At 47.0% G+C, this 72,089-nt stretch overlaps 1 long non-coding RNA gene across 1 annotated transcript; it reads left to right on the top strand.

Moving 5' to 3' along the window:
• The first annotated feature begins 37,054 nt into the window (after positions 1-37,054).
• LOC135974296 (uncharacterized) lies at positions 37,055-65,668 on the top strand. The gene is made up of 3 exons (XR_010591509.1): positions 37,055-37,406; positions 39,609-39,719; positions 63,914-65,668. It is a non-coding gene; the product is annotated as an uncharacterized LOC135974296 (long non-coding RNA).
• Positions 65,669-72,089: the final 6,421 nt, after the last annotated feature.

Genomic DNA, 72,089 nt, shown 5'->3' with positions numbered 1-72,089 from the left:
TTGCCCTTCAGATACCCTCGCCGTCATGTCTCACCAACTTCACTGGTGTTACTCTGGATTTATGCTGGCAGAAACGAGATCAGAATCTGGCCCTTCATTTTCATTCTCTCCCTGCCTTCCTCATCTCCCTTCTCCCCCCCCCCCCCCATTCCCCAAATGAATGCTCTGAGCGTCATCCCTTTTTTCATTCTTTCCATTAATGACTTACCCTGTGGAAGTGCCAGAGCTAAAATACGTATGTATGCAGATGAAACTGTTCGTCTAGTTGCTGCTAATGACGTTTGCTTCCATTTCTAATACCCTCACTGCTGAAATGACATGTGTGATCGCCTGGCTTAATAATAGTCATCTCTCTCAATCTTACTAAAAACTCCTCTAGGCTTTCTGTCTCCAAGCCCATGTAATCCTGCTAATACCCTTCAGGCATCTCACCCCAGCCACTCCACTTGGTGCGAGTGGATTCTGCTTCGGACTGATCCATGTCTTTGAGACATTTGCTCTCCAGACGCTTAGAAAGCATTCGCTTCCCTTAGTAAACATGCTGCCGATTAAACTGCAGATGGAATTACTGCTGCCCTTGGTGTTCAATGATGGGTGAGAGAGAAACACTGACTCTCTGTAGATGAGGTGAGTGAATCAAAACAACCAGGGAACCCACCACAATCTGGTGGTGTCCCACACTGCACACTTTTAAAATCAGTATCTGTCCTTTACAATCATGTTCCTGGGCTAATTATTGCAATGTAATCCATAAGTATGGCAGAATCAAGGACTAACCTAGTTGTCTCCATGCCAGCTGAGATATGACAAATGCCCTGACATTTTCATTGACAAATCATTCAGAACAACCAGCTGGGTTTTTTTTTCACTTTTATTTCTCTAGTTGGAAAAAGTTAGTTGGCTACAGTAGATTCTCAATGATCACTTGTATATCTGGAGCCAATAAGAGGGATAATTTGCTAGGCATCGTTCCAAAGCGTGGGTGCAAGCAATTCAAAGCGACATCCAAACTTGCACCAATAATGAGCTTCTTGGTGTCAGTCTAGTCCCTAATGCACTGGAATGGGTTACCTAGGGAGGTGGTGGAATCTCCATCCTTAGAGGTTTTTAAGTTCAGGCTTGACAAAGCCCTGGCTGGGATGATTTAGTTGGGGTTGGTCCTACTTTGAGCAGGGGGTTGGACTAGATGACCTCCTGAGGTCTCTTCCAACCCTAATCTTCTGTTCTATGATTAATGGCTTTGTGTCTACAAACCCACTACGTGGCAGGGGATGATTGGCTGGTGGCCGCTTTGGAGAGTTAGCACTGGGGTAGCAGGGGTTGCGTCCATGGTCCTGTGTTGGCAAGATGTCTATCTAGTGATGACTCTCTGCTGATCGCTAAGTGCTTGATCCAAAGCCCACTGAAGGCAAAGGGAATCTTTCCGATGACTCCACTGTGCTTTGGAGCAGGCCCTATGTGAATGTAAATGAGCTTGATCCATTTCACATTTTCAGAGTGGTTTGTTTGAGGGAGCAAACTAATGATCTCTACTTATTTACACTGTTTTTAGGTTATAAATAACCTCCCCCCTCCTTGTAGGGACCCATATTTCAGGGTACAAGATGCTTTGTCAATATATTCAACTGTTTATGAACGAACCCTTCTGAAATGTGATCAGATGAAAGACACTCACAACTCCGGTAAACTAGCAAGGATCTGGGCTGAAAGTGACACAAAAGGTGTGGGGAGCCTCGTCTGTCTTGTCTAACTGGAAGCTGCAATTAGAAGTGGTTACACTGGAATGGATTACCTAGGGAGGTGGTGGAATCTCCAGCCTTAGAGTTTTTAAGGTCAGGCTTGACAAAGCCCTGGCTGGGATGATTTAGTTGGTGTTGGTCCTGATTTGAGCAGGGGGTTGGATGAGATGACCTCCTTCCAACCCTAGGTCTCTTCCAACCCTAATATTCTATGATCTTAGTCAGGGGCCTAATACCAGGGACATGGCCCCTGTCTGAGCTGGCTGGTCTTCAAAGTTGGCTGGAATTTTAATTCAACTGCAGAATACATGTACAACACCAAGAAACAAAGAACAACTGTGCTGGTGGTGGTGCTGGTGATTAGTATGGTAACACCAAAAGCCCACAATCAGGGATCAACTGGCCATTATACCTCTGTATATGGCATTGGTGAGACCGTTACTGGAATACTGCGTATTGTTCTGAACTTTGAAACACTGGAGACAGGGGCGGCTCTATGTATTTTGCCGCCCCAAGCATGGCAGTCAGGCAGCCTTCGGCGGCATGCCTGCGGGAGGTTCCGCCGGTCCCGCGCCTTCGGCGTACCTGCCGCCGAATTGCCGCCGAAACCGCGGGACCGATGGACCTCTCACATGCAGGCACGCCGCTGAAGGCAGCCTGACTGCCACCCTCACGGCGACCGACACGCCACCCCCCGCGGCTTGCCGCCCTAGGCACGCGCTTGGAGTGCTGGTGCCTGGAGCCGCCCCTGATTGGAGAGGATGCAGAAAAGCCACAAAAATGAGTCAAGGGCTGCAGAAAAATGCCTTGCAGGGTGAGAGGGAAAAAGCTCACTCTGTTTAGTGTCTCTAAAAGAAGACTGAGAGGTGACAATTACAGAGTATAAGTACCGTCATGGGGAGAAAATACCACGTACTCAAGGGCTCTTTCATCTAGCAGAGAAACAATAAGTGGAGACATGCATAACAACGGCTAGAAGCTGAAGCCAGACAAATTCAAACTGGAAATGAAGCACAAATTTCAGCCACCCTCCCGATTGATCCGTAGTCAAGATTCCTCTGTTCTCTTAGGGTCTGTGGATGGCAGCGGGGCTACGCCAACTAAGAAGTCAGCCCTTAAACAACCCCAAAGTTGTAACAATTTATTTTGCAAATGTTAATCCATCTATAGCTGCAAATATAGGCATCCCAGTTCCCGATTTATCTGCTCAGATGTGGAACAAGGGACCTTCGCTGTCAACGAAATACAGTCCTGCCTCTTGCTAACGGGGAACTTCCATTTGCTGTATTATGGCTCTTGTCTTTTGGAGCCTAACCACTAGGGCAGGGTAAGCAGATAGATAATATATATACACACACACACATTAGCCAGTCTGTTACAATATACCGAGACCTGATTTTTCTATAAAGGATTTAGAGATATTTTCAACCTGGGCTTTCCAGAAATGAATCTACAGTTCAGCTCAGAGCCTTTAGGTTCGCCATGCGTCATTAACGGTAAAGTGAGCGGCTCAAAATATGCCCCAGAGATGGTTTGGGAGTTGAGCTGCACAAACTGATTTACCTATAAAAAATACCCCTCAAATTCCATCCAGGCGCAAAGCCACCCTGGGGGAGAGACCAGATCTAACCAGGCCCCACACGTTTTAGAAAGTGCTGCCACGTGAATTCAGAGGGACAGACCATCCGTTCTTGGTTTGCGCCAGTGTAAAACTGAGTGCGGGTACCCCAGAGACAGAAAGTTCAGCAGGTGCGGGCTCCGGCTGCCCCAGGCTCCTGCATCCCAGTGGTCCTGCAGGGCCAACACAGCCAGACAAGTGGCAGGGCTGGCTAGGGAGGAGGCAGGCCTGGTAGCTGCACTGACCCAGAGCAGCAGTGTGCCAGGGATAGCTCAGTGGTTTGAGCATGGGCCTGCTAAATGCAGCGTTGTGAGTTCAGCCCTTGAGGGGGCCACTTAGGGATCTGTGGGGAAAATCAGTACTTGGTCCTGCTAGTGAGGGTAGAGGGCTGGACTTGATGACCTTTTGGGGTCCCTTCGAGCTCTATGAGATTATATTTATTTATTATCATCAGCTGCGTAGCGGCCAAGAGGAGGAATCTTAGGGAGCCTAAAACTAAAGCTGCCCCCAGGCTAACAGAGCAGTCCCTTGATTGAAGTCAGCCCTAGAGTGCAGGGGGCCTGGCTGCTCAGAGAGGGCCGTGTGCTGGGGGACCACACATCCCCTTTTCTCCCTGAGCCTCGGCCAAGTTTATCCGGGCTGGATTTCTCTCCTGATTTGTCAGGAGGGCTGGCATGCCAAGCTGCCATTGCCTCCCTGACAAGGCACAGACAGCAGCCGCAGACGCGCCTTTGACACCCTTTCATCTCGTGCTGACACTCCCTCAGAGCACCTCTCCGGGAAGCTGCCTGGAGAGCGTTTCTGATCTGACACAGCACCAGCGTCTCCACGGGCTTGCCTTTGACGTGGCTGTTCCTTCATCGCGTCTTTGCCCCAGCTCCACAGATTCACGATGACGTTGCCAGGGGAACGCTCTGAGGACGTCAGTCAAAGCAGCGCTGGGGAGGCGGCAGGCTCGCAGGACATGCTGAGATAAACAATTACTGCACACGAGCTGTACGTAGCTGGTTCTAAAAAGTTCGCATCTTCTTTGCTTCCTGTTTCCACCATTAGCTGCTCTATTAATAACAGCCAGCTCTTCATCCATGTCCAAGTGCTTTACATAGGAGGCATTATTATCCTCATTTCACATATGGGGAAACTGAGGCACAGAGCAGTAAAGTGACTTGTCCAAGTTCACCAAGCAGGCCAGTGGCAAAGGCAGGAATAAAACCCCAGTCACCTGAATCCCAGTCCAGCATAATATACACTAGGTCACACTGCCTAGAACGCTGTTATGCTTTGGAGTGTGGCTTCAGATCCATATTATTTCCATTGCAAAGTGTAGGAGGGGAATGGATATTGCTTTCTGCTTCAGCCACATTATAAGCGTCATGGCCACCAGCACAATTCAGATCAAGGGCCTGATTTCAAACATCACCAAAGCTTGGATGTAATTGGATCCATGGTTTTACTTCCGGCCAATTATTTTTACAAAATGATGACCCGATCCCACAATTGCCAAACTCTGACGTTCAAAAATCATGACTCAGCCTCCCCCAAAATCCCCCCAAATCAGATTTGCTTAAACAGATTGAAACATTTTGAAAAAAAAAATGTTGCGTTCTTTTATTTCCCTTCCACACTTGGGTGATATTTCCAAGTTGCTCTCTGCAGCCACAAGGACTAGAAACGTACTTGTTTTTAATGGAAGCTGAGATTCTCATGTAATCACCTGCTGTCAGGAGGTGGGGATTTAAGAAAAACACCAAGTATCCCAAGACTCACATTAAATCTATGAGAGTTGGCATCACGGTGGTCCTGCAGTCGCCTTACTCGCTTGATTAAGTCCACTGAGGCCAATTCAAGGACTAATTATGCAAATCAAGGGTTTGCAGAACTGGACCCTGGAGTTAAATTGTTTATTATAGTTGCATGCACTTCAGTACAGCTCCAGCTGGCTAAAATGCCCAGTTAAATAATCTTTGCTTAGATTTTAAACTCTTTGGATCAGAGAATATATTTTTATTCTGTACATACAGAGTAGCACAATTTATAGATTCATAGACTTGAAGGCCAGAAGGCACAATTAGATCATCCAGGCTGACCTCCTGCATATCACGGACCCTTAATTCATCCAGTTTTCCCTCTATTAAGCTCAATAACTTGTTTGACTAAAGCATAAATGGAGTTTGGCCAAAGCATATCTTCCAGAAAGGTATCAGTCTCCCCAATGCCACATGCAGAGGTCAAATCACCTCCGTCCCCCTGCTCCGTTGTTAACACATCCAAGCGCCGGTGGGCGCTAAGACGCAGCCTTGCTTCATACTAAACTCAGATGTTGTTTCATTTTCACACTGGGTGATTGCCTTCATTCCAGCATGGAACTCCTTACGTAGGGAGAGGACCTTCTGTGGACAGCCAGTTTTCAACAGGATCTTTTAAGATGCCATTCCTGCTAACTGTGTCAAAGGCCTTTTCTAGGTCAGTAAATGCTACATAGAGAGGTGCCTGTTGTTTATGGCTTTTTTCTTGCAACAAGTGCAATGTGAAGGACATATCAGTTGTGGAGCGTCCAGCTCTGAACCCACACTGGCTCCTTTTCCTTGGTACTAGATGTATTAAAACACATTTTGTTTGAATGTGCTCCAGTTACCAGATTGCTCTGTATGACAGCCTTGTCCTCCTCCTTATTTACTAGTCCACCAGTCTTGGTCTCAGCTGCAAATTTTATCAGCCGTGATTTTATATTTACTTCGAGATCATTGATGAAAATGAATAGCATCCGGCCTAGTAACAATTTCTGCGGCACACAAGAAACACCCCCCATTCGCTGATGATTCCCCATTGGCAACTCCTTTTTGACAGAACAAGGAGCAATGGTTTTAAATTGCAGTGGGGGAGGTCTAGGTTGGATATTAGGAAACACTATTTCACTAGGAGGGTGGTGAAGCACTGGAATGGGTTACCTAGGGAGGTGGTGGAATCTCCATCCTTAGAGGTTTTTAAGGCCTGGCTTGACAAAGCCCTGGCTGGGATGATTTAGTTGGTGTTGGTCCTGATTTGAGCAGGGGGTTGGACTAGATGACCTCCTGAGGTCTCTTCCAACCCTAATCTTCTATGATTCTATGATATGTCAGTTAGGCAGTTCTTGATCCATTTCATGTGTGCTTCATTGATGTTGTTAACATTATTTTTTTTAATCAGAATATTGTGCAATGCTAAGTCAACGTCTTACAAAAGTCTATTACCTCAACGCAGTTGCCTTTATCAACCAAACCCGTAATCTCTCCAAAGAATGAAATCGGGTTTGTTTGACAAGACCCATTTTCCATGAAACCACGGTGACTTGCAATAATGATATTAATATCCTTTTATATTATTATTATAATAGTATATTATAGTACTATCCATTAACTCCAGTCCTGTCCTTTGCCAGAGCTTCGCCGCTAAAATCTCTGAAGAGTCCATTCACATTGACATGTTCCTGCCCAGGGCCGCTGGGTACTTAACTGGAATCCTCTTGCCAGGCAACTCCAGACTGCTGTGGGTCAGGGCCAGGCATGGAAACTGAAAATAGGGAGCCTTTATCTCCTGTCATCTCCATTCCCACCCTGCTGAGCCCAGGCAGTGTGGAGGAGGAAGCTACTTGATTCAAATACAGAGGGCACAAAAGCTAGACTTGGGAAGAATAGGAAGGTGGAGAATAAGTTGGAAGAAGGGGCCTTTTGGCATGGGGGAGACTGGGACTGGCTAGAGAAGGAGACTGGGAATGGGACCTGGTGATGTGGTTGGACTTGTGTGTTCCTCATGTTTGGGGAGCCCAAACTGAAACCCTTTGGTCTGAGTTGGGGAAGTGCTCAGCACACACAACTGAACCGAAAGTCAATGGGAGCTGTGCCTTGAACAGATACAATGCTACATAATGCTAAGTACTCTGAGAAATCAGGTCCTACGTGTCCCAAATTGGGCACCCAGACTCAGCGGGTTCTTTCAACGATAACATCTTAGTGGCTCCGTACCCCATCTATATAATAGGGATAATAATAGCCCCTCAGCTCACAGGGATGTCGTGAAAATAAATTCATTATTATCTGTAAAGTACTCGGATACTCTAGTGGTGAGTGTCGTAGAAAATCCTATGAGGATATTAGTAACTATCTTCGTAGCAGGGTTTAAACAGCCTGCAGTAAATAAGGCCCTGGCTTATCGGTTCCACCCCAGATCACTGCTCTGCATAACACAGAGCTCAATAACTTGTTTGACTAAAGCATAACACTGACCAGTTACCGATGTTTATAGTGAAATCAAGTAAAAGTTTATGTAACAAAGCAGAGAGCTTCAAGTAGTAGCACATAGAAGTATTGGAAACAAATGGGTATATATGAAATGAAATCATAGTACTCATTTGGGGAAAGAGAGGGGTCTTCACTAAAAGGGTGAATGGTGACCAGACACTCAACACAATGAATATTAACAACAGAAGGGAAAGGACCGCAAGCCAAAATAGGGAAAGAACAGGTTAAAGAATATTTAGAGACGTTAGATGTATTCAAACAGGCAAGGCCTGATGAAATTCATCATAGGGTATTTAAGGAACTGTCTGAAGCACTCTTGGAACTGTTAGAAACTATCTTTGAGAACTCATGGAGGACCAGTTTGGTCCCGGAGGCCTGGAGAAGGGAAAACAGAATACCCATCTTTAAAAAGGGGAATGAAGACGACTCAGGAAATTATAGATTGGTCAGTCTAACTTCAATACCTGGAAAGCTACTGAAACAAACAGGGCCGGCTCCAGGGTTTTGGTCGCCCCAAGCAGTCAAAAAAAAAAAAAAAAAAAAAAGCCGCGATCGCGATCTGCGACGGCAATTTGGCGGGAAGTCCTTCGCTCTGAGCCGGAGTGAGGGACCGTCTGCCGAATTGCTGCCGAATACCTGGACGTGCCGCCCCCCTCCGGAGCGGCCGCCCCAAGCGCCTGCTTGACAAGCGGGTGCCTGGAGCCGGCCCTGGAAACAAACTATTAAACAATCAATTTGTAAGCACCTAGAGGATAATACGGTTATAAGGACTAGCCAATATGGATTTGTCAAACACAAATCATGACAAACCAACCTAATTTCATTCTTTGACGGGGTTACTGGCCTAGTGGATGGGGGGAACCAGTAGACATGATGTATCTTGATTGTAGTAAGGCTTTTGATACAGTCCCACGTGACAGTCTCATACTCAAACTAGGGAAATGTGATCTGGATGAAATTACTATAAGGTGGATGCAAAACAGGTTGAAAGACTGTACTGAAGGAGTAGTTATCAGTGATTACCTGTCAAACTGTGAAGTTGTATTTAGTGGGATCAGTCCTGGGTTCGGTACTATTCAATATTTTCATTAATGACTTGGATAATGGTGTGGAGAGCATGCTTATAACATTTGCGGATGATACCAAGCCGGGAGGGGATGTAGGCACTTAGAAGAATAGGACTGGAATTCCAAACGACCTGGACAAATTGGAGAACTGGTCTGAAATCAGCAAGATGAAATTCAATAAAGATAAATGCAAAGTACTTAGGAAGGAAACACTGCAAAGCACTTAGGAAGGAAAAATCAAATGCACAACTACAAAATGGGGAAAAACTGGCTAGGTGGTAGTACTGCTGGAAAGGGCCTGGAGGTTAGAATGGATCACAAATTGAATGTGAGTCAACAATGGGAGCAATTGCAAAAAAACTAATATTATTCTGGAGTGTATTAACAGGATTTATATATGTAAGTCACAGGAGATAATTGTCCTACTCCACTCAGCACTGGGGAGGCCTCAGCTGGAGTCCTGTGTCCAGTTCTGGGCACCACATTTCAAGCAAGATGTGGACAAACTGGAGACAGTCCAGAGGAGAACAACAACAATGATAAAAGGTTTAGAAAACCTGACCGATGAGGAAAGTTTTTAAAAAACTGGGCATGGTTAGTCTTGAGAAAAGAAGACTGATAGGGGACCTGATAACAGGCTTCAAATATATGAAAGGCTGTTATAAAGAGGATGAGGATAAATTGTTTTCTGTGTCCATTGAAGGTAGGACAAGAAGTAATGGGCTTAATCTGCAGTAAGGGTTAGATATTAGGAAAATCTTTCCAACTATTAGGGTAGTTAAGCTCTGGAATAGGTTTCCGAGTGAGGTGGAATTCCCATCTTTGGAAGTTTTTAAGAGCATGTTGGACAAACCCCTGTCAGGGATGGTCCAGGTTTACTTGGTCCTGCCTCATCATAGGGGACTGGACCTGATGACCTCTCAAGGTCCCTTCCAGCCCTACATTTTTAGGATGCTAGAGCTTAGACTTAACTAGCTACAGCCATGGCTTGTAGAGTAATGCTCACCTAAAATCCTTGCTGTGCTTTACAGCCAGGCTGGTGGTGACCCTCCTTTCATGAATAAAACACACTGTCAGCTTGCCTCCTATGCAAAAGATTCTGTGTGTTTCTTTGCCCCGAGGTACATCAGTCCCAGGACCGGCCCTAGACCAAATGAAGCCCCAGGTGAGGAGCGACTTTGGCACCTCACTCCCCTCCATTTGTTAAACTTCTGAATACCTTAAAGCATCCTGACCCTGACGCCCCCCAAGCCTGGCACCCCTCCTAAATCTGGCCCTGACCAGTCCCATCCTTTGTCTTTACTCATAAGCAGCAGACCCCCAGCTGTTTGTTTCCTTTTGTAGATTTCCTTTCCTGTAGATTTTGCGGTCTCTCATTCTCAACGGGCTCAGTACGCAAAGAGGCCTACCGTGCAAGATGTACGATACACAATATACAGACAACCAGAGGTGGCGATAGGTGTCTGTTACTTCCTGTCTGAAAGGAACATTGTCGGGGTGCGTCGCCCCCTGCTGACCTGCCTTAACGTCAAGCCCTTACGAACATAATTTTCAGTATCAATAGATAACTTCTTCAATATTAGCCGTACACGCATTTCTCAATGATTATGAAGGCCGGTGGGCTACTGACTCTCTGTAGAGGCCGTACCTGCCACCCTTCATAGAATCATAGAATATTAGGGTTGGAGGAGACCTCAGGAGGTCATCTAGTCCAACCCCCTGCTCAAAGCAGGACCAACCCCAACTAAATCATCCCAGCCAGGGCTTTGTCAAGCCGGGCCTTAAAAACCTCTAAGGATGGAGATTCCACCACCTCCCTAGGTAACCCTTTCCAGTACTTCATCACCCTCCTAGTGAAATAGTGTTCCTTCAGGGAGGTATGCATGTACCCAACCCAGGGATCCCTGTAAAACCCTCTGCACTCCCTATGCCCCAGTGATAGGGTATAAAGGTGCCCAGGCGTGAGAGGGGTTGTCGGGCCCTGCCTATCACATGGTTGATGTGAGCAGGGATACACAAGGAAACGGTCAGCTGGTGCAAAGGAGGCTACCATAGGGGAAGGCTGTGTGTTCTCTCCTCCCCGGTGGCAGAAGCTGGAAAGGGCTCCTGGTGGTTAGTGCCCAGCAGTTTGCATTGATTTGTTCTGGGTTTGCGTTTGTGCGTTTGGAAATAAAAAGCAGAGGGATATGAGGAGCCTGAGGGATGGGTCTTTATTTTTCCTTCCCTGACTGGTGAGTCTGCACACTGGCTTACCATGGCCCTTTCAGCTGAAGACAAGAGTATTTCACAAGATCGCTGCCTCGCCGGCACGCGCTTTGATTGAGGCTGAATATAGGTTCCAACGAAAGGGCTGGATTTTCAGAGGCGATTCAGCCTGCTCGGCATTTTTGTACTAGGTACAATTTGGCCCATGCAAATCCCTGGCACCCGCTGATTTTGAGCCCTTTCCATTCAACGCCGATCTGGGCTCAGCCTGCATTCGCTTTGCACACGCAAAGTGGGATGTTGCTGAGCATTTCGGTGCGCAATGTTCTTATGCACAAAGATGCAAAGCACAAAAAGAAGTAACATTTCACCGATTCGCCCTCGCTGTTGATATCCGTTCCTCGTCCTCTGCCATCTCAGGTTTAAAATGTGCCTTTTTCTCTCCCTGAAATGAATAGTTTCCTTTTCTAGGGAGGCATGTATTCCCTTTGGAAGTGTTATATACAAGTTATTTTTCCAATCATTTTAAATAACTTCAAGTAATTAAAAAAGATTCTGTTCCACTGGTGCCTGTTTTGGTTGCTTGGTTGGATTTTAAAAGAAATGAATTAGTGAACAAACATCCCCCAGAGTGGGAGACATGGAAAAACTACTGGGGTTGGAGACTGAATTCAATTAAGAAATTGGGAATGGTTTGGAGTATTCTGACAGTGGGCTAATCTGGAAAATAAAGAAATATAAAATGCGAAGATCGGGCGATCAAATAAACAAGGTGATTACCATAACTGAGTTAAAATAAGCATGATAGATAGATAGGTAGACTGACTAGAGTGTAGGATTAACACTTCCCTGAAAAGATATGACAATACTAGTCAATGTGACTCTTAATGCCAGATCATCAGCTGGTATAAATCATTGTAGCTCCATTAACTTTAATGGAGCTATTCCAGTTTACACTAGCTGAGAATCTGGTCGTTAAACTTTAAAAAATGTATGTAACCGGGAGTGAGTTGATAGCAATCGGAGGGCTTGTTTGCGCTTGTCATCGGAGATGAATTTCACCTTATCAGAGAGGGGTGAATGCTGCGAAAACCATTCTGCCATTACTCATTTGAATGTTTAAGTGAAGTTACTTCTGTTTTGTTCACACCCCTTTTGTGTTCACATTATGTAAATATTCCAGTGAATGACTTCTCTGGCAGGACTGGATTTTAAGATGACACAGAAGCACATTCGCAGAAAGTGAATTTTAATTCCTAAAGGCAGATCTTTGTATTAGAATCCAGGGTCTGAGAGTTACATTCACTCAGTCACACAACAGAAAACATACCATGTGACCAAGGTGGCCTAAGCAAACCAGCTCAAATTTCAAGGTTGTGAACTTCCTACAAGATGGATCTTTCTACTGCTGCATTAAAGTGTCCTCTTACACAGTGATCCGGCAAAGCACTTAAGCGCATGCTTAACTTTAAGCACATGAGTACTCCCCTTGACTGCAATGAGGGTATTCACCTTTTTAAAGTTAATTACATGTTTAGGTGCTTTGTTCGATGGGGACACTTAATTTAGCCATGACTTCATTGGGACTAAAATATGTGCTTAACTTTAAATATGTGTATAAGTATTCTAATTAATTGGGACCTTAGTGCCAAAGAATCTCTGTGATACAGTAGCAAATTCCTGAACCTTGTCTGATGGTGTCCCTAGCCTCTATATGGTGTCCCTAGCCTCTGTTTACCAGAAGCTGGGAATGGGCGACAGGGGATGGATCACTTGATGATTCCCTGTTCTGTTCATTCCCTCTGGGGCACCTGGCATTGGCCACTGTTGGAAGACAGGATACTGGGCTAGATGGACCTTTGGTCTCACCCAGTAGGGCCATTCTTATGTTCTTATGTCTAAGGATGCAGAATTATTCCTTGGACTCCTCCTGATGTTCAAACCCTACGGATGGATCCAACGGTATTTTTCATTCTGGTCAGATCAGCCATGCCCAACGAGATAGGGGTATAAAAGGGTCTGGAGTGGTTCTCGAGATGAGAGGGCTCTAAGACCAGAAAGAACAGTGGGAAATCCCCTAGGAATATACCAACTTGTGAAGGGAGAGGGGATATTTAGGCTGACGTTTATGTTCTTTATTGTAAACTTCAATAACAATAAAACGCAAATCCCAGGAAGGGGGTAAATTTGGACTCAATCCAGCGTATGTGTTTTCTGTTCAGAGCTGGGTGGGAATGCCAGGCTCCTCCAGGAGAAAGCATTATTTAAGCAACTGTAGCAGCAGTAAAGACCTTTTAAACATCTCAGCCCAAAATTCCAGCATTAAATGATGTCTGCATTTTCTCTGATTGCCCAAGGTCAACCTAATCATTCCATATTCCCTAAAGACTGTGAAGTCAAAACCCAGGGCTGAAGAGAAATTCACCAGTCTCTCTGGACCCCGTCTTCCCCATGCTGAGTTTCTCTAATTAGTAATACTAAATCATCTGTGTAGAGCTAACGCTTATGCGGCCTCATCAGTTTCAGGTTGTTAGTAGCACCCATGTCATAGGGGACCAGGAAGCATGCCTCTCAGCCGGCAAACCTACCAACGTGTGACCAAAGACATCGCAATAATATGGCAACCAAAATGCAGGACACCCGTAGTTTGTTGTGTGTCTCGCCATAACTGGCAGATTAAAATGCTTTGTATTAAACTCTAAAACCTGTTTTTAAGCGTGATTTCTCACTGTCAGCCTTAAGTAAACCAGTGAGGTGAGTAACCGGTGCTATGAAATGCACAGGGATAGACTAGATCATCATCATCATCAAGGCAAATCTCAAAAGGTTGTAGCCTGCTTGCAGATCGAGTGCCAGCAGGATCAATCTCTAGCTAAGATGGGCTGTCTGGATGTTCAGTCATTGGTGATAAATGGCAGATAGTAGCAGTTAAACCAGAACTCTTGTTATCTGGGCTCACTGCACCTTCCCCTAGGTTACAGGATCTTTGAATTCTCTCACTACCTCATCTGCATAAAGGTACCTTGCTTGGCAGTGCAGTAAAATAAGCCGTCTTCCTCAGATCGGATGAGAAATGTTCCTTTAAGTCCAGTCCAGCTGAAAGCTCTGGCAGGAAAAGGAATTAAGAAGTTCCCCCATGTTGCAGTAACTGCATTCACTTTAGTAGGTAGAATAAAAATAGGTGATCAGTGTGCGAAGAGGGAAAGAATTGCTTATAGAAGGGGTGGTGTCAGAGCCTTTCTGAACGGACTCTCTCTGTCATAGTAATATGATTTTAAATGACTTCATTTCTGCAGCCCCAACACCATTTGTGCTGTAGTACAGCTTGGAAGGGAACAACATTGTCTCCAGAACAATTTTTTCCTTCAGCCATTTATTAAACCGTACAACTAGGACATTTTAATAAAAATACTAAGGCACAAAACAAAACTCTGGGTGGTTCATATTTTATTCAGCAGCGTTGCAGAACATGATACATCCCCTTCAGGGCAAGATTTGCAACCTCGATTTCCTACTGTACTTATTTCTCTAATGGAGCCTAAATGATTATTTGCCAAGAAACGTATTATAGGCCCATCCTTTTTCCTGCTACCTCCCAGCACAAGCTCTGTTTCTAAGCTTTGCTGTTCACAACCTTTCCTTTCCCCCTCCCCTTCCTTCTTTTTTTCTGGCTAATTCAGCTTGCATTATAAACAGCCGTTCTACATGCCAGTCGGCTTGCTCCACAGCTTCAGTATTCTGCACTCCTACAACTGCATCCCCAGAGGAGTGACTTTACAGGTTATTAGTAACAATGACTGAAATGGCAACAGCTATCCCCATCACATTGCTCCTAGGTATTATTCATAGGGCTGTAGATTTGTCGTGGTCATATACTGGGGAAATCACAGCGCAATGGGGTTTCCACCCCACACAGGGCTGGAAAGGGAAGTGGCCAGGTAGGCCTATTAACTGCCCAGGCTGCACCTGGAGGAGAAGCCAGGGAGGGCTGGGACCTAATTGCTAGCAGCACCCAGCTGAAGAGGAACAGGCGGGGCCTATATAAGCCAGGAAGCTAGCAACAGAGTGTGCAGTCACTCCCTGGGAAGAGGGAGGAGGGTTGGGAGCTGGTACATCCAGGGTATGTCTACACTATGGATCTATCGGGGATCGATTTATCGCGTGTAGTGTAGACGCGATAAATCGATCCCCGGTCACTCTCCCATCGACTGCTGAACTCCAGCTCGGCGAGAGGCAGGAGCAAAGTCGACGGGGGAGCGGCAGCCGTCAACCCCACGCTGCGAGGATGCAAAGTAAGTGATTCTAAGTCGGTCTAAAATACGTCAACTTCAGCTATGCTATTCTCGTAGCTGAAATTGCATATCTTAGATCGATTTCCCCCCCCCCCCCCCCCCCGCCCAGTGTAGACCAGGCCCCAGAGAGAGAAGGGAAACCAGGAGTTGTCAGAAGCAGTCCAGGGAAGGAGCAGTGAGGGCTGGGAGAAGAAAGCCCAGAATTGCTGAGTTGAGGATCCCTGGACAGGAACCTGGAGTAGTGGGAGAGCCTGGGTTCTCCTACTGACCACTGGGGAAGTGGCACCATCAGGGCAGTCCTGGAGAAGACTGCCTGAGACTATGCAGAAGGACTTTGGGTAATCCCCTGAAGGACGAACCATGTAGCGACTCAGCTGGAGGACCAAGTCATGAAGAAGAGGCTGCGGTGGGGCGAGGGCGAGATGACAACAGGAGGGACACCACCAAAGGAGGGTGCAACACCTAGCCACAACTAATCTCCACGACGGCCAGGGGGCGGCACCACCTGCAGCGATTGCACCCTGTGACATACGGTCTCATATCATTGGGGCATAATATGTGGACCTCTGATCAAAATAATGGCAAGTCCCGGGCATGAGCCAAAATTCAGGGTGCAGAGCATAAGTGTTGGATATCTCTAGTGCAGATCAGAATGACGAGGGACTCTATCGGCCAGAATTTATATTGATTTTCTGATGTGCACGAGGAAGAAAACTGCAACCCATCCCCTCATTTCCTGCAGGCCAACCTGGGACACAGCTGAATCAAGAGCAGGAAGATGGACTGCATTATATCCCATTACCAAACCCCTAAACCATCTAGATGGGGATGTTCCAAGCCTAAAGGAATTAGACCTCTAAATCCTCTTGATATCAGGCACCTAACTCCCTTGTGCTTCCTTGAAAATCCCAGTGCATATTCAATTAAAATTAACCTTGCTTGCCGTGGTGTTGTAGCCATGTCGATCCCAGGATATTAAGAGAGACAAGGGGGGTGAGGTAATATCTTTTATTGGACTCACTTCTGTGGGTCAGCGAGACGAGCTTTCGAGCTTCACAGCGCTCTTCTTCAGGTCTGGGAAAGAAGAGCTCTGAAGAAAAGCTTTGTGCAGCTTGGAAACTTGTCTAGTGGGTCCACTCAAAGATAGGACCTCCCCCACCTTGTCTCTCTTTTATAACCAGAACAGTTAGAAAAACGATGTTTGCAGGCTGTACGTTTCTAACCTCCAAAATGATTAAATAAGAAAGAAAATGACACACAAGAGAAAAGGGAAAATACCGTGGGAATCCTGTGCATGTGCTACACCTCTGATGCTCCCAGGGTCTGGATCGGAACTCGTTGTGCCAGTGTTATACCTTTGTAACTGCACTGACAGCCTCTGAATTGCTGATGGCTTGCAGTGGTGTAAGTGGTGGTTGGGCTATTGGCGAGGATGTTGGAGTAGCATTTTCGGAGACCTGACTTCAGTTCCTAGCGCGGCCACAGATTGTTTGGGCAAGTCGCTCACCCTGTGCTTCGGCGGCTCCTCTGTAAACTGGGGGGGGGCTGTATTTCCCTATCTCACAGAGCAAAGCCCATACAAGATTGTGAGGTGCTCGGATGCTGCGGCCATCAGGCCTGTACGAGTGAGAGGAGAACTGGATGCCCAGTATTATAATAATTACGGTAGCACCTGGGCGTCCCAATCAAGACGAAGTGCTAGGCACTGTACAGACAAGTAACAAAGGAGACCATCCCTGCCTCCCAAGAGCTTACAGTCAGAAAGGACCCAAGAGGCGGGTGAAACAAACAAGGCGGGTGGGAGGAAGAAGTAACAAAATGAAGAAGCAGAAAAATAGAATTGCGGAATCAGATACACCCGGCAAGCCCAAGGTTTGCAGAGCAGTGTCTATTACAACATGCAATGTATCTAGGTGCTAATCTGGCTCCCATTATCGCAGTAGCTGATACGTAGCTATGCAATACATGCTCTGGCAAACCAGGAGGGAAACAAAGTGCATCGGTAAATGGCAACAGCAATAAATAAGCTTGTCTGGGGACGATCAATTCCATTCTCTCAGACACGGACGGATCACGCTCAGTGATGATTCCATTCTGCGGCTCAACAATGGATAGTCCAGGATGGCAAGAGAGCGATCCCTGCAAATGCCCGGGATTGATAAATGATGCTAAGATTCACCTCCCCAGTTAACCTCTCTGATGAGCGATACAGTAGAGCATGGAGCTGCCGGGCAAACCCAGCTCAGAGCAGCTGTGTGTCCAGTGGGATCCTACTACAGAAAAGCAAAAATAGAAAAGAAAATGTGACCTCAACCATTGCATCCATCAATGGCAGACCTCCACCCACCCACCCATCCATCAATGGCAGACCTGCAGCCACGCCCCCACCCAGCGCCTGCCCCTGGGCTACGCTGGGGCAAAGAACAGCCATGATATTCTACTCTGCTTCTGCCTCAAAGTCTTAGAAATATACCAGCTAGCGATCCCACCTTCCCCAACTCCTCCCCCTTGGGCCTGGTCATTGTGGCACGTGTGGGTCTCTGTCCCTCCCCACATGTCCCTGGGATGCATGGCTCCATACAGTGGTCCATTTTTTTACATAGAGATTGAACCTCTAGGAGGCACCAGACCACCCTCGTTCTAGGGACAAGTTTCCTCCCAGAACAAGGCTCCACCCCCACCCTTCAGGGCACATGGCCCTCTGTCCCCAGATCAGTGACTCCAAGCCTGGGGTTTTGCCCCCATGACTCCCCCCAGCAGTGGGCAGAAGCAAGGAACGGGACTCAGGGAAGCCTTTGCCCCCATGCCAGCCAGGGACACAGCTCCGATACATTTCTCCCTGTGAGCAAGTTGCACGTATCCCAGGGGGAAGTAGACGTCAAGCCGCCCTCGCCCCTTTTGCAGGGCCGACACGTCCACTAGTTGTGAGGGAAAAAGCCCAGATTCCAGGTGGAAATTGCCCCCTGGATTTCGGAATGGGCTGGCCATTCCCACACAGAGGGCCCTAGCAGGGGGAGAGATTCACTGTATCAGGCCTGAGAGTCGGTCAGGAAAGGGGCAAAGGGAGCAGGTGAGACAGGCCAGAAGCTAGGAGGCCTAGGTGGCAAAAAAAAAGAGAGACTCCGGAGAAAGAGGAAGGCCCAGGGGAACCTCCTGGTGGCCAGTGTCCCATGCAAGGGGCAGAGAGCTGGGAAAGAACCTAGGAGAGGTGAGAGACTTTTATTAAGACCAGGGTGGATGGACCTTGTTTGTTTTATTACTTTGTTTGGGCGTCTGAAGTCCGGTGGAGGTAAGACCAAGAGTCCTGCAGTGTGAAGGGCAACTGAGGCTGACGAAGAGCCTAGAGCCGTAGAAGGTAGGTGAAACCTGAACTGCCTGAGTTATGGTATTGAACTTTGCCTTGTGATTTGAGGCGTCCATCTCACTAGAGGAATCCACTGAATATTCCAGTCTGCGTTGGTGAGGTATTCTTGAGGAGCCCTCAGAAGGAGAAACCAAGGTCGGAGCACCTGCAGGGCCGCCCCAGGCCTGAAATGCGTACTCCGAAATGGTGACCTTATGACAAGGGGCATAGGGGTATGGCGTGCCTGATATTTGCAAAGGGGAGAAGGTTGGCAGTTCATTAATCATGACCCTTTCCCACACCGAAAGCTGGAAGCTTTTCAGTCCACATCGCCCTCTATGCAGGTGAAAAATCTGCGAGAGGTAATTACTTCCAAAGGACACTGTCAAGGCCCGCACGCTCCTCTGTACATAAATCTGATGCAGCCGCTCCCAGCCCTAAACCCAAAGAGGCTGCTTTGAGAAATAGATAAACACCGAACTTCTCTTTTCTTATTACAATGCCTCGTAGAAGCAGAGAGCACTGAAACCCCACGTAAACGGCTTGTGATGCTGTTCTGAATCGAGCCCTTAAGGATTATTAAAGCAATCCATCTTAATTACACTGAAAACCCGTTACTGGCCTTACATAATAATGCTTCATTTACAATTTCCACTTAGTTAGGGCTGCATTCCTCCCTCCCATGCTCCAGTCTCTCCTCTAGCAGTATTTTTCCTCTGTATCACTCTGGAAAGAATTACTTGCAGTTTTTGTAACCAACTATGGTGTTCTTAAGATGGAAGGATGGCTTTGTAATTAAAAGCCTAAGCGATAGGAGATTTGGGTTCGATTCCTGGCTATGACACCTATGTTCTTTGTGAACTTGGGCAAGGTACTCCGGTATTATTTATTAGCAATATTGTGGTAGTGTCTATAGGTTCCATCCAAGATCAAGGATTGTGCTAGGCAGAGCTGACGCGTGGGATGGGAGGGCTATGCAGGGTCACATCAACCTCCCCTCCCCCCCCCGCCCCCCCCCCCGATTTGCTGCTTGGCTTGTACTGAGTGTGCTCTGTAACGCCGCTGAAGCCAGCTGCCCCCACCACTATCAGCAAGCATGGGTGGGGGCAGCCAGAATCACTCTGCCCCCACTAGGGTTGCCAACTTTCTACACACACAAAACCGAACACCCATGCCCCGCCCCCCTCTGAGACCCCGCCCTCTGCTCATTCCATCCCCCCCTCCCTCTATCACTCACTCTCCCCACCCTCACTCACTCGCTCATTTTCACCAGGCTGGCTGAGGGGACTGGGGTGCGGGAGGGGGTGAGGACTCCAGCTGGGGCTGTGGGCTCCGGGATGGGGCCAGAAATGAGGAGTTCAGGGTGTGGGAGGGGGCTCCGGGCTGAGGCAGTGGGTTGGGATGCCAGAGGGGGTGAGGGCTCTGGCTGGGGGTGCAGGCTCTGGGGTGGGGCTGGGGATGAGGGGTTTGGGGTGCAGGCCAATGAGGGGTTTGGGTTCCGCTCGAAAACTGGACACCTGGCAACCCTACACGCCACCACTATCAGCAGGCACGGGTCATCTGGTGCTAGGCACTGTAAGAGACTGTCATTGCCCCAAAGAGCTTACAGTCTCCATGCCCTTTACCTCTTTTTGACATCATTTGTGCATCAGCAAAATGGTGCTGCTAATACTCTCCTACCTCTTGGGGAGGTTGGCCCAGATCTTGAAAGGTATGTAAGTGCCTAACTCACACTGAAATCCGTTCCGTGGGATTCAGGTGCTGTGACAGACCCAGAACCAGTGGGGTACAGGAGTCTGGTAGAGGGCAAATATACTGGTCACTGGATGAGTAGTTTTCTGTTCCCTGAGTGACCAGAGCAGGGGCTGCACTACAGTAATCAGGAACCTGCTAGAACCAGTTAAGGCAGGCAGGCTAATTAGGACACCTGGAGCCAATTAAGAAGAAGCTTCTAGAACAAATTAAGGCAGGCTAATCAGGGCACCTGGGTTTTAAAAAGGAGCTCACTTCAGTTTGTGGTGCGAGTGTGAGGAGCTGGGAGCAAGAGGCGCAAGGAGCTGAGAGTCAGAGGGTGTGCTGCTGGAGGACTGAGGAGCACAAGCATTATCAGACACCAGGAGGAAGGTCCTGTGGTGAGAATAAGGAAGGTGTTTGGAGGAGGCCATGGGGAAGTAGCCCAGGGAGTTGTAGCTGTCATGCAGCTGTTACAGGAAGCACTATAGACAGCTGCAGTCCACAGGGCTCTGGGCTGGAACCCGGAGTAGAGGGCGGGCCCAGGTTCCCCCCAAACCTCCCAATTGACCTGGACTGTGGGTTCTTCCAGAGGGGAAGGTCTCTGGGCTGTTCCCCAACCCATGTGGTGAATCTCTGTGGCAAGAAAATCCGCCAATAAGTGCAGGACCCACCAAGATAGAGGAGGAACTTTGTCACAGTGCCTATATACCTTTGAGGATCTGGGCCGTTGTGTCTATTAATGTCCGTGAACTGCTATGAGATCCTCAGATGAAAGTCCCTGGTATTATTTTTAATGATCAGAGGAATAATATTGTTCTTTAATGTTTCCGTCCATGGATCTCAAAGGGCTTGCCCAAGATGCATCATAATAATTTGGAAGTGCTTTGGGATCCCCAGATGGAAGAGTCTGTATTAGTCCAATGTATTCCCATTTGTATTATCTCCAGTGGAGGGAATGTGGTCGAGTGTTTATTGCCGAGTAATGGAGGACAGGTCTCTTGGATTCTCTTCTTCTGTCTGCCACTGACTCACTGGGTAATGTTGGGCAAGTCATTTAGCCATAAATACTTATCAGCAGGTGCACAGAATACCCAGTGCAAGTCAGTGATTTGTATGCACACAGCTTTTATGTGCATTCAACCCACATGTCTCTACACATTGCACATGCAATTCAGCTCTGAGCGAAAGTGCATGTGCATTTTTGCCCACACGCTTGGAAAAACAAGTGTGACGCTCTCGGTACTTCAGCTTGCCCCACCTATAAAATACCAAGTAGAATAATATCTACTTCACTCAGAGATTCCGAGGCATCACTGACACCTGACTATGAAAGTGCTTTGGATGGCTTAAATACATAGCACTGCAGAGTTTAAGCTAGAATGAACAGATGTTAATTTCCTCTTCTGGATAGCTCGGAGTTATTCTCCATTTCCTCTTGGGTCTATTGGACTCAGGCAAACTTTTGTTTTCTTTTCCACTGTCCCAGTCCCACTGTTGTACATTCAAATGACTTCAAATCAGTCCCCAGCTCTCTCATCTTAGAAAAGCATCATTATCTTTTTTTTTTCCTCATTTGGCTCCTAAAGACCTGGGGGTGCCTTTTTCGATGTCGTTTCAGGCTCCCTTGGCCCTCCATAGTCTAAACAAGAGAATTGCAGTTCAGATTTAATAAGCTAGCAAAGGAGGACTGGGCTTTGCATAGCCGCTTTCATACCCAAGGCATTTCAAAGTGAGCTGCAGCACAAGAAATTAGTTACTGGAAATGCTGTGAGTGCGTAAGGATATGCCCAAGCCATTACGTGCTCAGCAGCAACTGACACAAAACTATTGATGCGAAGGCGTATGAGGGTTATCTAGCATTTATTTGCTGCATGAACTTAAAATTGCAAACTCGGGACTCTTTTCGGAATTTGCTCAACATAATTAGTGAGGAATGTTAATGCTCCTGGAAGTGCTGCGCTGATCGCAAGGGAACCTGTTTCCTGGCAAACTCAGGTGGCCGAGTGAAACTCTTCCGTTCTTTCAGTCGATTGCAACCTGTGCATTTATTTACATTCATTCCTTTTTTAATGAATATCAGTTCTCCTGTTATCATGCACATTGAGGACGTGATCCGAAGCCCTTTGCGAATCAGCAGGAGTCTTTCCTTTTTTAAAAAATAAGAAGTGTTTTGTTGAAAATGGAAAATTATTCCCGCTTACAAATCCAGTTGCTTTGGGAAAGTTCAGTCCCAAAGGCAGACCCTAGTCTAAGGATCGGGACCCTAGCTGAGGATCTGGACCCCAAATGGGTAACTTTGGGATACATCATTTCATTTTTAGTCAGCTTTAATATGTTTCAGAGATTTCATTGTAGAAATTGTGCCTCAGTGAGGTGGCAAAGGAGACACCTGGATTGTGGTGTAACCTATCTACAAAGCAACTTTTCCAAGATTAAAATTTAATTGAGTCAATTATTCTTCCCTTCCACTCGCACCGAAGAAAAGGTTAAGCTAAATTTCAATAAGCTATGTTGATCCCTGCATTATTCATTCAGTCACTGGCATATGGCTGCCTGGTATTGTGTGGTCCTAAACATTACCTAGAGGGTCCTGACTCTTCAGCAAATCAGCAATCAATCTATCCAATGTTTCTAATTCATGACAACCATGCCACATTTTATGGCCTGCTAGGAACTGAAGTAAGACCCCACTTAATTCACATGAACCACCCAACAACCATCAATTTTCCCCATCACTATTGGCCTGGGTCGGCTTCAAACTGAAGACCAACAAGTGACAGATTCCACAACTCACTACTAATTCTGGTGGCTTAGTCTTAAGCTGCTTTACAAGTTTATTTACTTATTTAGTGGCCTTGGTTAAAGTGCCCGCTTCTTGAGTAGTCAATGACATTGGATACTCCTTTCTGAATAGATTCCAGGCAGTATTTTCAAAAGCACCAAAGAGGCTTTTGAACCTTAGCCCCGTTTTCAAAAGTGACAAAGGATATATCTACACTGCCAAAAAACCATCCATGATGCAAAGTCTCAGAGCCCGAGTCAAATGTCTCAGGCTCACAGTATAAGTTACCTAGGGAGGTGGTGGAATCTCCTTCCTTAGAGGTTTTTAAGGCCCGGCTTGACAAAGCCCTGGCTGGGATGATTTAGTTGGGGTTGGTCATGCTTTGAGCAGGGGGTTGGACTAGATGACCTCCTGAGGTGTCTTCCAACCCTAATCTTCTATGATTCTAAGTGTAGACATTCCTGCTCGGGAAGGAGCCCAGGCTCTGAGGCTCACCCTCCTCACCAGGTTTCAGAACCTGAGCTCCAGCCTAAGCAGGAACATCTACACCCTTATTTTTTACCCCAAAGCCTGAGTCAGTTGGCCTCGTCTCTGCGACTTGCTGCTCTGGGTTTTTTTACCAGTGTGGATTTACTCCTAGGCACCCAAATACCTTCAAAAATCTGCACCTAAGGCCTTGAAACACTGAGCAGAGTAACGCTTAAATACCTGTAAAACTCTGGGTCTTAGAAAACTAAGTCTCATTGCAAGTCAATGTCTACACTGCAAGGTAACCCCAGAGTTCAAACTCAGGCTCAAGTCTAACTCCCCTTCCATCTACACACAAATCACACTAACGCAAGGCTCTGACCCAGGGTTCCAGGATCCCACAGAGCTGGATGGTCCATGCCTGAGTCAAGCTGGGATCAGGGTTCAAGCCTATTGCTTTTCAGTGTAGACACAGTCCAACTAGACTCTTGCTCTTGGAGCCCACCAAAAGTATTCCACAATCCCAAAGGCCAACTTTCTTTGTCCTCAAGTTTGGTAGACAGTCAAGTTTTCCCACACCGTGCCACCAACAAAGGGCTGAAGCAGCCATATTTTGGGAAGGCGCTAGGAAATCTGGGATATGGGTGGCTGGACTCAGGTCTGCATAATGAAGTGTAGATATTGGAGTCCCAGGTTGGGACCCAGGTTTCAACAATTCGTAACCGGAGGTTACAAATGAATGCAGATGCTCAAGCCCTAGGTTAATAAACCCAGGGTCTCCTATCTCAAGTTCTACTAACCCTGGCCTTAAATTGCAATGTAGACATACCCTAAGGGTACGTCTACACTTACCGGAGGGTCCAGCGGCAGGCAATCGATGTTCTGGGATCGATTTATCGCATCTGGTTTAGACGCGATAAATCAATCCCGGATTGATCCCGGAAGTGCTCGCCATCGACGCCGGTACTCCAGCTCGGCGAGAGGAGTACGCGGCATCGACAGGGGAGCCTCCCTGCCGCGTCTGGACCCTCGGTAAGTTCAGACTAAGGTACTTCGAATTCAGCTACATTATTAACGTAGCTGAATTTGCGTACCTTAGTCTGAAGTGGGGCGTTAGTGGGGACCAGGCGTAAGTGCCTAAGGCTATGTCTTCACTAGAAACGCTGCAATGCTTCAGTGTAGACACTCACTACAGCAAAAAGAGGGGTTCTCCTATTTGTGTAGGTAATTTACCTCCCTGAGGGGCAGTAGCTAGGTTGACGGAATAATTCTTCTATCGACCTAGCGCTCTGTACACTGGGGATTAGGTCATCTTAACTACATTGCTCAGGGGTGTGGACGTAGCTGGGTCGACCTAACTTTTTAATGCAGACCTGCCCTAAGTCACTTTTAATAACGGGACCTAGGCTCCTAAGTCACGTCGGCACGTCTGAAAATGTGACCATCCATCTAATTTATTATAGGATACACTGCGAACTGCAATATCAGCATTATGAAACCTGCTCTCCCAAGTGTAGCTTTGCAGTCAGTGAGAATACATCTTGTATTGTTCTTCCGATCAATAACCTGGCATGCGCTCCCCCAGCGCGGAGAGGTTTTCGCTTGTTATATATTATCTGAGAGTCTAACCGCTTTGGGCTGACCCTACTGTTACCAAAGCTTCCCTCCTCTCTCCCAGTAAAGCTGAGCAAAGAAAAAAAACCCGGAAAATGAAAGATATGGAAGACCCACGAAAAGCAGACAGTCATCATAACGTCTCCCTCCTGTCACAAATCCTACAGGTTAAACAGGCATTAAAATCAATAATCCATGCCTGGCTGCTTAGCGCTTCACCCAGAAGAGTTATACATTGGGTGGGCGAAGGAGGGATGAGAGAGAGAGAGAGAGATTCTTGGGAAAAACACAGAAGCAGATTTCCTTTCGTGCTCTTAATGATAGGTCAAGTTCTTCACCCAGGTGTCTATTGCTCCTGCTAGGTTTGTCAGCCATCAAATAGCAATGAAAGCAAAAGCTCGCTTGAAAAAGGAGAGCGAGAGGGAGCAATGGGAGGACGGAAAAAAGATTTGTGATGGAAAGTCGCACAGAAGTTACCCAAGAGCTCAAGGAGCGTATGGAAACACGTCAGTCGCTCCCAAGATTAAAAACGTGTCAGAGCTCCTGAGATTAAAAAGAGAAGGAAGGGAAGGGATACTGGAGTTGCAATGATCGATCAGTGCACTACACTGGTTGGCAAGCTGTCCGGCCTGCTGTGCCACCGCTGATCGACCTTGGGAGTGACCCCAGAAGGCAGGGAATGAAGGGGATGTGCTATAGCCAGACAAAAACAGGGTATCCTAGTCCATGACAGGAGCTGGCTCCTACAGCGGGAAGAGAAAAGAGCCTGCAGGAAGCAAGCAGCTCCCAACCAAGATACAGACATTTGCAATAACTGCCAACGGTCATGCACATCTCGGATTGGACTAGTCAGTCACATGAGACATTGCAAATCATTTATCTCATAGGCTGCCATTCCCACCGTCTCTCGCAGACGAAAGGATGCCAACAAGTTTTCTGGACCATCTTGATCGCCGTTAAAGCTTGAAATACATGTGGCAGGGAAAAGGAGGCCTGTTTGAAAAATCAAGGTCTTGAAGCCTCCTCAGAATTTTTAATTTCACATCTCATTCTTTGCCTGACAACGCAGGATTTCGAGGGATGGATGACTCCAGGGGAAGCACTGGCCTAGATAGTGAGAGAAAAGAAAAGGTAAAATTGTGCCAGCAGAGTCCCCGTCTTTGCAAAAATATATTCTAAGCCATCTAAAGTCCACAGGGCCTGCCCTGTAATTGGGCTTTCTGCAGTGAATAAAGAAGGGCACTGGGAGGAGATGACCTGCTTGGCCTATGGACATAGACTGAACCCAGACCGCTAAGATGAGGGCATTTCCTACTCCCTGTCTACACAGGGCTGATTTCCCTGCAGCTGTCACACACTGTGCCAGAATCACACCGACATAAAGTAGCAAGTCGCGATATTCTTTGGCTGTATCAACAGACTGACCCCAGAGTCACCAGCTGACTCCCACAGATGTCGCATGGGGAAAGAACTCAGGCCATCGTGTGCCGAAAACACAGACCTTGCGCACCTGAGTGAAAGGAAAATCTCCGTTAGTGACTGAGGGGTGGGGGGGCTTTCATCCTCTCTGGAGGCCCGCCAGTAGAGGCTGTTGTTGTGGTAAGTGCCGAGTGAGGACACATTCCATCCATGACAGGGCAATGAACACACATGGTACGTTAAGATGTTACAATGTTTGCCAACAGGGTTGCCAGGCTAATTCAGAGGGATATGGAGAAAAGAGAGAAGCAGGGAGGGTGGGTAAAGCACCAGGAGCCCTTCATGCCCACCCACTGCCAACGGAACTGCAGGTGACTTCTTGACAGCCTGCTGGACACTGCTGGCTGTGGAAGATACTCACTCATACAGCCCCATAGGTTCCCACTTCTCGTCTTGTCTCCTCTAGGACTCAGTCTGGGGTGGCTCCCTGCTCCCAGCAGCCTATAGCTTCCGGGTGAGCAAGGAGTGAGGTGGAGCTGCTGGAGAGCAGGGAAAAAACAAAGAGGTCAAGGGGCAAAAAAAAGGGGGAAAACTCCCTGAAAAGAACAAAAGACCCTGGAAGAGAAGAGAATCAAAGGAGAGATAGCAGCAGGTAGGTCAGGACTGGGCGCTGGGTGGAATGGAATAGGGGGCACCTATCTGGCTGGGCATTTCAAGGAGGGCTCCAACAGCACAAAGGGTGGGAGCCACTGATGGAATTAGCTATAAATATGGGTCCGTTACCTTCTCTTTAGTGGAGCAATTGCCCTCCTCCTTTGATAGACGCCCATTTGTCTGGGCATCTGTGGTGTTGTGGTCTCCAAGAGGAAAAGCAAAGAGACTCCGTTTACCTTCAGACCTCATGGTGAACATCCTTTCCAGGTGCCCCTCCTTTGCCTCATGCCCGCTGCACTACAGATATTTGTCACAGGTGGGAGACCTGTTGTATTAATTTAGATGAAATAAGTGGGCCAAAGGTATTAAAGAGTTTTAAGAAGGGGAAAACCCCTTGCTTGGCAGTCTCTTAGAGGGCATTAAAGATGGCAATATCTGTCCTTGAGGGGGGAGAGAAGAAGTTAGTTGAGATGGACCGGAGCGGTTGTTGTTAAAGTCTGATCTCGCTCCATCCCAGGTGACGTTTGGGATTCAACAGGAGCCAGCAGACCTGGCAGTATCAGCTGGGTCTCTCACTCTGCTCAGGGCGTCTCTCAGGATTAGAATGACAAAGACCCAGGGTCCCAAGAGATGAGGTGGCAGTCAGGATGGTGAAACTTGCTCCGGTAGTCAATTTTTCTCTCCCAAGTCTTTTTATTTTTAAGGACCCACAAAGGGAATGGGGAGTGGAATAGCCCATCCACTTGTGATTTTGTCTACCAGTTTAGGCTACTTTCCAACACACCGATTTTGGTTCAGTGATTTTTGGTTCCCTGCTTTTCTTGTTTACCGAGCATGATCTCAATGCAGTCTTTGAGTTATATCCGTAGGCCTTTTGGTTTGCACTAATTCAGGCTGTCTGTCTCCCTTTCATACCATTTCCCATTGACATTTATTATTGTGACATCTTATGAACTCCCACGTACTTTTTACAGTGGAGCTCGCAACAAGGGGCCATTTGTAGGCCCAGTTATCACGACAGACCCCACTCCTGAAACACACAGCCTAGGAACCCGCCCGGGGAGCTGCTTTGGAAACGCCGCACAAATCTATGTGACAGCTCCCGCTGCGCTCGAGGTGCTAATAAATAATTGACGGTGGATCCCAACGCGGAAAGTGTCACCGCCACCTGTCAAGCTGCAGACATTTGGGAGATTTTTTTTTTAATCGCCCTAAAGCTACAAAAATAAAACAAGGCCCTGTCTCATCTGCCGACAGTGACAAATGCACAACAGCATACAGCGCCGTGTGAAAGCAAAGGTCTGGAGCAGAAAAAGTCTGGCTCCTGTGTGGGTTGGGGTGGGGAGGGGATTCCTTTGCAATGGGATCCAGGCTGGCTTTTCACCTTCACACATCCTCCAAGGGACCCAAACTGGTGCATTCTGCAGCTTTCTAAATAATCATCCGAGCAATATCGGCCTTGCCAGACTGGATCAGACCTGTGGGCTGTGGACTCCAGTATGCTGTCCCTAACAGGAACCAAAGATCTGATTCTCCCCCATTGAAACCAAAGGAACTTCTGCCATTGACTGCAAACATACCAGATCCTACCAGGCCCCCATCAAGCATGGGAGTTGCTCCCTGTAGACTTGGGCAGAACCACCTCCTTGTCCTCCTTCAAATCCCTCCCTAAAACTTAAAACAATGGGCAGCCCAATCGTGTCTCATTATTTCCTTGTTCCCCCGCTTCAGTCTGTCTGTATCCACCTGTTATCTCTTGTCTTATACATACTTTGTCAGCTCCTCGGGGCAGGGACTGTTTTATGTTCCATCTCTACAGCAGCTAGCATACTGGGGTTCTGGTCCATGCCAGGTGCTCCTATGCACTACTGTAATTTACCTAAGAAATATTCGTCATAATTTTTACTAGTGGTTAGAGCCCTCAGTGTGTCTGGATTCCACCACCTCTTCCACTGACTCACTGTGTCACTTAGGGTTTCCCTACCTGTAAAACTGGGGAGATAATACTCCATCAACTTCACAGATTAGTTCTCTAGGACCCCGCTGCTGTCTAAGTCAAGGAGAGCTGAGGGTGCTCAACATCTCATTGGAGACATCCAGCACCTTGCAGGATTGAGCCCTTTGTGGTTTTGAAGCTCCTTTGATGAACAGCATCATATTTAAGAGCAATTATTAGACCAATCAATGAAGGGGAGTTGTGGGTTCTCCGTACCACTCAGGATTTGATCAAGGTTTACCTGGTCCTGCCTCAGTGCAGGGAGCTGGACCTGATGTCTTCTCAAGGTCCCTTCCAGCTCTACATTTCTATGATTCTGAGATTAAGGTCCCAGTCCAGTAAAGTAATTACACATGCTTAATTTTAAGCACCTGCTAGTCTCATAGATCTAAATGGGACTATTCACAGCAATCTAGGCTGTTCTGAATCAGACGTGTTGTACTTTGCTGCAGCTGGGGAGTAACCCACTGGCATATAAAGGGTTTTCTAAAGTGACAGGGAAATGCAATTTAAAAAGAGAGCTTTTCCTGAAGTGCAGAGTGGGTGTCATTGCATTGCATTGCAAATTCCAAGCTAGCCGGAATGTCCCCTGTTATTTTTGCTAAAGCAACCACAGAGCAAAAGACACTGTACATTCTCCATTGAAGTAATCTGTTTCCTCCACATGTTTTTGTTTTTAAAAGGCCATCTTCATAACTCAGAGCATCCCACACACCTCGCCGTTACCGAAAAGAACTCGAAGCCTCCTGGAAGTTCATCTTCTTTTATGACTAATAGATCCTTTATTTCAAAACCCTGCCCTGCCCTCTACAGGACCAGGGGAAATACTGTAGCTGGAGGATGTTTTATAGAAAGGAAACCTCCGTGATCTCCACAAGCATAAATACTTAGGACACAGGCTATGGCCTCTCCCTCCTTTCAGCTCAGCACAAAATGTTTTGCTTCCGATTTAGTAGAAAGTCATCTTTAATGCAAAGGGTATCTCTGCAGCACTTTTTCAGCTGATAGATATCTGCCGGCTTCGTCTTGTTTCCTCCTCTTCACCAGTCAAATTTAGGACTATCTCATCCCAAGACAAGAGAGAATAAGACAAGGAGGAGGGAAAGAGACCCGAGTTATGTAGCACAGGCTGTCTCTCTGCGACCCACAGCCAAGGACACTGTATAATTACAATGGATGTTTTCTTGTTATATATTTTGTGATTCATTGGGAAAATGGGGATCTTCCGTGTTGGAAGTTTTCACGCTCTGGAATTGTTGCTGCTTTCTCCCCTCCATCAGGTTCTGAGGCGTATAAGGTCATATATATGGTGTATGTGCCACCTGTGATTAATTTGCCCTGGATCATGTGTGTTATGTATAGCCTGGGTGGGGTTGGTCATGGAATCCTTGGGTTGATCCTTCCTTCCAGCCACAGATAGTTGTTTAGGGTCCAGATCAGGCATGGAAATAACCAGTGGAATTCTTCCATAGTAAGGAAGGTGTTTGCCTGTATGGAAGGAGTCAAGGATTCTGCCCGCAGCACCTCTTGAGATCTAATGGACTTTGGGGGACATGCCAGAAGCCAGGGGCCACCCTGCCATGTTAAGTTCAACTAACCACCCCCATCTGACTTAGGGAGAGAAGCCAACTGCATCCTTTGCCCCATCCCTTCCCACTCCACACACCCAGAGCCGTACGTGGAGAAGCATACAGACAGTTGGGAAAAGGAGGAGAATACCACAGAGAGAGACGAAATTCCCCACTTATGGAGGTATTGCTCACCTGTGCTCACCTTCCATTTGCTAGTAGATGCTTTGCATTGTGGGTTTTAACACAGCACGTTAGCACGTTTCAGCAGAGTCACCGGAATTTATTTATCGTCTATTTATTTTCACATTAGCAGCTTCCTCTGAGCTAGTTTCCTAGGGGAAAGTGCTCTTACAAAGGCAGACACCTAACTGATGGGGAAATCTCACAGCTAACCGGGCCCCCAAGAGAAGGCTGCAGTGAGTCGCATCAGGGATGCCACAAGTAAAATATTTGTGCAGGGACGCACTTCTGTTTCTCTCAGCCTGCCAGGAGCTAGCCAGTAACACCTGGTGCTAGGCACCATGGGGACCACCGTTCACTAATCACACTTGACCCAGCAGAGCAGCTCCTCTGTGCGTGAGATAAGGAGTAGGGGTGGTTATCAGCGGGTAGCGTAGGTCGATTTACAGAGAGGCAAGTGCAGGTTTCTGCTAATTAAACCTGAAATGGCTGCTTCCTTGGTAGGCCAGTGTGTGTGTGTAGGGTATATGCTAAAATAGACTGGTATAAGGTGGAACTGAGTTTTGTTGGCAGAAAGAAACATTTTGAGGAACTGGCTAAGAGCTGTGACTTCACCATCTCCTGGGCATACCTGGCGTCCAGCTGTTAGCAAATGACACATTCTTGGGCATTTACTGGACGTCTCGTTTCTGCTCCTTGAGTCTGACAAGAGTTGCCAGAAATCCCTTTTTTCCCCCTCTCTTTAGCTGGCCAAGAGATTGGGTCCTTTGCTCTTACAGATGCAGACTTAGCTACAATCATGCATGTCTCCATCACCTCTATGCTAGATTACTATAACAGGGCCTGCTCAGGGCTATCTTACAGAGCCACCGGGAAGCTGCAAATAATGAAGAGTTCAGTGACCCATCTTCTAGAACTCAGCAGATGGACAAGAGCGCCGTGCTCTGCACTCACCGCCAGGTCATTCAATGTAAAGCCCAGCTAGCGTAGGTCCCAGCTATTCCAGACACTGGCTTTTCTGAGGTTGCTGGACTGCCACCACCTAAAGGAGCCTCCAGTGTATCTGGGATCAGGCCCTGCAGGAGAGCCAGTCTCTGGGCAACCTAATGAGCACAGCTGGCCTGGAGGAGGCTGCCTGATTGGGTACACCGCCTGATTGCTTGGAAGAGTCAGCAGTCTGGCTCCTACGCCCAGCAGCGGCAGCAGTTTAGGGGCTGCTCAAAGCATTCACCCATGGCTGCAATAGCTTCTGCTTGTTTGCAGCCTTGGGCCTTCCATGTTCCAGTCTTGCACCTGCCTTGCCTTGTTCCACGTAACTCAATCCTGACCCTCGGCTCTGGTTTCTGACTTCATCTCAACCCTGGCCTCCTATTTCTGACTTTAGCTCTAACCATCAGCCCTGACTCCTGCTCTAACCACTAGGCACGACCACCCATATCGTGGTCACTGACACAATGAGGTGCTGAGGAGGGAGAAACAAGGTGGGCATTAAAGGAGTGAGACTGGAAGTATCACAGAGTAATTAAAGCTTCAACTGGAGTCATGGGAATACACCAAAATCTCAGTTTACATTTTTTAAAGTATGTTTTCTTTTATCCCTCATGACTGCAGAGACACTTGAAAATGTCCCCCAAGTTAGGCTCAGAAATCAAAAGGCAAATCGAAGGACACAGTATTTATAATTTTAAAAACTCTCATGAGTTTTAAGCCAGATTCATGATTTTTGGAGGCTTGATTCATGGTTTTTGAATACTTTGAATTGGCAACACTGATATTTTACCGATAGGAGGTCACATTTAAGCGACCTATAGTGAAATATTTTGAAAGGAGCTTCTCCTTAAGTTGTTGCCAGCACAACATTGGGCCTCATTCTGATCTGGCATGCACCTGTTTTACACCAAAAGAACTCCACTGATTTAACTGAAGTGACTCCTGATTTACTCACTTGCCTTCACAATAACTATGTATGTGGGTGAAAACAGGAGGAAATTAAAATGATGGAACTAAGGGGCAGGTCTCATTTTAAAATGTGGGAATTTCCCACTCTGCAACCGACTTCCATTAAACTGTAATTGGAAAAAGTATATTATAAAAAAAACTAGGTGAAGAGAACACTAAGGTTGCAAAGTCAAGTACTCAAAAGTTAGGAAATGCCATCGTTAAGGTTGAACAAGCAACCTTCATTCAGCCCCTCTCCTCCCTCTATACTCTGAGATCATCTTTAATCACATGATTAGATACTAAGGTAGAACTTTCCGGTAGAATGCTTTTCAGTCAGAAAATGCCAGTTCAACAAAAGCAAATTGTTTTGCAGCAGCATGTTGATTTTGATGAATTTCCATGTTGACATTTTCAAAACAGAACATTTCAGTTTTTCATTTCAAAATGGCTTGTTTTTACAATTTCTTTTATCGTATAAAAAATAGTTTTCTAAAAAAATGTTGAAATTGGAATGAAACATTTGATTTTATCAAAAGAAAATGTTTCAATTGACCTGAAACTAATGTGTGTGGGAGGGTTTTGGTTTTTTTCTTCAAAATTTCATTTTGCAGGAAATTTTGACATTTTCATTTTAGTTCCATTCTGGAACAAGAAAAAAAATGGCAAACTCATGGAATTTCCCATGCAATCGAAAATCCAATTTCCTCCCAGCTCTGTTCTCAATGATACACTCCTAAGGATTTTTTAACATGGGAGCAAATAGGATGTTTCTCCATACTTCAGTCTCAGAAATGGCTGACCTGTTTTTGCTGAATTTTTTCACAAAAAAAAACTTCAGCTTCAGGCAGACACCCAGTATGGAAAATTTCAGCCCATATGATTAATTTGTCAAGATGATAAGTAACTGAAAGCATGGTATGATAATAGAAAGTCTGAGGAATGATGAACTGTAGGCTACATAGTACCATCTCCATCTATAATTAAAGTCCATACAATAAATACCTTCTCTCTCTCTCTCTCTCTCTCTCTCAATCTCTCTTTCTCTTCCATTCAGTTCAGCATGAGTTCCCTTAACACAGCACACCTAGCTATTTTTCCTGTACCTATGAATAGCCAGAAGGCTGGGTATTTCAATCCCAACCCATCTCTACTGAGCAGATCAGAAAACAGCACTTCACTTTGCTGGTCCATAATCACCATAGGGAAACATAATTCCGCCTTCATACACAGTAAGTACTGATGAGATTTACTGGAATTACAAGTTGTCTTTATGTACATGCTGGGAACAAAAGCCATGGCTGTGAATTCTTTTGCTGAAGGATATATACCTAGCATGTTGTTGGAGAAATCAGACATTTATAGCAACAAAAAGTAGATAAATAACAAGATAAGCATTCTTTCCTATAAGGCATATTTTTAACGGTGAGAATGATTAATCGTTTGAACAATTTACCAAGGGTCATGGTGGATTCTCCATCACTGACAATTTTCCAATAAGGATTGGATGCTTTTCTAAAAGATCTGCTCTAGGAATTATCAGGGGGCCTGTGTTATGTAGGAGGTCAGACTAGATGATCACAATTGTCCCTTCTGGCCCTGGAATCTATTAATCTATAGGCCTCTTGCAACAGATACAGTATTGGCTATGTGTTAAAGCATCCTGGTTAATTTCCTACAAAAGGAGCATGAGTTGTTAATCGCCCAGGTTGGTGGATAATAACAGTGAGCACATTTGAGAGAGTCCTAGTTCATCTTCCAGCTAGTCAACTCTATTTCCAGCCCTGGAGGAGGATCACGGCGTTAAATCTTTGATCCGCCAACATGTACTTCACCAGGAAATACATTGGAATAAGAAGTTTGCAGGACTATGCTTCCATTGCACAAACCTCAAACATTATTTCCAGTTGCCGGGTTGTTTTTTGGTTTTGTTTTACTGTTGTGACAGCTCTGAACGAAATCACAAAAATGAGAGGATGATGGACTGGGTCTCTCATTCCTTTCCATTTACTTCCTGACTGGGAAGCTATGTTACATGACTCAAGCAAACACAGTTCTTCTGCACATTTGCAGAGAGCTGGTTCTGGTCCCAGATTTATGCCAGTGACTTTATTGAAGTCAGAGGACCTCAGCCTGCAAAGATTTACACATGCGCTTCACTTTACACACAGGCATAACTTTATGCACTGTGAGTAATCCCATTTTCCCCCACTGTCAGGCTGGAGTAATGGACTAGTGACCCAGGAATGTTCTTTCTCTCCTTTCCTCCTTAAGAAAGTGTGTTGATGGACAATCTGTCTTATCACACGAGTCATCAGAGGATAAAGCACTATATGAGTTCGGGAGGGATGATAAATTGCTGAAAGATTTGCAAATTACTGAAGACTGAAAAAACAGTATAATTTAATGTTCTGCATTGGTCTAATGATCTCCGCTTAATATGCACACCTGGACTTTTGCCTGCTGGATATTCATCAATGTACTATGTATAATGTTTTTCTTTACCATTAATTGGCCCTACCACTCCCCTTTTAAGTCCTAATATATTCCATTAGCATTTCATCTCTTATTAATCATTTTAAGGAAATAAACAGGAACACATGATCACCACTTTCTAAAAGACAGCATCTATGAGGAACCTGAGGGCTAATGGAGCTTAATGGTAATCTTATGAAAGTTTCCAAGAAGTGGATTGTTAGTTTAGTCTGTAGTGAATGACTTAACTTTGTAGGATTGAATGAAAGGTCTATTTATTGAACTGCCTGGTGATAAGTTCTGAGCAAACAAGAATGGAAGAAAATTATGATGATGACAAACTTAGTATTATTTGTCCAGAAGAGCATATGATCTAAATTGACAGGAAAGAATGTTATCTCTATTGTGCAGATGGGGAAGTGAGGCACAGAGAGATTAAATGATTTGCCCAAGGTCCAACAGGAAGTGTGTGTCAGAGCTGGTATTTGACCACCAATCTCCTGAGGCCTAAACCAGTGTCTTAACCACATGGTACAATTCCTCTAAAGTGGAAGAGGGATTATTTTATCTCTTTGTGCCTCTGAGCTCACCACTCACCATCGGGAGCAGATTTTGCAGCTGCCAAGTTCAAGTAGCTCATTGAACTTCCACATGCTATGAACCTGGACCGTCCCTTATTTCCCAGGACCAATATTTTGTGCGTGCAATATGTTAAAGATGTACAGCAGCTATTATCCATGTTCCTAGCTCACTGTCGTTTTTCATGCTCAGATTCAGAGCTGCCAAGCCCATCACATTCCAAGCAGAGGGGATTTAGAGAGCAAAAAGCATGGATTTAATACCACATTAAGAAGCTATTTATTGAAACAGTGAGATCCCGACTAAAAACTGGCATGAAGCAAAACTGGCTGCATTCATTGCTTAAATGCACAACCTAACAAGTGTGTTTATCCTTTGAGTACAATGCAAACGCATAGCTCAGTGAACAGTGGAAGCCTAAACTACAAGTTGTTCCATTGAAAATCTAAACCATTTTCAAGGCTCTGGATTTTTGTTGTTCACAACAGGTGCGGAGAGATGAGTTCACAGTCCTATTAGTCAAAGCCTGTAAATGTTTTTTTTTTTCTAGTTAGTGTCAAAAATCTCTCACAGTATATAGTGTGCAAAAAAGAGAGAACAATACAAATGATTATCATTACATTTGTATCACAATAACACCTAGAAGCCACAACTGAGAACAGGGCCCCATTGTGCTGGCTGCTGTGAATACATGTAGTAAGAGACAGGCCCCAGCCTACAGAATTACAGTTAGAACTGGGCAGGAAAGTTGCAAAAGCTTTAGAGATTTCAAAAATTCTCTTTCCACACTGGGAAACCGGGAACTTTCAACATTTTTTTGCAAAAGAATAGAGAGAAAGAACAAACACAAGACCTTCTCTGTAATAGCCAGGGGATGAGGGCAAACACATGATAGCTCAGTGGTTTGAGCATTGGCCTGCTAAACCTAGGGTTGTGAGTTCAATCCTTGAGGGGGCCTGTAGTGAGTCGGTGTGGCTCCCCTCCTGCCCAGAAGAGGGAGCCCACGTGCAGGCACCAGAGTGGGCGGGACCACCACCGCCTGTCCCCGCCCCCCGGAAGTCAAGGGGCGGGACAGGAAGTATAAAGGCCGGCCGCCAGAGCTCAGTCTGCGGCCAGCCACCACAGGGAGCAGACGTGCGGCCGGGAGCTCCCGGCCAGGAGACCGTGGAAGACCAAGGCCTGGACCCTAGCTGGCCCGAGCTACCCCGGGCCCGCTACGAGGAGGAGCCGCCGGAGCCCGTTCACGCCCGCTACTGGGAGAACCCCTGGGAACCGCACCCCACTAACCCTGAGGGTGAGACTGGACCCGAACCCCTTCGCCCCTGCTGCTATCCAGAGGAGCCGCCTGAGGACCACTGGCCGGACTTCCCAGCAGAGCTACCAGACTTGCCGCCGAGCCCGGGCAGAGAGGAGCCCATGCAGGTGGACTGGCCCGATCCCGGCGCTACGAACGAGGTAGGCTTTGAGGGGGATCACGGAAGTAGCCCGGGGGTAGCCGACCCCGGTCCGGCTGCAACTGAGTGTGAGCCTATGTCAGTGTGTTGCGGTCTGGATACCCCACTGACCAGCAGCGGCAGCAACCGCTGTTAGGGCCCCGGGCTGGAACGCAGTGGAGTGGGTGGGCCTGCGTTCCCCCCTGCCACCCTCCGCACGGGTGGCAGGCTTCCCCCTCACCCAACGCTCGGCTACAGAAGGCCTAGGCGTACCTTATGTGAACTATTTGCTCGCTCAGCCCCTGCAACAAGGGCCTGAGCCTACTGTGTTTGCCCCGCCCTGATCCAGGGCCTGGGCTCTGAACTACTTGCTCGCTCAGCCCTGCAACAAGGGCCTGAGCCTACTGTGTTTGCCCCGCCCTGATCCAGGGCCTGGGCTTTGAACTATTTGCTCGCTCAGCCCCTGCAACAAGGGCCTGAGCCTACTGTGTTTGCCCCGCCCTGATCCAGGGCCTGGGCTTTGAACTATTTGCCCGCTCAGCTCCCTGCAACCAAGGGCCTGAGCCTACTGTGTTTGCCCCGCCCTGATCCAGGGCCTGGGCTTTAAACTGCTTGCTGACTCAGCTCCCTGCAACCAAGGGCCTGAGCCTACTGTGTTTGCCCCGCCCTGACCCAGGGCCTGGGCTCTGAACTGTCTGCTTGCTCAGCCCCTGCAACAAGGGCCTGAGCCTACTGTGTTTGCTCCGACTCTGCACAAAAGAGCCGGAGATTCGGGACTAACTGACTGCTTGTTCCCATAGTAGGGAGTCGGTGTGGCTCCCCTCCTGCCCGGAAGGGTCGAGCCCCGGCTAGGACCTACTACAGGGCCATTTAGGGATCTGGGACAAAAATCTGTCTGGGGATTGGTTCTGCTTTGAGCAGTGGGTTGGACTAGATGACCTCCTGAGGTCCTTCCAACCCTGATATTCTATGATTCTCTTCTCCAGACTAAACATGGGAGGTTGGAGACCAACATTCAAGATGCTGCTTTGCCTGTTTCAGATGAGGGAGTTGATCCTGGATCTCCCCCATGCTAGCTACAGGGTGTGGGGGGGTTTTTTTTTTCTTTCTCATTTTGATCAGAAGTTTCATCCTGGACCTGAGACACCTTTCTCACCCAACATGGCAGGTTCTAGTGAAAAGTTTCTGTTTTGATGAATCAGCCTTTTTTGATAGAAAAACCATGTCATCCAAAAATTGCTTGCCTCTACTACAGCAGAATTAGAAAAGGCAGACAAAAAGTGGGGACGCTGCTCCATTATTTTAAAGGCCAGATTCCGATCTCATTTGCCCCAGTGTGGCTACACGGTGAGTGCTTCAGTGGAGTTACACCAGATTTACTCCAGTGTAACTAACAGCAGGGTTGTGGCTCAAGGTTCCTGCAGCAAGGCTACCTTGGCTCTGGGGCACATGTGTTACATTTTCTAGTCCCTTTTCTCCTGCTGGAGAACAGGTGTATTTAAAGTAGTTCTGCTTATACTGTTAAAGTTACTCTACACCACAAAATATACAAGATTGACACACATCTAACTGGCCTTTCTGCTCCCCCAACTCTGGCTGGGAGCAGTTTAGCTCCCAACTTATCTTAGATCAGTCTCCAACCATACCTACTGCCTGCCCTACCCCCACCATACCCCCTATGCCAAAGGGGCTGGCGCAAGTAGTACCAATATTTGATTGCATCCCCCACTCATTTGTACGTCACTTAGCACCTTAAACTGTATACTCTTTGGGGCAGAGACTGGTATATTCATATATGATTTTATAGCATCTAGCACAATGGGGCCTCATCCAGACTGGGTTCTATTGTGATGTAAATATTGCACACTAATAACTGGGCCTCATGCACAAAACATCCCTCTGCATAATTGGGGTTTTCAATGGAGCCTAAGGGTATCCCTAGCTCCCTTTGGAAATCTCAGCCTTCATCTTTATTACATCAGCCATCTGAAAACTTTCCTATAACCAAATGGGAAACCCGCAGGTCTTAATACCCACCTGCAAAAGTTTAAAGCAGCCAGCTTCCATTGGTAATTTATGGTGTAGGGAATGAACAGAGGCATTGATATAACAACCCAAGAGTGGTTTTCATGGGCTGCTATTAACATATTGTTAAACATTGCATTTTACATCACCGCAAAATATTTCACAAGTGTTAACATTCCCTGTTCTTTGTGAAATACAGTCATGCCTGGGGAATTGGTGGAAGAAGGTATACATTTGGATTTCCCCCAGTGCTAGAAGAACTGATGGTTAAGAGAAAAGAAGTTCAAAGTACATTGAGCAGAGAAGCAGGGTAAGCAATTCCATGCATTTTAATTATGAGGTTTAATGAAGTTTGCTGGGCCAAAAAGAGATCCAGATGTGAAACTGTGACAAGTGGAACCGTGCCCAGGTTACCAGGTTTCAGAAATTGTGATCCAATTAATATACTATAGCTCTGGAGGGGTAAAAATGGAATCTAATGACTGCATGTATGTAAACAAATCTCCACTGGGATGTTAGGACAGAATTTTTAACCTGTAGTTTGAGGGGTTTTTTTTTCATAATGTGCAAGAAATCCGTGTGTGTGTGTGTGTGTGTGTGTGTGTGTGTGTGTGTGTGTGTGTGTGTGAATGCACGCATGTGTGCATACATGGACAGGTGTGTGTGTATCTACTCATTCACTTCACAAGCCCATGACAGCTATTGTTCCAAAAGCTTCCCAGACTGTTTTTTCAAAAGGAGGTTCTTGCAAGTACCTTGACTTTTCTTTTCTTTTTTAATACATAATACCCGTAGGAAGTGCTAATAAGCAAATGGCATCTTTGAATTCACTGGCAGCAAGCTACAGACAAGATGGTAAGCGATGTGTGTAAAATACTTCCCTATCTCACCTGGGTGTTGTGATGAGGGTCATCAAAATACCTGAGTGGATGATCCTGGCTATATATATATTTTATCCAATACTTACAAATGTTCCTGCACGACCAGAGTACATGAGTTACATTCCCCCTGGTTGCTCACATCTCCAGCAGTTACCACCCCCCATCAGACCACACCGGTACAACTTATGTGGGAAATATGCGTCTCCGGAAAGGCATAAAGGAACATGTTCATCATGGCTCAGAAGTGTTTGGCAGCAGTAGTTCTACAGTGTGCGGTTCTTTTGCCGCCGTCTCCTTGCCCTGACCTCCTGGAGCTGTGAAGCTAACTAATCAGCTACTCAACGAAAGGTGCCTTTCTGCTCCTTTTCTCTCAGCTCTTCCAAAGTGACCTCTAAGCCCCAGTGTTCCCCTCTGATGTCCATGTGCTTTTCCATCATTTGCTGCAATCCTTTCGCAACTGATTTTCCAAATTCTCACTGACATTAAGATGCTTTCACAGATATAAATGCTGATAGCAATCAGCCCTAAATGCAGTCCTTGTACTGGCAGATCGTTAGACTGTGAATAAAACATGGGATATATATATATTTCTGATCAGCAGTAGGTGTGTTGACTGCTTTCATGTGAGGCAGGAATGTAAGTGTGACAAGACGCATTATGTATAAATCACGTGTTGGCTCGTGGTGAACTTTTCATAGTTACAAAGATAAAACGGCTTCTTCTCCCTCATTAACTCAGTACTGACAAAGCACGGCAGGGACCCTTCTACTACATGGAAAACATCTGTCTAGATTAAACTTCAGGAAACCTATTGCAAATCTTTTCATCTGTGGCTTCTTCCCTAATAAAGTTACATATGGGAAGGCAGCCCTAGGTGTCCTTCCTGCTCTGAGACAACTGCAGCTACCAACAGCCCTATGGAGAGATCATCCTTTTAACGCCGGTGTGCCTAACACCGAGAGCAAAGTCTCCAGTCTTCGTTTGGCCAGGTCATAAACTCAGAAATGAGCAGATTCTACCTGTATTGGGAATTGTGCTGGGTTTCCTGTCTCCATTAAGAGAACCACCCTCGTCCCTTCAATCCCCAACAGCCCCTATTCTACAGTATAATGGTTCTCCACGTTCTGGAACAGCTGGTTCTAGGTCAGCTAATCAGTTCCTGCCATTGCAGAAGCATTGGTGCACCTCAGGCCCTGCCGTTCTCTGCCTGTGGCACACAATAACATAGCCTCCCGGGGGCTGTAATGCTTTGGTCTCATTCTGGTTATTGGCTTGGTGTGGAGGTGGCTGGGTGGTGTTTAGTGACCTGTGATATACAGGAGGTCAAACTAGATGATCTGGTGGTCCCTTCTGCCATACGTGCTGGCTTCCTCTGGGCGTGGGGGGTGTTCAACCCCCCCACTCTGCCCCAGGCCCCGCCTCCACCTGCCCCCTTCCCCCAAGCCGCCACCCCAGCCCACCTCTTCCTGCCCCCTCTCTGCCTCAGGCCCCGCCGCCACCCCACCCCTTCCCCCAAGTCCCCACTCCATCCCACCCTTCCTGCCCCCGCTCTGCCTCAGGCCCCGCCGCCACCCCACCCCTTCCCCCAAGTCCCCACCCCATCTCTTCCCACCCCCACCCCGCCTCTTCCCTCCCAGTTCCATGCTCTCCCCCAAGCATGCCCCGTCCCAGCTCCTCCTCCTTCCTCCCAGAGCCTCCTGCACACTGAAACAGCTGACCGCTGTGGGCAGGATGTGCTGGGGAAGCGGGGGAGGAGTTGATCAGCGGGGCCGCTGGCGGGCGGGAGGGAGGCACTGGGGAGAGGGGGGAGCTGGCTGCCAGTGGGTGCTAAGCACCCGCTAATTTTTTTTCCGTGTCAGAGTCAGCGCCGATGCCTCTATGAATTCTGCAGACCTCTTTTTATGTGGGGTGGTGAGATTTTCTGAAAGCTGCACCTCTATTCTATTTTACACCACTGCAATGGGCACAGTAAAAGGAGAAGACAAGTCTTCTTATGGATCCACTTGCCCTGCCAACCCTCATACCCAATACCCCTTCCCAATTCCTTTCCCAAGCTTTCCGGGCCTATGCAAACAGACGGCAGTTTGAGAATCATAGTTAATATGACTGCGGTTTAACAATCTTCCCCATCCTCTACGAAGAGCATGACTTGTCCAAAAATAGATGGCACCCCGAGTATTCTGTGACTACCTATCTCTCTCTTGTGTCAGCTTCTTTACTGGGGGAATATCAGCCAATTTGGCAGAGGATTTGGAAATGTCTATGAGCTGCTTTACTCGTTCCTAGAAGAAGAATGTTCAGAAGTCCGTTTGTGAAGAATACTTGATTTTAATTAGAGAGGCAGAGTGGTCCCGGGGGTCGTACATTAGACTAGGGGTGGGATGGAGGGGACGAAAGACCTGGATTCTATGCCTAGTTCTGCCACTCACCTGGTATTTGACCTTGACCCTTCTGTTTCCCTTCCCACCAGTTGTCTATTTGGACAGTAAACTCTCCAGAGCAGGGTTTGTCTCTATGTACAGCGCCTAACGCAATGAGGCCTCAGTCTCAGTCAGGGTTTTAGGTGCTTTCATAATAAAAAAAAATCAGCCGATTGTCTATTTCTACCAAACAACCCCCAAAAACTTATCAGGGATTTTTGCCTCTTTATCACTTCCTCAAGGCAAAGAGGGAAGGGAACATGGTGAGTCATTTGTCACCAATGCAGTTCTATTATAATCCTGCATTATGTGGTTAGTACCAACGGCGTGGCTGGGAGGAACAGAGTTAGGCAGGGCCCTGAAGGTGGTGACACAAGGTTTATAGACCTGATGCTGTGGAGAAGATGGGTAAAGGAGAGCGGGGAAAATAGAGGCAGCTTAGGGGCCAGAAAGATGATTTCAGTGGCTGATTTTTATATCATTTAAAGGAGAGCAAAGCTGAGGGAGGAAGGATGGTCCAATGCTTAGGATGCTAGCCTGGAACTTAGGAGACCTGGGTTCACAGAATTCCTGGCTGACGGTGAGCAAATCACTTAGGGCTAGGCTGGCCAAAGGGACTTAGACACAGCATTGCAATGCCTCATGTTTAGGTGCCCTGAGTAAAGCTCCCCGTGCACTGTCTGGGGGAGAGTTAGACACCTAAACAAAGTCTTCTCAGAAGCCAGCACGCTGAGCGGGGAACCTCCTAAGCTCGCCCTTAGTGCAATGCTGAGGAAAGGGGCTGGGGGCCGGGCTCAGGACCCAGCTCCTCAAAGCACCTAACTCCTTAGGTGCCTGACTAACAAGCCAGAGGGAAGTGCCTGTCTCCACTTGAGATTCTCTCCCGGAGTTAGGTGCTTAAGTCCCTTTGTGACTCTAGCCCTGTGTGTCCGAGTTCTTCATCTGTAAATTAGGGTTAATAGTGTTTCCTTACCTCACAGGTAATTACGTTAGACTGTGAAGTTCTCAGACACTGTGGCAATAGGGACCTTATAAGAGCCAAAGCTAGGGATGGGTGTGAGTTTTAGCTGTCTGGACAGAAAGAATGAGATATTGAAGATACAGTGGAAAAAATACTCATCCTCCTCTAGGTCTTTATTTATTGTGCCTACTCTGAGGGGCCTGAGCTGAAAGCTGCAATGAGGAATTAGATCTATTAGTCCAATTTTCCCTCTGATGTCCCCATGCTTTCTCCTCGGCAGCTACTTCTGCTTGGAAGTTGCTCCCTCTAATCCTCTATAAAGCCACCACATGTTCCTCCTCCAATCCCTCCTTAAAACTCACCTCTGACTTGATGGCTACGCAACGCTTGATAACAGCTCGGACGTTGGTGACCTGGGATCGCTGCTTTTGGTATTAATCACAAGCATCTCGCTGTCCCCTGTTGCTCCCCAGGGCAGTTGGCTGCACCTTCCTATTGTCTCTTACCACTCTTTGGGGGCAGGGACCAGATTTGTGTTTGGATGTGTTCACAGCGCCTAGAACAATGAGGCCTTGATCCCTGATGGGGGCCGGGAGCTGCTTCCGCGATACAAATAATAAGCAATCGTGATCAGAAAACATCGGGGGCGAAATGAGCCGCTAGGGCAGAGGAATTCGGAGGAATCCCATGCAGCTGCTGAGAATCCCCTAATGGGAATCCCCTGGCTGAAATCCTACTGGGAGCAGCAAGAGAGAATTCGACAAAGAAGAGGCTCAATGCAGTGAAATGTCATAGCAGTCAGGAAAGGCTCATTCTTTTGGCACAGTGTCCCCGCGAGTGGATGTAATTAGAGGCTTATCCAGACAGTGCGAGATAAGTGCAGGTCCGCCCTCTAGCTCCGGCCTCTTCCTCTTCCTTCAGCACAGTCCTGAGAGAGCAGTTATTGAGAGCCGGCCAACTGGAAGGAAGCCTGGCAAGGCTGATGGAGATAAATCTTCTCCCAAGGGAGTGGGGAGCTCTGCTGTCTGTAGGGCATTTCGCAGGTCGTACCAGGCACTTTCCCGTGAGAATCTCCAAGTGTATTAATTAATCTGGGCGGGTAAATACTGATCTCCACATTGCAGAGCTGGGGTAAGTGAGAACTGCCTGGGGAGAGCTTACCTCAGACAGCGACTCACGGGTATGGCTTTGGAAAAAAACCAATAGTCCTGCTTTCTAGCTCAGACCTTCCAGAGCCAGCTCTAACCACCAGCCAGCACTCCTCAGAGCTAGGAATCCATGAATCCTTCCCCTCTAGTGCTCAGCTCTAACCACTAAGCCATACACCTTCCCGGAGCCAAGAGGTCTGGCCTCCTCATCCTCAAGTCAGTGGCAGCACTTCCTGCCCAACGTGTGACATTCCTACTACTTCATTCTCCAGGGCAGGTATTGTATCTCTTTGAGAAGCACACCTGTTTCTGCAGTGTGCCCGCAGTCGTAGGGGGGCCAGGCTCAGTCATATGGGGGAGATGGTAAAGGAGGGAAACAGAAAAGAGCAAGGCAGGACTGATGAGGGGAAGCAAGGAGAGAAACCCTGTTGGGTCAGTGCTCCCCTGCCAGAGAAGAGGCACGCCCCTGCCCGAGATGCCTCCTCACCAGTACCACCCCTGCACACTCTGTCAATGGTGCCGTTGGGGCCCAGCTGTCCCTAGTATGAATGTGGAATCCCTGGGAACGCTGGCACAGCATGGCTTCAAGTCCTGCGCGATCGGCCATGCATTGGAATCAGCAGCACCCCAGTTTTTATTACTGCTCAAGGAAGACCTGATCTGATCCATCCCACTCCATGTGGGCCTGCTGCCCGGCAGCAGCGTGTGACCTGAGCAAGGGATGCAAGGTCAGACCCTCTCCCACTTCCATAGAACTTGTCCTGAGACAGTCGTTACACATTAATGTGGTGTACTGAAGACGGAATCTAGCCCACCTTTTACTCCCTTCCCCTCTGAGATGTGGCAAATGCAACTCGGTCACAGCTGGAAGTTTGAGCCCATAGACTGTAAGCAATTTGGGACAGGGAATAATATCATTTAATTAATAATAAGTATAGGCCCAAACCAAAACCCAAGACCCAGATGCCTCCAAGCTTTAGGGAACTTTGGGTCTAGTTCCAAACTTTGTAGCTTGATTCAATTTTCACCGCAACAGATTCAGTAGCTCTGTTATTTGAAAGTGTCTTGTCTTTTCAGTTGGGCTTGGGTTTATTTCTGTATTTACTTCTCATGTATTAATTTCTAGAATCTGGTAAACATTCTGAGCAAATGAGATCAAGGGCTGCCACTGCAGAGAGCTCATGAAAGTGTCCTGACATCTGCTACAACCAGAGCGAGGCAGGAAATGCATTACCCCTCCCATGAAAAGTTTTAAGATTTCAAAACATTTTCCCATCATGAGTCAAGACAAAAAGTCAAGATCTTGAAAATGTTTGTGAATCAAAAATCTGGAAAAAAAAATCCTCAGCTAAGGTCAATTAAAAATGGTTTGTTTTGATTTCAATCATTTTAGGGTTTATTTAATTATTTGCTAAAAACAACCTGAAATTTCAAAACCAAAAAACCAGAACTCTTTGTTTCAAAAAAGTCAAAATGAGACATTTCTCTTTCCGTGGGCTACTCTCTCTTTCCATGCCTCACTCGTTCATGTCCTCAGCAATGCAACTCAACTGGCCTTCTACATATTTCAGATCCACAGTCAAGTATCCTGTTGGAAGGCTGTGCAAATCTGTAACAGGGCGACCGGACCTGTCTATGCAACATTGCCTTTCCCTCCTACTATTTATTAAGGTCCTGTAGCGGGCTGGTCACCCACTCCGGCCCTGAAAGGGTTACAGCCAGAGCTGGAAGAGGGCTGGGGCTGAAAGAAAACCTAGGCTGATTGGGGAAGGCAGCCACAGCTGGGGCCACATCCCAATGAGGCCACAGCTGGCCCTATAAGAGGCTGTAGGCCAGAAGCTCAGGCCATCTCTCTCTAGCTGTGGAGAGAGATGGGCCTGGCTGCTTAGGTGCTTTCAGAGTACCTAGAGTGGAGCAGGGCTGGGGGAAGGCCTGGGGAGCTCCAGCCTGAGAAACCCCCAGGCTGCAGGCCTTGCTGAAGGCCCAGAACAGGTACTGGGGTTGCAGAGGGCAGCCCAGGGATAGGCAAAGGCAGCGGGTCCAAACCATCCTTGCTGATGATGAATGGTTGATAGACTGCAGTCTGCCCCAGGGAGTGGGGGCTATATGGTGACCAGCAGTAGCCACTGAAGCGAGGTGGGGGTAGAGGGTTGGGGGTTCCCCTGGGACCCAGAGAGTGGGGGGGTACTGCCAGGGGCAGCACCCAAGGTAAAGGGGCACTGGGGTCTGGGAGGGACACAGGGGCCAGCGGCACGTGGGACATCAGCCAGCAGAGGGTGCTCTGGAGCTGGAGAGCTAATTCCCAGGACCACCAGCCTCGCTTCAGATCCCGATCCTGAAAGATGCCGTGTAGCTCCCGAAATGTGCTGAGGACTCTCCTATCCCCCTAACTTCAGATTAGGCTCTAATGATCTCTCATCATGTGGAAACTGGGAGATGTTTTCAGTACCTGCATTTACCATAGGTTCTGCAAAACGATTGAGCAGCAGTAGCGGGGAAAAAGGCTACTTACAAAGATGTTTATAGGAGTGTGACAGAGCACTGGGCAACAGCAGCTGTACCAGGACTCTGATCACCGAGTAAATCACCCCCAGAGTAAACCTGAGGGGCAAAGCTGTGCCTAATTGATAGATGGGGATGGGCTGGAGAGAGCTACAGGGCTGATTAACCCATTAGCCCAGAAAGTAGAAGAGCACAGGAAGAAAGTGCTTTCGGGAGAGGAGAGAGGTGGACAGTCTTTTTTTAGAGCCAGATGTCTCAGGGGGAAGATACTTTCTGTCTCGCCTCTCATTGGCTGAGCGCACAGAGGGGTGTATGCTATTGTAAATACAGAGCTGCACAAGCTTGTCAAGGTGGTGGGAAGAGCGCTGCAAATAAATTACCCAATGTGTTTGACCAGAAGAAGGTCCCTGAGCAGTTTGTAGCTAGAAAAGAGCCAAGAATGGGATGCAGCGGGACACTCAGAACTAACGGAGCCACTGCTCACTCACTCTTTACGAGCAGGGAGTAACCATCACCTTTTAGATGCTCTGGGGCTGAGTCAGTGTCTCTTACTCACACGGACTAGCGTAATGCTTCCACTGAAGTCAATATGACTGGATGGAACTGTTGGGGTGGGGTGACCAATGGCTTGGAGGGAGGGAGGTCCTACAAATGAGGGGGGAGGGATATCTCAGTGGTTTGAGCATTGGCTGGCTTAAACCCAGGATTGTGAGTTCAATCCTTAAGGGGGCCATTTAGGGATCTGGGGGGGGAAAAAAAGTAGTTGGGGATTGGTTCTGCTTTGAGCATGGGGTTGGACTAGATGACTTCCTGAGGTCCCTTCCAACCCTAATATTCTATGAATGGGATGGTGGGTTTTGTTTAATGTCAAAAAGGATGTTCACTTTAGCTCATAATGGGGATAGCCAGCACTGCTTTTATGAGCTGCCACTGTTCTGAAATTCCTCTCTCATCATTTAATCACTTGCACTTGCCTTGTATTGAGGCGCGAATGATTTGTACGCTCCATGTTTCTGCTGAATTACAAGAAGAAATATATTAACCGAAAATGAATAGCATCCTGTCAGTTAAGGGCGAGTCTTTATTTCTGGGAAGCGGCGGTTATGTTCTGCTGTGCTGTCAGAGACTGGATGCAGCTGCCCTATAGACACTAACGGGTGAAACACACTTCTTCATTCTGCGGTTTAATTTATACCCCTCAAGTTCTGGCCACTCTTCCTGCCACTCTCATTTATCAGAGTTGGCCATCAAATATTTCTAATACCCGGAGCCATTTCTTCCACCATCTCACACCTCACGTGATTTACACTTGTGCAAAGCAGGTAGAGAAGGCTATCGAATCAGCGTGGCACCATTGCATGTTATGCAATAAATGGCTATGTAGGTGCCAGGTAGTGAGAATCTGGCTCCATGGGTGTGTAGCCAAAACCCCTCAAGGCTCATAGCTATCAAGAAACACATTTGTGTCTCTGGAGCCAACAAGCCTATCTTCTTCCTGTGAAGGAAAGGTCTCAAGTCAGACCCAGTAAGGGAGCAGATCACAAGCTTGAGTCCTCTCTTGAAACACCATCAAAAGTGACCTAGCTTTCAGCCAAGTGCAGTCAGTATGAGAGATTTCATGTTGCAATGCAATTCTTTAGAGTTATTATTTTTCTGAGGTCAAAATAAAACTGCACTAAGTGGAAGAACAGTGAAGTCACTTAGTACTTTCAAAGACTATATTAGTTGAAAGTATTCAGTTTCCACTGTCGGAAAAGAGCTGTCTTTGGAGGGACCTAAAAGAGATACAGCTATACATATAAGTTCTTTGGGGCAGGGGCCATTTTTCGTTCTGTGTTTGCACAGCTCCTAACACAATAGGGGCCTGGCTCCTGAGTGGGGCTTCTACGTGATTCTGTAATGCACATAATAAATAATTAATAAATATGTATGCAGGTCAACAATAGAAAGAACATCATCTACTGGCCCACAAGAATACACAGCATTGTTCTTAAGTGAGTAGGCTCCATAAAGTTGTAGTTGTGCACTGCAAATGGCTGCCTGAGAAAGCAGCCATGAGCACCCTCCTCCAGTTCTAAAGAGAGTCACAGGAACCGGAAGTTCATTGTGTGTAGCCAAAGCTAGGAGAGTATTTGAAGCAAGCTGTGGTACACCGACACCCAGAGCCAGGGTGCTCGGATTCTACCCAATTATGCCTGTATTGATGGCTTGACTCTTTTTGCCCCTGGCACCACTTTAGAAGACTGTGGAGAGATGAAGGGCATACTCTGGTTACAGAAGGAAGGAATTAGATATCCTGGTGTCCCACTGTTTTTTGTCTATTTGGTTGCTAGAACACATTTATTTCTCCAGTTCCTGCAGTCTCAATGGAACAGACCACGTTAGGTTTATAGACCCATACATTATAATTTAACCATATTTATGATCTCACTTATCATCACTGCAGCCCCTCTCACCTGATTTCCTTCTTTTCCTCTGGGGGTTCAGGGCTCTGAGATGTCTCTGATTTCCCCCTCTCATTCCACCAACCCTCAGAAGCACCATGTCACAGTGACTTTTCTTCCAGCAAGTACTTGGTCTAGCTCCCTCCAGAGTGGGTCAACATCACTCCCCCCGCCAGACAGTCACTGAAAGAAACGTGAGGTGCTTAGGGTCTGAGGACATTGGCTGCAGCACTACCAGCCCCAGTGAGACAAGGGACAAACCTGCTTTCAATGCCAGCTTTAGGGTGACCAGATGTCCCGATTTTATAGGGACAGTCCCGATTTTTGGGTCTTTTTCTTATATAGGCTCCTATTACCCCCTCTCCTCCCACCCACTGTCCCGATTTTTCACACTTGCTGTCTGGTCACCCTAGTGCTTGCTACACAAAGCAAGGATGAGCAAAAACTGGACCAAGTTCACCACAAAGTCCAAGTCTAGGAACGACCACTCCACTGGAATCCAATACAAGTGTATTCGAAATCGGAACCTGGATCTGAATCTGACCGCTGACACCAACCTTTTTATAATGGGCGGAGCCAAAATCCCAGTTCCAAACAGCCACGAGCTCTGGGATGCTGAACATTCAGATCTAAACCTGGATCGAAACGTTGTGGGTTGAGCATGTGTCTAAGAAAATTTCAGCTAGCTATCCACCCATGTCTTCAGTTATCTCTATTATAATAATCATAGAATCATAGATTATAGGACTGGAAGGGACCTCGAGAGGTCATCGAGTCCAGTCCCCTTGCCTTGCCACCGAATTGCTCGGGGCGCAGTACAAGCAAACAATAGCCAAATAATGCAACTAAAAGCAAAGCCAATCTAACACAGTGTACAGGGGGCTAGACCTTAAGAACAAATGAAAACTCAAGTTAGTACAGAATGCAGCTACCTGCCTATTGAGAAGCATTTCCTGCTGAGAGCATATTACACTATGGGGAGTCACCATGTTGGTTTTGACACATTTCCAAACTGGCCTTAATCCTCTGGCTTTAATTCTCTTCCTCATAGGGATGATGTGAGGCTTACTTCATTTCCCTTTGGAAAGCACTTGGAGATCCTGGGATGAAAAGTGCTACAAAAGGCCACAAGGTTATTCTACGATAAGTGCGCGTCACAGTCTATAAGAAGAATTTGGCAGTGGCAATGTGTATCTAACTCTCAAATGTGGGCATCTTAACAGAACATCCAAATCCTGCAAATTCCCACTTAAACCTATTTCGATCTTGGTCCTACAGATCTGTGATCCGTGTACTGCAAGAGGTTCCATTCATCATACTCCAGCCCAAATGCGAGTGGAGGCTACCCACAGGTGCAAGTAAGGTTTAGCACTAGGCATAATCCTCCAGCCTGGGCAAGGCTAATTCTCCAGCCCACTGCACTCACACTGCCTTATTTGTGTAGCGCCCCCTCTCCACCCAGTTACCTTCTCTAATGCCAATCGGCTTACAGGTTTTGATGGACAGGTCTGGGTTCTTCTGGAACCCGCCACCCACTCAGCAGGGTATATCTTCTTGATTTTTTCCTATGAATTTATTTGGCAGTGCCTCCACCCCCCTTGTTTCTTAATCGCAGGGTCACCAGGGCAGCTTGGGAGGAAAATTCTAACCACAGGGTAATCCCCACTTACTTGCCAGATAGTTGGAGACTTTCAAGAAATAACACAAACACATACAATATATTCACCACAATAATTATATTAAATAGGAGACAAATATAACATAACAGGGGAAAACACTATTTTTAGGGTCACCGGTGCCCACGCTGATAATACCCATGACTTTCCCCAGTCACATGACTTGATGTAGCAAATGTAAGATCAGTGTCGCGTTGGTACGCGTACTTTGTTGGGGCCCTTGATTAGGTTACCATCCGTCCATATTTCCCCGGACATGGCCGGCTTTTGTGCCTCTAAATAGCCGTCTGGGAGGAATTGGTAACAAGGTTAAAATGTCCGGGGGGGTTTTCTCCCTCACCTCCCTCCCTCCCCGCCATGCAGAGTGCAGCTGCTGATTGGGCGGCTGGGCTGATTGACCCTCTCCCTTTGGCCTCCAGCAGCCAGAGCCCTCCCCGCTCCCCCACTCCCTCTGTCTGCAGCCCTGTGTAACACACAAACCGACCCACCGGGCAGCGTGTTTTGCAAACACGTGGAGCCAGAATGGTAAGGGGAGTCCGGGGGGGCAGTCAGGGAGCCGGGGAGTGTTGGATGGGTCCCCGGCCTCCACCTACCACCCCGCCTCCGCATGTCCCCCCCCCCGTGGGCCCACCCCCAGTCCTCTCCCTTGTCTGCTTGTACTGCCAGAGCCAGCAGCAACTGCTGTCTGCTGCCCCCGGGTCCTAGTGCCCCCATCCACTAATGGGAAGACAGGCTGCCCTTACCCTGCCCTTCCACCCTAGCCCTGAGCCTCTCCAACGCCCCAAACCCCTCAGCCCCAGCCCTCAGCCCCCCACACCCTAATCCTCTGCCCCAGCCCTGAACCCCCTTCTGCATCATGAATCCCTCATCCTCAGCCCCAACCCTCATCCCTGCATCGCCTCCTATCCCCAAACTCCCTCCCAAACCCCCTCCCCCCTTCCCACACACCCCCTCCTGCCCTCAAACTCCCTCCCAAAGCCTGCACCCCCTCCCTTTGCACCGCCTCCCACCCCCAAACTCCATCCCAGAGCCTGCACCCCTCACCCCCTCCTGCACACCCACCCCCTGCCCCAGCCCAGAGCCTGCACCCAGCACCCAAACTCTATCCCAGAACCTGTACCCTGCACCCCTCCTGCACCCTAATCCCCAGCCCAGGACCTGCACCCCAGACCTCTTCCACCCACCCAACCCCCCTCCCAGAGCCTTAGGCAGGTGGGGGGGGGTTTCTGGGCACCACCAAAATTTCTACAACCCTGCCACCCATGCGAGTGGATAAGGGTCGGGGCTGTCGGGACAGGTAGGGTCCTAGGAGGGTTCTCAGCAGGGGGCAGTCAGGGGACAAGAAGCAGGGGGGTTGGGGTTCTGAGGGGGGCAGTCAGGGGGTGGGAAGTGGGAGGGAGTGGATGGGGGTGGGGTGGGATGGGGCTAGGGCAGGGCTTCCCCCCCCCCCCAGTGTCCTCTTTTTTGATTGTGGAAATATGGTAGCCCTACCCTTGATGACCTATGATCACAAAATTTTTCTCTGCAGTGGTTTAGCAGTGTGGCTGACTGGGTTCAGTACAGTCCAAAGGACTCACAAGTGGGAGGAGGTGGTAAGTCCCTCCACATGTTTAATATGCAGCAGGTTATAAAACCCCCAAACCCTCACTCCCTGGCTTGAGGACACCGTTCAGGGAGTAGAGGGTCCCCAACACAAATTCCCTGACTAACTAAAAGATGGTGCACTCACAAACTCCATGAATGATCCTCAGGTTCAGAGCTGACTCTAGACCCCTCGGTCACTGCAGAGGGGCTGATCTCTGCTGGCCGGGATCCTCTTCGGGCAGGAGTCAGGCTGCTTCGGTCCCAGGATTTCCCCTCACCACAAAGGGGTGCAGGGCTCAAGGTGCAGGTTACAGAACTGTACTAAGATCCAACTGTCGTCTCCTAGCCCAGCGTCCAGACACACACACACAGCAGGCAGCAGCCCTGGATTAGCAGCAGGAGCAGAGCTGACCATGTGGGGACTGGTCTCCCCTAGGGAGCTGGAGGGCGAACTCAGCCTGGCTGGGGAAGTTTCCCAGCAAAACTCTACAAACTGGGAATCATCAGTGGAGAGGGAAAAGCCCAGCTGAGGGATCTTGCTTTCAGGTCCCTAGAGGCCAGTTCTCAGGGGGAACCCTGCATGCAGGCCTGGGACTCCCCAGCTCCCCACACAGCCAGTCCTGCCCTTGCCCTGGTTGGCTCCAGACTGACTAAAAAAAATGACTTCTCCCCTTTCCTGAGCTCCCTGGGAGCGGCATCTCACTCCCTATTGGTTGCTGGGCGGACTCTGAGTCTGCCTTGGCTCCCCCTCCCTACCAGGGACAGGGCCTCTCCCTGAGCTGCCAGCAGACAGAACCCCAGGAATCTAGGTCATCTCCTGGGGGGTTACATTTGCAATTTCATAGAATAGAAAAGGGGAAGCTCATGGGTGGAGAATGACCACATTGACTTAAGGGCAAACTTCATCATGCAAATGAAGTACTCAATGGCAACTCTATGGCAATCTTACAGCTGTGTTCTCGTGAATGAGGGACTGAGTGAATGAGGGACTAAGTTACCCTGCATTCCTTATCCTGCTTCCCACTTATCCTGCTTCCCACTTCCCACAACACACAACACTCCACACTCCTGTGCTGAGTAACACTGAGCCGTAAATGACCATGTCATGACATATTGATCTGAGTGTCCATATGCAGGATTTGGATGCCCTGTTATTGCTCCTACAGTAGAAAACAGGGAATCATCCTAAGATCCCATTACATTTTTCAGTGTACTTTTTCAGTATCCTCTTGTTTTGATAGCTCTGGTAGGTTATCAATGTAAGTACCATAGCTAACTTCTCAGGGAACAAAGAAGTGGGTTTGCCAACTAACTCATACCCTTGGATGGGATAAACATGACTCTCTGCATGACCTTGAAACCCGAGAGATCCCAAATACAGCTGACAAGGGAATGACAAAGAAGGTTTTGCTTAGTAGTCAGCCAGAAAGTGGAAATCCATCTGATAGGTGTCACAACATCTGGTCTGCTAGCTAATCCTTGAGGCATAGAGGAAACCAGCTTGGTTTGCATGCCAGTTACTGCAGTTTTACTCCCCCAGCAGAGAGGAGAAAATAGAGAGTAAACATCAAGGTAAAGATCTTGTTTAAGGTACAACAGGGAGGGTCAGACAAGGCATATTTGAAACAGATCCTTGGATCTGAGCTAGAGTACTTCAAACAGCCTATCCAGGCCCATTAAAGGATTAATCCATTTCTGGGGGCAAGAATAGTCTATCGACTGTTTACAACTGGGGTTCAAATATGGGTTTGGATGGAGGCTTGGACTGATTGTCCGTCTGTCTGTCTGAGGTATTTCTAGGGCACCCATCACCCCAGTGCTTTGGTCCCACCACCAAGGGGACATCAGGAGTTATCCTTTCAATAAACATCCACTTTAATTCAATCCTTTCAACTCTTCCTCATGGGTCAGGTTTTCTAAACCTTTAATCATTTTTGTTGCTCTCCTCTGGACTCTCTCCAATTTGTCCATATCCTCCTTAAAGTGTGGTGCCCAAAACTGGACACACCACTTCAGCCGAAGCTCACCGATGCTGAGTAGTGGAAGAATTGCCTCCCATGTCTTGCATCCAACACCTCTGTAATACATCCCAGAAAGTCATTTGCCTTTTTCTCAACACTATTGTCTCATATACAATTTGTGTTCCGCTATAACCCCCAGATTTTTTCTGCTGTGGAATACTAGCTCCCTGCCCTCCTTCAAAACCTTTATTTAATCCCTTTACCCCCCTTCAGTTCCCTGGACCAAATGCTCCCATTTGCTCTTGATCTCACTCACCACCAGTTTTAGCATTGTGGTTGCTCTCCTTACCAGTTTTCTCTTTTCAAAGCCGCACTGCCCAAAAGTGAGCTCTGTCTTCCTCAGTTGAGGACTAGCCGGTACCCTGAGCAGAATAACTCCCTCACCTCTTTACGTGATGTTCCTATTAATGCAGCTGAAATATAGCACTTGCTGTTTTGTTTTGGTTTTGGTCGCAGCATTGTATTCAATTTATCCTCTGCGCTATAAAGCCCGGGACCCAGTTGTGTCTCTGCGGTGCAGCTACCTAGTCAGGGTGATTATGAACTCAGTGGTGAATTAACAGCAGCTTATACACAATAAAGGAGCTGGGTTGCTCTTTATCTCTATCTCCAAGCAACAGTCAAGATGAGGGAGGGTTCCTCCCTCTTTTCCTTTTTGTTTTCCACAGCTGCTTACCACAAAAGCTGTTGAAAATCTTGCTGCTATTTGGATTTAATGAGCCCTCCACTCTGCTAAAGACTTGATACTCTCCTCAGACAAAAACAATGTTTTCTTCAAGACTGTAAAAGACTGGGGAGTGGAGGGGAAGAAGGAACTGTAACAGCAGCAGCCCAGGCCCCCTCAATCATTATTAGCCTGATAATGACTATTTGACATGGTATGGGGCCCAATCTACTCACCACAGTAGAAGCAGGCCTGGAGTCTCTATTATTATTTTATTTATTTGGATTATCATGGCACCTAGGAGCCCTAGTTAAGGGCCAGGACCCCATTGTGCTAGGGGCTGCACAACCACAGAACAAGAAGAAAGCCTGCCCCAAGGGGCTTAGACCCTGAGTGATAGTAACATGGTCATGGTGCCCAGTCCTGGTCCAACTCACCTCAGCGGGAGCAGGCCGGGAGCCTGTACCAGGTAGTGACTGAGAGAGCACCCATTAGCACTGTTACTACTGTTTAGCTAACATGGCATGGGGGTAAGAAGGGTATTTTGAACATGGACAGATAGAGCTAGAGAGGAGCTCAGCCCCGGGTTTAGGTCCCCAAAGATGGGGAGGATGTGCACTCCCCCAAGGGCAGTACATGCGCTCACCTGAGCTCAAGGATGGCACCCTATTGCAAGCAAGCCATCCCTAAGCTGGATGGGGTAGAGGAAGAGTCATAGACCTGCTCTGTGTTCAGCCAGCCAGCAGAGGGCAGTGCACACTGCACCCTCTCACACCTTGTCTACACTAGCAGCAGCTCATAGGGTATGTGGAGCTACACCACACAGTGCGTCCACACTCACTACTCTGTGTTGCTCCACAGGGTAGCAAAAGGCTCCAGCAGCAGGGAGGCAACTACACTGCTAAAAAATATTATTATCGTGGCACCTTAGGAGCCCTCGTGATGGGCCAGGATCCCGTTCTGCTCAGTCCTGCGCAAACACAAAACAGGAAGAAAACCCCTGCCCCAAAGGGCTTAGGCCCTGAGTGCTAGTAAGGTGGTCATGTAGCGGTGCTGACATGGGAGGCATTGCCTGAGCATGTAGAGAGCTGTGTGGGCTATATACCCTGGGGGTTCAGCCTTGTAGGACACTCTACTCTGCTTGCCTCAGCCATGTTTCACCGTCTACACTGCCATTATATCCATGCTAGCTGGCCGTGCAGTGTCTGTATTCTGCACACTGCCACCGGTGTAGACCAATCCTGTATCCTGCCCTCATTCTGGGGGCTCTGTGCACCTTGGAGGTGCCCCCTGGGGGGTTCTGACTCCGCACCGTCAGCTAACCATGGGCAAGCCTGTGGGCACAATCCCGCCCATCGTATTTTGCCAGTGCCATCTGTTCCTTTTTTTAAAAGGAAGTTTGTGGCTCATTGACTGGTGATAAAAGTACCTTCAGAATATTCCTCAGTGCAACTATATTATCGCTCTCAGCCCAAAATGTTCAGTCAGATATCACAGTGATCAGCACCGCATAACAACCTGGATGAGACACACAGGCAGTACCTTCCAACTACAACAAGCACGCTAAGGACAACGTTGCGGGTTGTTTATTTCTAAGCTTAGAGGGTTACAGACCCTAAGAGTTCGCAGCATTTTGAGAGACACACCTTCTTATATAAACCATGAGTCCCATTGAAGTCAATGGCAAAACTCCCTTTGACTTCAGAGGCTGCTGCGTTTGATCCCATGTTTCTCGTATTTCTTTAGTGCCCATTTCAGTGCACTGGCATGACAAAAGATCATTTGTTTTTATGAGCCCATCACTTAGTGATGCCTATTCCCCTCCTGAATCCCTGGTCCCCTGTCTGATCCAATAATGGAAGTCATTGTCTTCAGGGCATGGATTAATTCCTCTGAAGAAACAGAGCTCTATTAGCCAGGATGGGCAGGGATGGTGTCCCTAGCCTCTGTTTGCCAGAAGCTGGGAATGGGCGACGGGATGGATCACTTGATGATTCCCTGTTCTGTTCATTCCCTCTGGGGCACCTGGCACTGGCCACTGTCTGTAGATAGGATACTGGGCTAGATGGACCTTAGGTCTGACCCAGTCTGGCCGTTCTTATGTTCTTATCCAGGATTCATACTAGTATGTTCCCTAGGAGCAAATGCTGCCCTCACCTGTACCCCTCCACTTTGCATACAATGTGCGAGATGTGCTGGAAATGGTGAATGTGCCAGGAGCCACTGGATTCAGAGCCACATGATGGGGTATTTTCCTTTTGTGACTCAGGCCCATGTTTAATGATAGAGGCCTTTGTTACAGTCAGGTCCCACTGCAAGGGGTGGGGAGGAGTGGAGAAGCAGGCAACCTCTGAGGGCCTTGTCCCCCAGACCTCTCTGTGCCACAAAGCACAACTCCAAGTGGACTCCCTTGAGTAAAGAATGCAGGGAGATTTGGTGGGATGGAGCTGATAAATCCCCTGATGCCTGGATCTCCATTAGAGGGGCTGCAGGTCTACTGCAGCCTGGAGACCACAGTAGCTGCCATGGGCAAGCTTTATGACCTTGGAGACGGGCTTCCTTTTCACACACCCTGCCCTCCCCGCCACACACAGCCCTCAGATCTTCCCAGGCTGTGTGCTGTGTTTAGGAATTGGCCACTGGAAAGAATTACAGGGTGGAAAGCAGTACAGGAAATGACATAATGGGCAGAAATGTCTCTAACCAGAATGTCATCAGCCTTCACCCGCCTTTTAAGGATCCCCATTCATTTGCAGGCCTGCGTTTTTAGTGGGAAAACTGCAGAGGTTGGGCAAACTCAGGCAACTTCTGGCAAGTTCAGTCTCAGGGAACGTTTCATGGCAGGCTAGTTTTCTCTCTCTCTAATCCTCACATCTGCTCTATAAAGAGAGAGGGAAATAATATAGATTCCCTGTCAGATGGCTGAACCCAGGCCCTTTTGCTTTACAGCTGGGCTCCCCCTCTGAAAAATAGGAAACAAACACTTATTATTGAAATTGCCAACCTTGGTTCCAATTCAAACCAGTGCCCTGGTGACATTTGAGTAGCAGTGATTTTTTCAAGTACGACTTTGAAGCAACATGATTCAGTGCTCCACGGCTTTTATTGATTTTGGCTGCTGAATGTTTTATGACAAGGAGTCGCCCTGCATGAATTCTGAACGGGAGATCAATAGGCTGCTTAAGATGTCATGCCGTGTCTACTTGATTGACGTGCTTCCTTCCCTCCACCCCAACCCCTTTGAGTGTTGGCCAATTTCCATGCGAATCCATTGAATGGTTTCACCTATTGCGGTATTGCCCTTCTGTTGTCCACTCCTAATAGATTGGACCTCCAGCTGGCCTACTGATTTTCTTATTATCATCGTAATTAGCTTCAGGGCACATGGAAACTTCTGTGAAGATAAGTAAAGAGAGTTCAGAAAGAATACACTTTCCTTCCAACTTCAAAGTTTCCCTCTCATAAGCAGAAGCCAAGAAAACAGCTGTGTCATTTGAAGAGTGCATCTTCTCATCTTCACATTCCCAACAGACCCAGCATCCTTCCTTGTCCGTATTAGGTACCTTAGGGATTCACCCAAAGCTTGGACTAATCCAAACCAAATAATCTTTTGAGCTTTCAAAAGAAATTGTGGGGTGTTTCCCCCCATCCCATCCGTTCTGGGACTGGAAACAGAAAAAGCTGTGACACTTCATGAAAGAACCTTCTTCCTCCAGTAGGCAAGAGATTAGTCCAGTCTCCATAATCTTGGCTTCCCTGAAGAGATTGCCAACAAAAGGGCAAAACAGGGCTAAAAACTGTTGGCAGTTTTGCTGAAGTGGACACCTTTTCACCGAGAACTGCACTGAGATCTACCACCTCACTTCACATACAGCATCAACTGGTAACACCTTTTAGTAGCTACCAAATTGGATTAGATTTGAAGGGAGAATCTAGAAGTGAAAGGCTCAAAACCCCAGTTCCTTAACCATCCAGTGCCCCCAATTTACTAATGAGGAATGCATTTTATTTGAAAGGTTATAATTGAATTTAATACCAACCAACACACATGCTGAAGAATGATGACAACAAAACCCAGGCCCCCAAATATTTCCTGAACCATGTACCTGCCTTGTCTTTGCATCGTTTATGAGCAATAAATTCCATCCGTTGGGGTAGAAAGGACGAACAATGTGGTGGAGTTGTATTTGAAAGAGACACAAATCAAATCACTTCTAACACTGTCGGGAGGCTACATATCAGTGAATTCTGCTTTAAATCCCAGAGGTGCTGTAATGCTGCTGGAAAGTCACTAATGCCATTTTAGTGACTTCTGTATTGTTATCTTCTGCTTCAAAAGGCATTCCTCTGGTGTAGCAGAAATGTATGAGGTAAACAAGTCAGAGAGAGAGTTCACACTGGCAAGTCAATGCTGCTGGCTCTTCAAGAGTAATAATTACTAGTCATCAGTCATGAGAACCAGCTGCAGATTCTTTCCTTCTCTCTGCTGTCACTTTATCAACTTCATCTTTCTTTGACAAGGGCCACCAAAGGGAGAGGGATATTTCATATGGATATCCATGTGGCTCCTTTTCCCTCTCACTCATCCTGGTGTAAATTAGATACAACTCCACCAGAGTCAGGGGAGTAAATCCATATAAAAGCAGTGTGAGTGGCAGCACTGTAGAACAAAACCAAATCAATGTTGACATTTGGAATTTTCTCACCAAAATCGGATTCCATTTTTCGACCAGTTCCGTGCACTGCAATATAGAGCTCACACAAGAGGCCTTGTAACTATAGTGTAACTCTTCTGCCCATCTAAGTTGGCAGCAACAAGGGCCGGGTTCTGTATCTAGGGGTTCCGTTTCAATAACGCAATGCAAAACCGGCTCGAGCCCCCACCCAGTGACCTGGGACAATTACATACCACCCCCTGGGTGCCTCTAAGAGGCAATACTTCCCCTTTTGCAAGCACGGAGTCTGAGTGTAACAGAAAATGTTTAATAACATGAGGTAAACGACATCAGCATTAAATTGGAAAAACACCACAAACAGGATTCATAACACAAACCACGAGCAAAAAACCCACCCCAGCAAATTGGGCTGTGTCCTTTCCCTTTGGTTCTTGAATCCAGCGACCCAAAAATCACCCAGAGTCCCCAGAGTCCAACACCCCCAAAGTCTCTTGGGTCCAGCAACCACCCAAAGTCCCAAAAGTCCAACAGACCTCAAAGTCTCTGTCCCTGGTCAGTGCAGCCCCAGAGTAAAAAGGGGGGGGCACGCAGGGTGTTAAGGGGCACCTTACGTGATCCGAGGCCGGCTGGCCATCTCTCCGTGGGGTTCTGCCACAGCCTTCACCATGAGCCAGTCCACTTCCTGCCATCCCACAAACTGCTCCGCTTCGCTCACCGACCTGTGAGCCGCTCCAGCCATCCCTGCAAGGTTCCGTGCCGCTCGCTGCGCCTCCAGTCGTCCCCACAAATTGCTCCACCAGCTGCTTAGCAATATAGCTTCAGGCTCCCCCACTAGTTAACACAGCACTCAGTGATCTCAGCTCTTAATAACTTTAGCTCTTTTGTGATTTCAGCTCTTAGCAGTTTCAGCTCATAGTAGGGGAGCCCCAGTGCTAGTGCACCATTGGCCCAAAGTGAATTCAGCTCAGTAGCCTGTAACTAGACTCCTAATGGAATCAAAATTAGCTCTGACATTCAACAGTGGAGAGAGGCAGTAATACAATTGGTGTTTCAAACCTTCAGAGGGGGGCCCCATACCATCAGGTACAAATATCTGTCCCCATCCTCTCTCAATTCACTGGGTTTTGTAACCCATGCCCCTTGTCAAGCAAGTGCTACTTAGGTAATGGTGAAGGACTCACTCAGTCCTTCTGTCATACAACAGTTCCACTGGCCTTGATTCACAGAATCAGGATAACAAAACTTTATTCTTCCTGCCCCAATAACAGAGAAAACTGGGGATCCCACACCAGCCAAAGTAACCACTTTCAGTTGCTGTTGTTTCATGCCAGGCGAGTGGATGTGCCTATGCAAACAAGATCAGCCCCTGGAGTTCTTTTCCACACTCGCCATAATTCACCACCAGATGTCAGGGTAGAGCTCATCCTAACTCTGCTTACAATAGGAAAGTTTGATCAGCATTTATGTTTGGATTAGAGCTGTTTGGCAATTGTTGATCAAATTGTTGCAGGGGCGGGGTTCAGTGGAAAAAGGCTTTTTTGTAGCAGAAAAGAACAATTTTCATGGACATTTTTCAGGTTTTCATAAAAAAGAGAGAGAGACTTTCACTTGCCATAAGCTGAAAATCATAGAATCATAGAAAGGTAGGGCTGGAAGGGACCTCAAGAGTCCAAGTAAACATAGACCATCCCTGACAGGTCTAACCTATTCCTAAAAACCTCCAATAACAGGGATTCCACAACCTCCATTGGAAGCCTGTTCCAGCGCTTAACTACACTTATAGTTAGAAAGTTTTTCCCTAATATCTAACTTAAATCTCCCTTGCTGCAGATTAAACCCATTACTTCCTCTCCTACCTTCAGTGGGCATGGAGAACAATCGACCACCATCCTCTTTATAACAGCCTTTACCATATCTGAAGATTGTTATCAGGTCCCCTCTCAGTCTTCTTTTCTTAAGACTAAACAAGCCCAGTTTTTTTAACCTTTCCTCTTAGGTCAGGTTTTCTAGACCTTTTATGGGTTTTGTTGCTCTCCTCTAGAGTGTCTCCAATTTATCCACACCCAAAGCTGGACATAAATGCGCTGTAGCTTCACTAGTTCCAACTGGGACAATTACCTTCAGTGCCTTTCCTATGACATTGTTGACTCATATTCAATTTGTGATTGACTAGAGCCCACAGATCCTTTTCAGCAGTACGATTGCCTAGCCAGTTATTCCATTTGATTTTCCCTTCCTCAATGTAATATTTTGCATTTGTCTTTACTTAATTTCATCTTGTTGATTTCAGACCAATTCTCCAATTTGTCAAGATCATTTTGATTTATTAATTGTACTCCAAAGTGTTGTAACCCTTCCCAGATTGGTGTCATCCACTAATTTTATAAGCATGTACTTCGCTCCATTAGCCAAGTCATTAATGAAGATATTGAATAGACCCGACCCAGGACTGACCCTGCAGGATGCCACTAGAATATGTCCTTCCAGTTTGACAGCGAACCATTGATGACTACTCTTTAAGTATGATTTTCAACCAGTTTTGCACCCCACCTTATAGTACTTTCATCTAGACCAAATTTCTCTAGCTTTCTTATGTGAATGTCATGTGGGGACTGTGTCAAAAGCCTTACTAAAATCAAGATATATCATATCTACACCACTTCCCCCCTATCCATTGGACCAGTAACCCTGTAAAAGAAGGATGTTTGGTCTGAAAATGACCAAAGATGTTTGATTTTAAAGTGATTTTTTTCTATGTATTCTTGCTACAAACGGGAAAGTTTCCAGGTTTTCAGTGTTTTCACACACAAAAATTGAAAAAATCTTATGACAAATTTGAAAAATGAAAAAAAATTAATTTAATTTTTCTGCCTAAAAATAATTCCAAGCAGCTCTGTTTGGGATGACCTTGTTACTCACCAATAGCCTCAACATGTAACAATGGCCTTTCTGTATACACCTGTACCTCGATATAACGCTGTCCTCGGGAGCCAAAAAATCTTACCACGTTATAGGTGAAACCATATTATATTGAACTTGCTTTGATCCACCAGAGTACGCAGTTCCCCCACCCCCCCCCAGAGCACAGCTTTACCGCGTTATATCTGAATTCGTGTTATATCAGGTCGCGTTATATCAAGGTAGAGGTGTATTTAATAAAGTACCGTGTCTGGCTGCTCGGGAACCAGAATTTAAGTTCTGTGGGGAAAAAATTCTGAATCAGAACAAAAACCAAAATTTCAACATTTCCCATGAAACAAAATATTCTTTAAAAAAATGGTTTGGGATCAACTGTAACATTTTGAATGAAATTTAACTTTTTAATTTGATTTTTTACTTTATAAAATTATTGTATATTCTGTTATAGATTGTAATATAAAATAAACAAAAATTAACCTTTTAATGAAAAATCTTAATGTTCTTATCAAAATGCTTCTTTTCCATTTTTTCCCTACATAAAATGTCATGGAAATCGACACGTTCCCTCAGAAAGTTTCAGTTTTGATGAATCTGTATTTTCCCAACAGAAAAACATTCTATCAGAAAACTTCTGACCAGCTCTTGTTGCTAACGAAGCAGGTCTGGGCTGATGAAATCGTTCTGAATATCACTGTTCCAAGACTGAATATTGCCTACCCTATTCCTCAGACCAATGTGATTTCTAGGAAGAGGGAAAGAAATTCCATATCTGAGAGAAAAAAAGGAGGAACAGCTGTATGGAAGCAGGGGAACAGTCGTGCTGTTGGGGGGAATTTTCCTGGTTTCTATACTATACTGGAGTAATCTGATGGTGAAAGGATCTGACTCCCTGAGCCAACTTCCTTGTGCCTGCCTGGCCTCGAGGACTTCTCTTCCTCTCTCCCATGTAGCAGAATCCTCGTAACCCCGATAAAGTTGGGCCCAGGAACCGTAGGGGCTTAACCCGCAAGTCTCATCATGCATCACTTAGGACAGTGTCTCCACTCAGGGTATTTTCTCCTAACCAGTCACTTCCCTGGCCCAGTGATTGCTTCATTGAGTTTAAACCACATGCAATTTGCTAAACAGCAACTGTAAAACCATAAGGGGAAAACTGAGATGGCGAATGAAACCCAGCGCTATGGCATGGGGACATCGTAAAGAATGGTCTCTGGAAATCAAGACAATTCACAGCCTGCAGTGATTCCAGGGGTAAGACACCCGCTCTGGTGGTGGCTACATGGCCTCAGGCTCTAAGGGGCAGGACCCTTCTCCCCAGCATCGGCTCTGCCCTTGGGGGTCGCACCCCCCCTCCAAGTCTGGCCTGCAAGGTCCTCTCATCTGGTGACATCCCCCACTGCTGGTCCTTCTCTTCCCAAGGACCCAGCTCATTCTCCACAGCCACGTACTGCGTGCGGCTCCAGTTTACTTGTGGCACAATAGCCCTTTCTCTATCCCAACTCTGGCCCCGGGGCTCTCCTCTGTAGCTTGGTCCTGGCTCACCATTGGTGTAGCTGGTCTCTGTTGCTCTGATTGTGGCCCCTCCGCCTCGGGGCTGCTGCACTCTCCCCAGCTCACCCAGAGGACCAGCCCTAGGTTCTATGACTCCCTCGTTGGCCTGCCCGTCCTATCAATCTAGCTCACTTGGAGTGCTGGCATCCCCTCATCAGCCCTGCAGACCTGTTGCCTTCCTGACTCCTCTTTGGCCCTTCCCCTTTCTCTGGGTATTTGGAAAAGGCCAACCAAGAAAACCCCCTAAGTTTCAGTAAAGGGTCAACAGCCCCCTTATCCTTAAAAAAAAGTTGGAGTGGGCCACACGTGAAAATTCATGAGTTTTGCAGCAGCATTGAGGATGTCGCTGAGATAGTAAAATTTTGAAAGGGATGTATCCCCCTCTCCCGCACAATGGTTGCACCTATAAAGAAAGATTTCTGTAGCAGGATGTCATTTGTAAGTCAGCTGTTTGATCACTGCTCAGACGTTTGCTATGTTAGGAGCAGCCCCAAGGGAGATTAATTAGTGAGCAGAGTGCAGGTGAGGTTTTCAGAGATGCTCGGGTAATCATTACCACTCACACTCACATATATAGCTTGGAAGGCTTATATTTTTATAGGTAAATATCGGCAAACGTCAATTTCACCGTACTCAAACTGAGGGGGGAAATATTTCCACCCGTAATAAACAAAATGTACAGCTAGGCAAAGAGAGACAAGTGCTGCTTCTGAACTTCTTACAGTTTGATTTAAGGATATTTACTTTGCATATTTTGACATTTGATGTTGACAATTTGTGTTTTAATGATTATAAAGCTTGAAGTTTTTGAATCTCAATGTCTACTGTCGTCAAATAATTTCCTTCTGTTCCCCACCATCATTTCCCGCAATGGTGAGAAATTAAATAGGTAACAATAGAAAAAAAGGTGAAAAATAAACATTGATATCCATCAGAATTATTTTAAAAATCAAATTCTGCCACACCTATATATAGGCGGTCAGATGCTACAGTAACAGGGGGGCATATAAGTGGGCGGGAGCAGAGAGAGAGAATATGTCAAAGTCCTTGTGGAATGTGAACAGCAGAATTAAAGATTTCCAGAGCTGAATTTCTGACCCTCCAAACAAATACAGTTTTATGCAGAATGAAATGATCATTCTTGGTGACTGGGGACCCTCCTGTCGGAGCGGCGTCTGACATGACTAGGGATACTGAAAGTGTAATCCTCCTTAAACTCTGTGGAATCACTTCTACCACCTTTCTAGCCTGAGTTAGAAAACAAGGATCGAACAAGTCTGGTTTTTAAAATTCTTCACTGACAGGCGATCCTGTGGCTGGTCCGTCTAGGCTATTGTGAAGGCCAAGACCATAACAGGATTCAAAAAAGAACTAGATAAATTCATGGAGGATAGGTCCATCAATGGCTATTAGCCAGGATGGGCAGGGATGGTGTCCCGAGCCTTTGTTTGCCAGAAGCTGGGAATGAGCGACAGGAGATGGATGACTTGATGATTACCGGTTCATGTTCGTGCCTTCTGGGGCACCTGGCATTGGCCACTGTCAGAAGACAGGATACTGGGCTAGATGGACACTTGGTCTGACCCAGTATGGCTGTTCTTATGTTCTCCTTCCATCACTTTCTGGTCTTGGTCATGCAATTAGTATGCATTAGTTCTTCTCTGCAGCATAAAACATTCAGGCCTATATCTGTGCGCAGTATATAGGGTCTGACACAGATACTTCCCAGGACATCTAAGGAAGTATTATGTGTGGCACACTCTATATAAAGTCTTCATAACTAAGCCGTTACCATCACACTGATTTTGCGTGTGAGGACAAGGAATCTGCTAGACTGGAAAAGATTTACCCGAACACTCCCTTAAACTGTATCCTGATTTTCTCTCTTTTTTGAGGTTTGTGAACTGTATGCAGTCCTCCCAAATTTTATAAATATAACTTTGAGTCAACACTTTCCAGGTTTCCATGCTATGATTAAGTTACTAGCCTCCGGGCTCTGGTTCTGTATGCGTAAGCAACCTAAGCCAGTTCTCTGGTAAAAAGAAGTCAATGGAAGTTTTACCTTAGTAGAGATTGACTAAGAACAGAAAGAAATGACCCAACATTAATAGCAGCCTGTCTAACTGGCCACCGGTGGGTTTGAATTTAAGCATCACCAATAGAAATTCCTCCACACTAATGTTCTCTAAATGCATTATGATGTCATCTATAAGGATGTCATCATATAGATACTCTGGGCTAAACTGGAGATAATGCAAATTATTTGTTAGCTGATAGAGAAATGGGGACATAGAATTTGCTTTACTGTAAGAGATTATTGGTGTCTTTCCCCCCCCCCCCCCCCCCCGTTGGCTAAATTCAGCAATGATTTACACCCAGTTCCAATCTGTTAATGCCAATGGGTTTGCCATGAGGTGAGTCAGGGCAGAACTTGGCTGACAGAGTCATAGAAATCAAAGAAACGTAGGGCAGGAAGGCACCTCAAGAAGTCATCTAGTCCATCCCGCCTTACTGAGGCAGGAGTAGCTATACCTAGACTACCCCTGAGAGTTGTCTATCTAACCTAAAATCTTCCAATGACAAGGATTCCACATAGGAACTGCCTTGCTGGATCAAACCAATGGGCCATCTAGTCTGGTATCCTTTGTTTAATAGTGGTAGGTACCATTTGCTTCAAAGGAAGATGTAAGAAACCCTGCAGTAGGCTCAGTTATGGGATATTCAGATCCCAGGGGAAATTTCTACCTAAACCCCAATCAATAGAAACTGGCTTATGCTTTATAAGCAGTTCAGATGAAAACTGCGCTTGATAACCTAGGATCTAGTCCAATCTTCTCTTCTTACAACCTCTCGCCTCGGGGTTTATAAGGCAGTCATGAGTGTGCTAAATGAAAATCTTGCAGAATTTTTCTGCAACAGGCAAACTAAGCCTTTGGATCTCTCCGTGCTTTCCCCAGGTGGTTGTTTTTTTTTTAAATATTGTATTATTTATTATCATCATCACAAGAAATCCCAGAGCTGGGTCCTGCTCCATGCCCTGAAAGTGTGTGATCGTCCCTCGTTCTTGTGGGAAGGAGTTCCAAAGGCACAAGCTCGCCACCCGGAAGGTTCTGCCCCCTCCTCCCATTAGTTGCATTCGTGTGGTAGGTAGTTACATTGTTCTTGAGCAGCACAGCACTTATGGGAAGTGTTGGTAAAGGCAGAGGCATCCTATAGACAGCCTGTCCTCAAGCCATTTGAGCTTTGTAGAATGGCCACCAGGATGTTAATGAGAAATTGCAATGGAAAGAGAAAAGAACGAGGAGTACTTGTGGCACTTGATGCATCCGATGAAGTGGGTTTTAGCCCATGAAAGCTTATGCCCAAATTAATTTCTTAGTCTCTAAGGTGCCACAAGGACTCCTTGTTCTTTTTGCTGATATAGTCTAACACGGCTGCTACTCTGAAATGGAAAGAGAAAAGCTCTTTTTAAAGGAAAGCTTAAATTCTGCATTCTGATGCACTAGAAAAGTTCTAGCCTTTTGTACCTCTGCCTACTGCCTCCATCTGATCCCTGGACAGGGCCGCCCAGAGGATTCAGGGGGCCTGGGGCAAAGCAATTTCGGGGGCCCCTTCCATAAAAAAAAAGTTGCAATACCATAGAATACTATCGTTGGGACCCCTGTGGGGCCCGGAGCCTGGGGCAAATTGCCCCACTTGCCCCCCCCCCTGGGCTGCCCTGTCCCTGGATGGGATCGTGTGGGCTACAAGGCCATGCAGAATTGGGTTTCTGTGCAGTTTTGGTCCTATGTATTTAAGAGGGGAAATGCAACCTGTGGAGGACAGGGGAGGAAAGAGAGAGTTATCAGATCAAGCAACTATACGAATGTGCTTTACCCAGTCTCACTGTACCAACATGAATGAGGCGGAAAAGATTCAGAAGAACAGCATAGCAAATCCCCTCCATGCCATTTCAGCTGGGGTGAATGGCAGGGGGCTCCGTGCATATTAAGTTCTAGCTGACACTTTTTTGTAAGCAAGCAAACAAAACAAACAAACAAACAGACAACCCCCCTCATTAGTCATTCTGCTAGAAAGACATTTGAAGCTGCCTTGACAGAGTTATATTCAATCTTAAAACTAGGACATGATCATAGCATCTGACACACTGTAAGATTTAATAAGCCCATTGAAATCAGCAGTAAATTACAAAGCGGGGAAATCAAAGTAGCAGTAAAAAAGACTCGTGCCTCTGTTTAGTAATGCAGCCACGCTCATATACACGGCATATATCATCCCACATCTTTGTACCAGTTTCATCCCCCCCACCCACGCATCCTTAGTTGCTACCTTTAATTTAAGTCTTCAAGAACTGTCAGCACACTCAGGCAAGTTTGCTACAATAGGACGCTTCATCAGCCATATCTTTTCACTGCTGTGTTCTGCTGCTCACGCCTTGTCCCTCCCGTCTGTGAATCTCTCCGCTGGTGATCTGTTGTGCTCAGTGTCTCCTCATCCACTCCTTCAAGGCTCTGCACAACATCCTCTCCCAGCCAGGTTGCTACTCACATTCACCCCCATTTAATTCACTAACAAATCTCACCTAGACACCAGCTCCATCCTCTCCTCCCGTTCTCATCTTCATGCCTTCTTCATGTTGCTCCCCCAATGCCTCAAACTCCCGCCCTCTCCCAGGGCGTCATACACCCACCTTCACATCCCTCCTGGAAACTCCCTCCCTACATGAAATACAATAATGCTAGTCAAGGTCAACAGAAACACTATCAGCCATCAAACATTCTAGGAATGGGTAGATCAGATCAGAGCAACGGTCCCTCTAATCCACGTGTGAGAACAATGACCGCAGCTGGGCCCTGAGCATATCTGACAAATTGGCCACTTCATTAAGGTGCCTAAGGGGCAGCTGAGCTGTAAAACTGCAAGGACCAGACGTTCTTGATGCACGGATGTGACCAGGACTAGGTGTGCTTCCTGCTTTAAAGCTGGGATAGTTCATTCTTGCATCATCTGGGCGTCGTACTTGCACATTGGCAGGGCTAGGTATCAAGCAAAAATGATGCATATACACATCCATCCAGGGCCGGCACAACCCATTAGGCGACCTAGGCGGTCGCCTAGGGCACTGACATTTGGGAGGCAGTGACCGCGGCGGTCGAATATCCAGCCGCTTCAGTTGTCGGCGGTATTTCAGGGGCAGGACCTTCCACCGCCTCTGTTGGGGGCGCCATTTTGGGGATAGGACCTTCCGCCACCTAGGGCGCCAAAAAGGCTGCCGACGCTCCTGCATCCATCCATAGCTACACCTGCATGTACACACGCACTCACACACACATTTCTTTCTAAACTCGACAGGGAAGCTTTTTTAAATGGAATAGTCATGGGAAATGTTCAGGCAGCAATGGACTCATTTCTACGCTAGAATGGGCCCACTTGTGGAGCAAAGACAGCTGTTGCATCAGAGCAAATAAACATTCATGCATATTTCCGTGAAACCAAAAGGCTGAGTTTCGTGCACCTCTGCAGGGTAACACCAGCTCACACTACACCATGAGGATTATTTCAAAGTAGGGTGACCAGATACCAAGTGTGAAAAATTGGGACAGGGGGTGGGGGGCTAATGGGCACCTATATAAATCAAAGCCCCAAATATCGGGACTGTCCCTATAAAAACGGGAAATCTGGTCACCCTATTGCAAAGCCATGAACACTGGACCGTTGTGACAGAGGGCACCTCCCTGTAGTGTCAGTTGCCAACATTTCATTGACTTAAGTGGGAGCAAAAGCATCTTCAGTAGCTCAGAACAAATGAGACCAGGGGAGGGGGGAAGGATAGCTCAGTGGTTTGAGAATTGGCCTGCTAAACCCAGGGTTGTGAGCTCATCCTTGAGGGGGCCACTTAGGGATCTGGGGCAAAGTCAGTACTTGGTCCTGCTAGTGAAGGCAGGGGGCTGGACTCAATGACTTTTCAAGGTCCCTTCCAGTTCTAGGAGATAGGATATCTCCATCAGGTTGATTAATCTGTATCTACATAGGACATCAAAGAATCATAGATGCTTGGGATGGAAGACACCTATCCTCCTCCAAACACAGGGATACAGGCACTATCCAGCTCCCACTGAAGTTGGTGGGAATGTTTCCTTTTACTTCATTGGGAGTTGCTTCAGGAACTAAATGAGGAATAATTTAGGTCTGGTTGGAAATTATCCATCAACACCATTTTGATGAAAAATTTGTTGTTTGACTCAACACATTTTTTTCATGGAATGTATTTGCTTTCTGCGGAAAATTTAGACTTTTAATCAAAAACATGAATTTTTGGGAGGGTTTGCCTAAAAATCAAAATCATTCAGTTTTGCTGGGGGGGTCGGAGGGGAGGGAAGGGAAGGGCGGAATCTTATTTTTGACAAAAAGCTGAAATTTCTACTGAAAATTTTTTGCAAACAATTTTTTGTTGGTTTGCATTTGGGAGCCCCCGTCATTTTCTAACAACGTGTAGAATAAATGGTTTCACTGGCGCTGGCACCCACGTGCATGGAGCACAGAGGCAATAACCATGACACAGCGCTGCATGCTACAAGTGCTGGCTGCCTCGTAACGGCTGCTTGAAACTCGGAATTTCCATTCCTCGGGAAATGCTGACATCCCCAAATTTGTTTTTCATTCTGATTCAGGACAGAATGAACAAATTTCAAAATTTCTTGCAAAATGGACTAAAAATGTTGTTTTGGATCAATTGAAATGTTCCATTCCAATAAAATTGGGAAAAAAAAGTTTTGATTTCAACTTTTTATTTTATTCTATGATTTATAGTATAATATAGCACACAAAATAAATTTCTAAACAAATGCTTGTTTCAAAAGAACGGCCATACTGGGTCAGACCAAAGGTCCATCTAGCCCAGTATCCTGTCTTCCGAGAGTGGACAATACCAGGTGCCCCAGAGGGAATGAACAGGGAATCATCAAGTGATCCATCCCCTGTCACCAATTCCCAGCTCCTGGCAAACAAAGGCTAGGGACACCATTCCTGCCCATCCTGGCTCATAGCCATTGATGGACCTGTCCTCCATGAATTTATCTAGTTCTTTTTTGAATCCTGTTATGGTTTTGGCCTTCACAACATCCTCTGGCAAGGAGTTCCACATGTTGACTGTGCGTTGTGTGAAGAAATACTTCCTTTTGTTTGTTTTAAACCTGTTGCCTATTAATTTCATTTGGTGACCCCTAGTTCTTG

Source organism: Chrysemys picta, chromosome 11 (genome assembly GCF_011386835.1).
Source record: "Chrysemys picta bellii isolate R12L10 chromosome 11, ASM1138683v2, whole genome shotgun sequence".
NCBI lineage: Eukaryota > Metazoa > Chordata > Testudines > Emydidae > Chrysemys > Chrysemys picta.
The sequence above is the reverse complement of the archived record's forward strand: the minus strand, read 5'-3'. Positions and strand labels throughout refer to the sequence as shown.